Here is a 72,089-nt window from a genome sequence, read left to right as displayed (position 1 = left end):
AGGCCACCATTCCGGTGACCAAATGCTGTGTTCAGCCCCCATCAGCATGACCTCTGACTTATAACCGTTTAGTTTTAGGCAATTTGATTGCATCCAGCGACTCACCAGGCCCATACAAAGCCTAAAACTGTCTGCTGTCTCCCCTGTGTTGTTCGAGATGGACACCACTATTTGGGTGTCGTCAGCGTAGGATATGGGGAAAAAAAGACAGTTCCTAATGATGTTTGCTAATGGGGCAACATATATATTAAAAAGGGTAGGGCTTACTGACGAGCCATGTGGTACCCCCCAAGGGGTTCTGAAGGGTTTTTATGAGAATTCCCCTAGCTGAACCGTGAAAGATCTTTCTCCCAGAAAGGAGGCCATTAATGCAACTGCGGATGCATGCAGGCCTATTTCTTCTAGACGGGTCAGGAGTATGCTATGATTAACGTTGTCGAAGGCGGCCGACAGATCTAACAGGATTAGGGCAGCCTTCCCACCTGCGTCTAGCACACTCCTGTCCTGATCTCTTCTGCCGCCATAATCAGAGCAGTTTCTGTCCCATGTTCCTCCCAGAACCCAAATTGTGAAACATCTAATGCCTAAGAGGCCATAATGAACCCGGAGAGTTGTGTGTTCAAATGCTTTTCTAAGATTTTAGCCGGGAAGGGCATTCTTGATATTGGTCTATAATTAGCAGGGACCAACAAGTACAGGTTGGGCTTCTTCAAGAGTGGCTGTACAGAAGCAGCTTTTCATGCCTTCGGGAAGCAGTTTGCCTGTATTATTTTAGCGAGGAGCAGCTGGAGTTGATTGCTGAGCAACTCCGGGAACATGTGCAGGACCCTAGGTGGACATGGGTCCATTGGGCCCCCTGACTTGGTTGATAGTATAAGTTGACTTATCTGATCTGCGGACGGGGCTGAAACCTGGAAGTCTGCAATAATCAATTCTGAGCTCCTATTTGGGTTATGCTGTATATTTCCTGTTGGATGTCAGTTACTGTTAAGGGTATTGATAAATTCATAAATGAGTTTCATTTTGTCAATGAAGACCTGCCCCAGCTCGTTACATTGACCTAAGCTACCTTCTATGTGTTTAGATGCTGGCTCTGTGAGTTTTTTGACAGTGGCAAAGAGTAACTTACTTGAGTTTTTGGCCTCCTCTATTTTTTTTACAAAATAGGCCACTTTTTCTTCCGCTATAAGTTTCTTGTAAGTTGACAATGACCTGCAGTAGTTTACTTTCTCCTTTTCCTCATAGCTGCCCCTCCATCTCCTTTCAGCCCGTCTACATGTTTGTTTTTTTAGTCTTAGTTTCTATGAAAACCAAGGCCCGGAGTTGTTTTTCCTTTTAGAGTTTTTCTTTTTTAAGGGTGCGACTGAAAGCACCGCTCCTTTGATCCAGTTGATAACTTGGTCTCTGGCTATATTGATATCACAGTTTAGCCCTAGAACAGTTGTATGGAGCTGTTCGTGTAGTTTGGGAATATACATTTTGTCCCAGAAGAGACAGTTATCTCTGGTTTATGTGCCTTATAGGGAGGGTCGCAGACAGTAGTTAGTATTTTATGAAAAATTATTATTGATTATACACTATCCATCTGAAAATCATTTGTGTTAGAATGATTGTGATTCTTATAAGCAACCCAGAAGTTATTATAGATACTAGGGCAAATAACAAAGAAATCCATAGAAAGAGGTAGGATCATCTCATGATTTGGTTCTGATTTGTTATACAGGACAATGAACAGTGATTATTTTTCAAAATGTTGTATCAAATGTTGTAATCTTACTCCTAATTTTGTTCCTGTTTCCTACAAGATGGAGCTCAAAGCCCATCTAGCCAGAGAGCCACATTTTAGCTATTACGCTTATGAAAAGCATGTGCATTAGAGAATCAAATTGTTTCTTCTCCAGTGTGTTAGTTTGAATCTCAAAAAATCAGTCAGCTCTCATTTTATTAGCTGAACCAATTAAATGAGAACGCCTATGCTCTATTCCCTCTACTTGTAGCACACACACTAATATATTAAATGCAGTAACAGTGTCCATGTTAAAGTACAATCAGGCCTGTATTATATGTAACAGTAAAAAATGGAGATAGGTCTTACCTCAGACTTCAAAACGATCTTGAAGAAAATGATTCTGGAAGTTGAAATAATCAAATGATCCTTTACATGTGGAAGATCATTGAAAGCATGAGTCCATAGAGATTGACCCCATTATCCTATTCAGAAAACTGATAAAAATATTCATGATCCAATTGTCCTTATCTTGAGTTGAGGTCTGTAAGGGCTGAGATTCTCTCATAGGATTTTTTGAGCACTGTTTTGACACAGCAACTGTTGTTAACAAAAGCTGTTACCCACTGTTTGTACATTATAAAGGAATTCAAACAAACTCAATCTTTTGGCGATGCAATAGTCCAGATGAAGACATAACCCATACCCATTGGCCCTGCCCAGCGATCGAAGGTTTCTGTTCCTGTATCTGGCAAAACATTTCAAATGCTGGTAGTCTACCCTTGATCCCCTCCGTTGAATGTGCACTTCTTCATGACATGATGGACATAGAGAGCATAAACTTGTACAAAAAAAGATATGGTTGGACTCTAACCTTTTTATTACATGACACTGGTATTCTACAGTGGCCTCAACAATACAGAAATGGTAGTAAGCCATGAAGGCACATGTTCTGTTTGCGAGACCAACCTATAAATTAAATGACCAAACATATGAGGCAAGTTTGGGCCTGTGCTATCAAGATGAAGTTTAATAATCTTAGGGCCTGATTACGGTTGTGGTCAGACGAGCGTCCAACCACCCATCGTTGCAGGATGGTAACCACCTGACTAGTAGGCGGCAGTTCCATCTGACATATACAATGCGACTGCCCCGTAGGTGGTTGTAAACATGCCCTTTTCTATTGTGGCTTGTGCTGTGGTCTGCAAAAAGGCCCACAGCACAAGCTGCAATAGAAAAGGGCAAGTTTACAAACATGCATGCACCATGGTTTCTGGCACACGGTGCATGGATGTTTTGGAGATGCACCACGTGTACTCCCCGGGCCACATAGAAGATGCCCTGCTAGGGGCCACAATGTTCCTTCCTGACAGCCGTGAAAATACATCATAATCCCTATGGCAGTGCGTGCTGAGACACCACCCATATTGTAGGGAATACAATCCAATCGACGGTCCAAAGGGCTCTTTGAGCTCCGTCGGAAGCATTGGTCAGTCCCGCCGACCAATGCGGTCCGACCAACAGCATCTTAATGCGGTGGTCGTACTGTTATGCTGGATGTCGGTGGGAGCGCCACTGACAGCCTGTAAGTGGCGGTCCCACTAACATCCTAATGAGGCCCTTCATTTCTTCTGACCTGTAGATTACTAGACTGGATAATGTACAAAGGCTGTGACAACCATCAACAAAACAGGGAGCATGCCCCTCCCACCATAGCTGCCCTCCCGACTTATGAGTTGGAGGACTTTAGAAGAGCACTTCAAAGGTTGTAAATATTTGTATCCTTTTTCACTATTTTCACCTTTTGATTGCAAAACATTTTATACCTCATTGCAGTGTAATGTATCTCTATACACAAATCCAAATGAAAAAAGATTCAAAACATAAAGGAATTCCAGGCTACTCTGGCAGGGTTCTCACAGAACCAGTCAGTGTAGTGCTGGAAATCAGAGAGCAAAGTGTCTGGAGGAGGGGAGGGATGTTAAGGTAGAGAGAGTGGTGAGGGTGGGTGACAGGTGGACAGATATTTTCTTTCTACATTTGAAAAAGGGAGAAGAGGCCATGTTATGTATGGCTCCTCCATTACTCCTCTGTAGCAGTTAATGATGGGCTGATAATTTAGGCAGCCCTACATAACATAAAACTATCAATGGGTAAAAAGTGAATTACAGAGATATTTGTGACCTCAGCGTTCTGATTGACATCATGGACAACTCGAGCTTCGCTCTCATATATTTGATGTTACTCAAAACTCCTTGATTAATTTCATTGTTACCCATCTATAATGTAATATATACTTCAGAAGAGTCACTGACATTCTTATGTTTTCTAGTCAATGGTAATTCTTAACAGATCTATACATTGAATATTGATCAGATCATAGTACGGTTTTGATGCAATCAAAAGCAATGAAAGTGAATATTATTTTTTCTTAAAGTCTCTCACATAATAAAGAATCCTACATACTGTGTAAAATATAATTTCCAATTTCATGCCATCTATATTCCTCCCTTTTCTGCTTCTAAGCTACTTGTTACATCTACCTGCCTCTCACATTCACCTTGGTGTTGATCACAGCTCTTTAATTCAGTGGCTCACAGTATCAATTGAAATAACTTTAGCATGCTCTTTCTGCCAGAAAAGGATGTCTGGCTTTAACTTTAAATGACAGTGGAGACTGCTTCCAGGGATTGGCTGAGTCTTTGACAGCTGTCCTGTCTACCTTTCTTCAGCAAGACACAATCACATGTGACTGGTAGATGCAAGAGAGCAGAATGTCTGAACACATTCATTTTTTGGAATTCAACTTTTTAAATTTTTGTAATAGTGAAGTAGGAAATTGATGAATTCCTCAGAGTGACTTTGTCTTTTTGACTCTATAGCACAAAAGGAGACATGAATGTGTTTCTGAGACAACCTGCATTACGATCATTGGTTGAAACCATGTGCATATTGTTTGTTTGAGTCAAAAGGGGTAGCACATTTCAAAGTAATCAATTAAGTTTATAAAGCATATGTTGGCTTGGTAAAATGGGAAAAAGTTAAATAATTTTCATAGATTGAAGATCTTGCTTTTGAGTACCTGAGAACACAAGGTGCCTGATTCACAAAGGTAAACTTACACTTTTGTGTAAGTTTACACTTTTTCAGTATTCACAGAACTGCATTTTAATAGTAAGGTTATGTGTGCAGAGACTCCGCATTCAAGGCGGTGAACTCTGCACATAAAAAGATAGACACGCCTATCTTTTTATGTGTGGAGTTTTCCTCCCCGACTGCGGAGTCTCTGCAGTCATAAACGTACCATTAAAGAGCAGTTTTGTGAATTACAATTCAAATGTAAACTTACCTTTGTGAATCAGGCTTTAAGAGCCTCTCCATGGCCATATTTTAGTAGCTATTTAACTCTCTTAATGAGATATTATACATGAATATGTCCTTTTAATGAAGACATGCATATGTTCAATGTAATGCCTAGACTTCCGAGAAAAAGGCATGGATATATAGTTGTGGATGTGTGTGTGTACCTTTCCTTTCCTTCCCTAGGAGAGTGCACAGAGGTAGGTCTTAGCAGGAACACGGAAGGTGCAAGGTACAAAACAATCTAACTTTGGGGAAAAGTAGTGGAACTGTTCAAATTAACTGTGTGAGAGACTACAACTGCTTATGGAGGAGAGAAAGAGGGACTGATTCACAAAAGTAAACTTACACTTTTGTGTAGGTTTACCAGTGTCCGCTATTCACAAAGGTATTTTATGCCTGTGTGATCAGCAGACACTTGTAAACCTACACAAAAGTTGAAAATTATGAATCAGGCCAAGAGAGAGCAAAACTGCAAATACGGCGTCAGTGAGAGTTTTTTCTGTGCACTTCAGGATTAAACAGTTACTTGACAGGAGGATATGGATATGCCTATAGAGATTAAGGTCAGAGTTACATACTTTTAGATGGAGGCCTCCAGAAAGGTATAGACACAGTGTGCAAAGACTTTGGAGAAGGAGAAGTTATGTCTTAAGAAGATGGGGAGGAAGCAAAGCACACCAGACTAATGATTTCATTGATTTTATTTAAACTTTTATGTAGTGCACAATTGCCAGCCGGCGTCTAAGCGCTTCAGCCAGATGGAAAAAGAAGGTTACCAACGCGATCCGAACACTGAACCTAATTTACAAACAGCCAGGTTTTTAATGCTTTTCTGAAAGCCAGGATAGTTGGACAATTCTTTTTCTCACCAGGAAGAACGTTCCAGGTTTTAATGGTTCCTGAAATTAAACTTCTTCCGCCCCAACAAACTCTTTTAGTTCTGGGCATTTGAAGGAGTTTGCAATGAGCCGACCTCAAATTTCTGGTTGGTGTATACCATTTCAATTGTTTTTTCAAGAAGTCAGAGCCTGCCTCATTGAGTACCTTTAAAGCTAAACATTGTGCTCTTCTCCACGGGGAGCCACTGTAGGGTCTTCAACTTCTGTGAGACAGGCTGGAATTTTGGAATATCCGACAGCAATCTAGCTGCTGCACTCTGAAGCCGTTGCAGCTTTTGAAAATGCTGCCTTTGGATTCCTACATAAAGCGCGTTTCCATAGTCCAAATTGGACAATACCAGTGCTGTCACCAGAATTTTTACTGATTCAGAAAAAGGGGTGGTGATGAACAGAGTGTCTGAATTAAGCAGACCACTCTTACCCAGTCCAAAGATCAGGGCTTGATCCATCACCGTTATTTATCTCACTGCACCATCCCAGCTTAGAACCTGGCTATATGCAAATCAGTCTGTCCCTGGCCCAGTGCATCATGGGAACAGGGCAGACTAAACTACCAAGCCAATTCTTCACCAGAAAGGAGACAAGCTACCGGGGACCGGTTTCTGGCATTTCAGCCTTCTTCGGCCTGGCTTGCTTGAATCCTGATGGTGCAGTGAGAAAGGGACTTATGTCTGAGTATACCCTGCCACACCTATAGTGGCCAAAAACGATTCAGAAAAGGGGGTGGTGATGAACAGAGTGTCTGAATTAAGCAGACCACTCTTACCCAGTCCAAAGATCAGGGCTTGATCCATCACCGTTATTTATCTCACTGCACCATCCCAGCTCAGAACCTGGCTGTATGCAAAAACGGTGTTGGATCTAGCCCTGATCTCTTGACTGGGTGAGAGTATTCTGCTTTATTCAGAAACTCTGTCCATCACCACCCCTTGTTGTTTAATTATTTTGTCCACCATAAGCGTGGAAGGGTATACTCAGATGTGAGTCCCTTGCTCATTGCACCATCAGGATTCAAGCAAGCCGGGCCGAAGACGGCTGTAATGCCAGAAACCGGTCCCCGGAAGCTTGTTTCCTTTCCAGTGAAAGAATTGGCTTTGTAGTTTGGTTTGCCCTGTTCCCATCTTGCACTGGGACAGGAACAGACTAATTTGCATATAGCCAGGTTCTGAGCTGGGATGGTGCAGTGAGCTAAAAAACGGTGTTGGATCTAGCCCTGATCTCTTGACTGGGTGAGAGTATTCTGCTTTATTCAGAAACTCTGTCCATCACCACCCCTAGTTGTTTAAATATTTTGTCCACCAGAAGCGTGGAAGGGTATACTCAGATGTGAGTCCCTTGCTCATTGCACCATCAGGATTCAAGCAAGCCAGGCCGAAGACGGCTGTAATGCCAGAAACCGGTCCCCGGAAGCTTGTTTCCTTCCCAGTGAAAGAATTGGCTTTGTAGTTTGGTTTGCCCTGTTCCCATCTTGCACTGGGACAGGAACAGACTAATTTGCATATAGCCAGGTTCTGAGCTGGGATGGTGCAGTTAGCTAAAAAAAGGTGTTGGATCTAGCCCTGATCTCTTGACTGGGTGAGAGTATTCTGCTTTATTCAGAAACTCTGTCCATCACCACCCCTTGTTGTTTAATTATTTTGTCCACCATAAGCGTGGAAGGGTATACTCAGATGTGAGTCCCTTGCTCATTGCACCATCAGGATTCAAGCAAGCCGGGCCGAAGACGGCTGTAATGCCAGAAACCGGTCCCCGGAAGCTTGTTTCCTTCCCAGTGAAAGAATTGGCTTTGTAGTTTGGTTTGCCCTGTTCCCATCTTGCACTGGGACAGGAACAGACTAATTTGCATATAGCCAGGTTCTGAGCTGGGATGGTGCAGTGAGCTAAAAAACGGTGTTGGATCTAGCCCTGATCTCTTGACTGGGTGAGAGTATTCTGTTTTATTCAGAAACTCTGTCCATCACCACCCCTTGTTGTTTAATTATTTTGTCCACCATAAGCGGGAAGGGTATACTCAGATGTGAGTCCCTTGCTCATTGCACCATCAGGATTCAAGCAAGCCGGGCCGAAGACGGCTGTAATGCCAGAAACCGGTCTCCGGAAGCTTGTTTCCTTCCCAGTGAAAGAATTGGCTTTGTAGTTTGGTTTGCCCTGTTCCCATCTTGCACTGGGACAGGAACAGACTAATTTGCATATAGCCAGGTTCTGAGCTGGGATGGTGCAGTGAGCTAAAAAACGGTGTTGGATCTAGCCCTGATCTCTTGACTGGGTGAGAGTATTCTGCTTTATTCGGAAACTCTGTCCATCACCACCCCTTGTTGTTTAATTAAACCAGAATTTTTACTGTTTCCGGTGAAATGAAGGGCAGATTTTTCTAATCTTCAAGATGAAAAAATGGAGTAGGACAGGGAGGTGATCTTATATTTGAAGGTCAATTTGTCATCAAAGACAATGCTTACGTTTTTGGCCTTATTAACTGGCATGGGGGTGTCTCCTAGGCATGTTGGCCACCATCTGAGTGTCCAGAAAGAAGTGTCAGAGCCCAATATAAGAACCTCTGTGTTTCCGCCATTAAGTTTCAGACAGTTCAAACTCATCCATTGATGTACTCGAGACGTACAAAGCTTGAAAGGATCTGCTTTCTCTTCCATATTGCTGGAAACTGACTTCACCAATTGGGTGTCGTCAGCGTACAAGACCACTGAGAATCCATAATGCCTGATGATCTTGGCCAGAGGGGAGACATACAGATTGAACATCATAGGGCTGAATGCTGAGCCCTGTGGCACCCCGCATGGGAGTGAGAACTGTTCTGAAGCAAGGTCCCCCGCTTCCACTGATTAGACTCTATCACAGAGGAAGGAGGCCAACAGTTTAAGGGTCGGTCTTCTAATACCCAGTTCTGAGAGTGTGCTGATTATAATAGTGTGATTCACGGTATCAAAGGCCGCTGATAGATCTAATGATATTAACGCAGCCCTCCCCCATCATCCAACCTAGAAGTCAGTTCCTCGGTGGCCATAATCAAAGTTATTTCTGTACTGTGCCCCTCCTAATCAAGGACATTTGTTGTATAGAATGGTAGGACCATGGCCTAGGTCACTAAGAACATGCATGACTGACTTTGTATAAGGTGAAATACAGTGTGTTGTGTGTCTATACTCTGTATGGATGGCCTTCTTCACATTGTTCATAATATATATGTCAGAAAAAGGACTTAGTGTAAATATGCATGATTTAAATATCAACAATTGAGAACCTATAGTCTTTACATCACTATGTGAGGCAAGAACAAAAACAAATAGTTATTGAAGAAATATTGTTATTCTTCTTTTTGTCTTAGACCTGGTTACATGCTCACAGGTTACAGGAGTGGTTGTATAAAGATTTTTCATTTGCCATCAGCATAACAGGTGTACTCAAGTTACAACAAGCACATGCTTTGCCGTATCATGGTGTGCAAGCCTAGGGCTTTCTCAAAACTTGCTTCTACTGTGATTGGTGTGTTGAACCTCATGGCACAGGAGTATTAGTCATATTTTACTATTTAAAAAGCTTTTACCCTTACACATTATCAACCACCAATGAACATTTGTGAAAATCTTAGTAAGTAAAGGTATTTCAAAGTTAGAGTCCTACAGCTGCAAACATTTTGTAAAATCAATCTGAAATGCATATCCCTTTTGATGAGAACTGAATTCGTGTGTTTGTGTTAAAATCTAAAGCCAATATTACAACTGATTTACATTGAGCCTGAAATCAATCCTTGGTTTCCTTGTAGATTTTCCAAAAATAAAATCATTGTCCTGTAGTTCACCTTAGTGAATAGTAAAATACTAAAATGTATACTAGCAGAGCGAACTTAATAGAAATTAGACATGGTCTTGTTAAACCTCTCAATCAACAAAGATTTTAATAATCGACATATCTTTGACTTTTAGACCCCTCGTTGAGACAAATTTATTTTGAAATATTAAAAATGTAGCCTTTTAATGTGTTCAATTTCATGGAGGGTGAGTTAGTGTTGTGAATGAATGAATGAATGTTTTATTTTATATTGCACAGTTACTTAAAACTATATGCAATATGACTTACATACAATTTAAAAAGAAAGTTAGAACAATTGTTTAAAAAACATTCTTATAAAAATGGGTTTACATACAGCATTATCAATACCGAATAAGAAGATATATTGTATACATTGGTACAACGGCAAGCGATTGTCAGTTCAACCTTTTTGCAAATACAGGTAGTAAGATTTATTAGTGTAAACGGCGTCTTCACGATCTGATTACTGGAATATTGTCTGAGCCCTCTTCTTCCATAAGCCTTAGATGCAGCATGGCCATATATCTCCCAAATCTGGCCAAGTCTTGCGGTAGGGTGCAGGAAAAGAGAGCTGAGGTTGCTTCTTTCACTGTCCGGACCCCATCACACAGCCATATTTGTTTTAAAAGGTTCTGACAGGGCTGTAACATACCATGACAACAATAGATCAAGTGTATCAGAGATTCAAATTCAAAGTTGCAGATTCTACATCTGATTTTGTGTTCAAGGGATTTCCATCCAGGGATTAATTCTTTAATTCGGAGGGGCAATAGTCTGGCCCATACAATGTTTTTTTGTGCTTTCCTTCCCAGAGCTTGATTGAGATGGGACTTGATTTTGTACCTTGCATATGATGTTATCAGCCCTGGTGGACTTCTTCCTGTTGCATATTCTGCTAGGTCAATTCTATGAGACGGTTGGTAACATTGTTTATTAACTGAGTTTTTGATGGCCAGATAATTTATCGACCCCTGGTCCCAATTTTCAATTGCTAATCCCAACTTTTCCACTAATTCCTCCATGTAACGTTGCAACGGGTTGATTGACACCCTTAGATGGGCTTCAGCATGCTCTTTAGACTTCCCGCTGGAGTTGTTAGGACTTGATAGTAATATTTCGCTAGTGTTCCTAAGCATTCTTTACTTTGTTGCTTCAGTCCGAATTCCAAACAAATCAGGCTGTTGCGAGTGTGTTGAGGCAGTTTGAAAATGCGTTTATAGGCCTGGCATTGTGCTTTGTCTAACATTGGTTCCATTTTGCCCTAGAATGCCTGTTGTGCATAACCTGCAATTTCCCTGATTTTGACTTGTATTACATTCCTGATGGGAGCTGTTGTTGGACTTTGCATTAGCTCATTTAGTTTGCATAGGGCATAAGTTGTTGACTGTGCTTTAGCCTTCATTTTGTGCAGATGTAATGTTGCTTTACCCGTTTCACTTAGCCAGCAGCCTAGGTAATTGTAGAATTTTGCAGTGGCGATGGTATAGGGTGGGTCAAGAGCTGAAACCCCAAAAGGTGAGTCTAGATGATTAGATAAAAGGCCCGTTCTGACCCAATGCAAATATTGGTATTAATATAGTGTAGAAGAAAACAATCACTCAATATCCGCTTTAATTTTCTAGTACATGTTCAGTGTCATTTTGACAGGTGACACAATTTTACGTTGCTTCTTGTTTGTTAATTTAGTAATTTATACTCTTGGTGGCCTGCCGCACTAGCCACCCCCCTCAGCCAGTCACTAAGGTCAAAAACCTGGGAGTACTTCTTGACGAAAAGCTAACGTTCTCTGCTCACGTAAATTCCATTGTGTCCACATCTTTTTTCAAACTTAAATCTATAAAAAAGATTCTCCCTTATCTTCCCCCTAATTCAGGTAAAACATTGGTTACAGCTTTCGTCATGTCCTCCCTAGATTACTGTAATGGACTCCTTGTGAATGCCCAGCACAAAGTCATTACAAAATTACAGTCTGCACAGAGTGGGGCAGCTAGAATGCTCTCGGTCACCCCCAAGTTTAAACCCATTACCCAAGTTATCAAAGGCTATCATTGGCTTACAGTCTAAAACCGGATAAAGTTTAAGGCCCTCTGTATTGCCTACAAAGCCTCTCGCAAACAAGGACCTCGTTTTCTTCAGAACTCCCTTGCTTTCCATGTTCCCAACAGATCACTACGATCTATGAACACTTTCATAATGGAAGTGCCACAAACCAAAACAGCCTCTTGTGTCAACAGCCAAACTCTGGAATTCCATAGATCTTGACACAAGATCCTACCCTACCCTGACTATCTTCAGGAGGAAAATAAAAACATGGCTGTTTAATCAATAACTAACCCTCTCAACTCCTCCTTTCTGCCTCGTCCACAACGCCGAGACGCCTTCGGGCATTTGTTCGCGCTTTATAAATCGCATTAATAAATAAATAAATAAATAAAATAAATAAATATGGCATGCAAGTTGGAGTAATGTAAGAGCACTGTGAGACGAGGTTCAGTACAACAATCACCCACACCCCATCACATGCTCTAGCTTTCAATAAGAATGGGACACCAAAAGAGCCCAAGAATGAGCCGAAAGAGGAGAGAGAGCATACTCCTTACTTCCTGCTGAAGGGCATGGTGGGCTCAGAAGAAGGAACACTTCCATGGAGTTGCTGTAAACCTTTCATAGCTTCTAAAGAGAGTGAAATCAAGGCAACACATGTCTCCTACATCACTGACAAAATTGGACAGACTGACTGAAAAACATCTGCATTTTGGGAACTCTCCACCTTATCTCCATGATTACTTCCAAAGTCAACTGGAATGGTTGATTCATACCATTGTGAATAGTAATCAGGTGGGATTGTTATAGATAGCAGATAACTATTGTATTGTCCAAAAGAATATTGCATATCTTACAAAAATATGTTTAATCACATGCACCCCATCCTAATACAAAATAATATTCAGGCTATATATGTAAGGTGCAGTATTGCGTGTTATTCCATAGATTCAGAGTGTGTAGACAGCAAAGAGTAAGCAAAACCAGTCTGCCAATCTTTTCTCGTCTTATTTTAACTTTAAATCTGATTATTATTATTTCTTTTAGGTTGTACCTTGCCCAAAAGATCTGAGACCAGAGATGATTATCCTTCTTGAGCTTTTTCTCCTTCGTGGGACCAATACTTGCATTGACCGTGCAGTTGGCTGGGGAGCTTTTCCATTGTGTGACAATAATTTTGACATCTTAGAAGGAGACTTTAAGTGTCCTATTCTAAGAGGTCATTATGATTTCAGAATTGACCGTTTCAAGAAAATTGATGACTTAATCATGTCAGACCTCGATCACTGGTTGTGCAATGCATATTTTCAGGTAGGTGCATTTTACTTACACAAATATACAATGTACATTGCTAATAATGTGTATTTTCTCAATTTCAAACTACCTCCTGCAGAAGAATCAGGTGGAAAGCATCAGGGTCTGAGTGTGCTATATCTGATAATGTATGTAGTGTTGTTTATGTCAGGGCACCTAGTGAAACATATTGCTGTTGGACGATATTTAGGGAAAAAGATATAATGCAAAAATAGAAGGATGGATTACCCCATCACATACACATGAATCTTACATCCCATATCCTTATTGAGCAACTGAAAGCATTAATGGCAAGCAAGCCACACAAGAAGATGGAACTAGACCTAAATGAGATGAGTCGACAAATCTGACAGCTGAACACAAATGGAGGGAATGAATTGAGCTTAAATTTCTCTGCAGAAGAAGGTATCCCCTTACATGCTAGATAGGTACCTTTGCTCATTTCATGTTTTTAAATTTGGGGCCTCATTAGAATAGGGAGACTCACTTATGTGACATATTCTTTTCTTTCTTGGTCCTGAACATCTAGACCTCTGTTCCATTACATGTTGGTTATGATTAAAATCTGTTTTAAAAGCATTTGAAAGATGACAACATAATGTAACCTAACATAACATGACATAACATAAAGTAACATAGGGTGCAGCTTCCAATGAGTATTCACATTCATAACCCGTATGTACACAGAAATGTTGCAAGTCTATTTCTCCATGAGATCAAATGTCCCATTGAAGTGTGTTATTTGAGGAAAATGTGTTTTCTCCACTTCCACAAACAAATGTATTTATTCTATATCTTCACATACACAAACCTCTGTCCATTTACAGGATGGGAGAATATCTGCAGGAGTTGAGTTAATACCTACACACATTTGTGAGTATTCACATCCTTGAGCATGTGTCTCCATCATGGAACACCTGCAACACGCCTCTGCCAGAAAATTTACTTACAGGAAAATTTCTACCACACTGACAGAATTTTAAGTGTGAGCAAGTCCATTCATGAGGCAAATATCCAAACTTCCCGGATTCTATGAAGCTCGAACAGGATGTCGCCCTCATATATCATGCTAACTTTGCAATCAAATTAAACTTAGGGCCTGATTACGATGCTGGGCAGACCGCATTCCCCAGCCATTTCGGATGCAGTCGGACCACCGAAGGTCTCATCATAAGCAATCTATTCAACCGCCGGATTACAATGCATCCAGCCTGTACTCCAACCGACCGATGATAGACTGCTGACTCTGACAGCCTTCCCCCGACTGCCAAGTTGTTAGTCAGAGAGGAACAGCAGCCATAGGGCAGTACAGGGAGATCTGAACACCATCTTTATGTTGTGGGTTTCTGATGACCCGAACGTGGTGGTCCAACCGTCTGCCTCGAGGCAGCGGAAACTAAGGAAAAGGGGGTGAATACTCAGTCAATTCCCCTTCTCTCCGGCAGACTCTGGCAAGGATCCCTTCCTACAGATTCAACTACATCTCAGCAGCTGCACCCCAAAGTAAATGGTCCTGTGGGCAGTGGAATCCAGATAAGTCCTCATTTGGCATGTATCTCAATTGACTGGACTGTGCACATATTGCCACACTCCAGCAATGGGGTACATGGTGCACGAGGCATGTCCCCACATATGTCAGGCATGTGTGTACAACTGTACATGTTTCCTGTGCATTTGTACCCACTTGCAGCTAAATGTATGGGGAGAGGGACACTGTCGATGAGGCCTCTGCGGTAGCAGCGGTTGCATTGTAACACGATGGGCAGAGCTTTCCTGGCCTTGGCGGTTGAAATTGGACAGCGGCAGTCAGATGGGCACTCCGACCGGCATTGTAATCAGGCCCTAAGGCACTTAAGTCTAAAATTGTTGAACGTAGAGTCATTGCTTGGAACAAAATCACATTGTGGATCTTTGAGGATATATACACACAAAGTTATGGAATATTCTGCTTCATACCTCTATGCATGAGTTAGAGTTTTGCACTATTCAAATTACAGGTTTCATTTTCACAGATAACCAAACTTCCACGTTACTCAAAAGAACAGAAAGAATATGAGGTTTGCCTTCTACTCCCTCCAGAAATCTTAACATCATTGAGCACTACCAATGAAAACGAATGGTCTTCAAAAGATGCTGAATCGCGTGAAATGCGGCCTAATGCACCGACAAACAGCCATCAGTATGCACCATCAAAGTTCCAGTGCTCCATAAGTTCTCTAAAAGGTTTGTCAGTGGAATTTATATACATGTTTGATTGTATATTATTGTACACGCTATAAATCAGTAATGTGAAAATGTGTTAATTTTTCATTAAGAACATAATTTGTTTATTTATTCAGCTTCTATCTAAAAGGGAATTTGATTTAAGATATGTCACGTTTTTAGCTGTACTTATATCTTATTATTCTGGTTGAGAAATTTTGGAAAACTCCAAAGCACGAGTAGTAGCAAGCGTTGTAATAATTCCTTCAACAATGTAATGTGTTATTAGCTGTACCTCATGATCATTTTTTGCTCTAGGGTGTCCCTGGGTGGCACCTTCTGAAGTAGTAAAGAACACTATTGAAGGTCGCTGGTAGGAGCTGAGGAAGGCAGGTGGAACAATGCACAGGGTGGGACCAGCTGGGCACTGTGGGTGGGCGGGGAAGGTATGCTATTTTTATTTTTGGTTTTATGAATGCATGAATCTACATTACTGCGCCAAATTCTCATTGATGAAACATGGACTCAAATGTGATAGGTGGAATTGTTGGGCTCGTGATTGGGCCAAGGTCGTTATTAAGGAATAGATGTTTGCTTGTTTGCAGTATTCTTCCAATAGCTTTTGTTGTTTAATCGTGTTTGACAGCAGCAGAAAACATTTACAACATAAGGAGTAGGATGCGAGACAGAGAATAGACAGTCAAAATCTACCATTTTCTAAAGCAGATGTTGGACATACGCAGGAAATATCCGAATTATTTGTTGTAGCAATTTTAATCTACATTACAAGAAGAACTTAATATCTGATGTTTTTTAATGTTGGGGTGATTCTGTACATTAACTTTGAAAATTCCCAAGAATTATTTTCAAAACTACAGCACAATAATTAAAAACAATTCCCATTATGATTTGTAAGCAGTGGTTTTCGTGTATGCACTACAAACGTAAAAAAAAAACTCAGTTCAAAAGTTGCACTTTAGCCCTTTATTACAACTCTCTTGTCACAAATGAGATTGCAAACAAAACAGGTGATGGACCGAATGTGGATCAATGTCACACATTCAACCCAGTCAAAAGATCTGGGCCCAAATCCATCGTTTTTTTGCACTCCACACCACCCTGGGTTAGACAATGGCGATATGCAAATCAGCTCTGACCCTGTGCCCCATGGGAACAGTCCAGTCCGAACTACAAAAGCCATGTCCTTCCCAGAACGGAATCAAGCATCCGAGGACCGGACCGGTTTCGAGGTAACACCTCTCATCAGCCCGGCTAGCTTGACTCCAGTGGTGTGGAGTGCTTTTATAGTGGGGTTATCATTGACGTTATGTTCAGTAAAAAAACTGCATTGTGGGAGTTGTAGTAGTTAATCATAGAGCGCAGCGCGCCAGGATTTAGTGAGGAAACCAGGACGTCAATTAGTCTAATTAGCAATATGGGCGGGGCTAGAACACGAGAGTTGGGCTTAAATTTGTGGGAGGAATCACAACTGGGAAACATTTCCTTTGAAAGAGTAATGAAGACGGGACATTTTACTGGCAGGTACGTGAGGTAAAGAGAGCGAGGGTGTAGAGTTTTGCACATGGTAGCAGGTATAAGGGAGGGAGATTAGCTCGTATGAAAGGCAGAGTTTCCTGTATAAACTTTAGGAATGCAAGAAGGGCAGTGCAGTTAAGTGTCATGTCAGCAAGAGGTCAGAGGCGTGTTTAGAGCTACGTAATAACTGCATGATATGTTAGTGGTAGAGCCATATGCCCGATCTTGAAAAGGATTGCTAGAAACGGTAATGATTGGTAGATGCTTGAGGCTCTTCACACATGGAGGCTTTGTTTACTTTAGATTAAACACTAGGTTCCCTCGAAGCCGGGGTTTGGACGTAGGCAGTTGCAATTGCTAACAGATCTTTTTTTAAATGTTGTTAAGCATATAAAACGGTCATATGAAATAACGTGCATTTTTCTATGTCATTTTTAGTGACCCCTGACGAAGGGCCCCAGTGGCCCGAAATGCATTGGGTTTTTTATTAAACACTGCTTTTGGATGAATAAATGCGTCTGTACGTATTTTTGAAGAAGAGGTCTGGATGGGCCCATCAAGAATATGAGAAACCTTGAAAAATAGCATCATTCTGTGCGTGTGGAACAAATTGTATTTAAAATCGAAGTATGAACAAATGAATGATTACATCGCGTAAAAATGGTGAAATATGGTTCTAACATGGAGGAAAGGAGGAGTAGTAAGCAGTGCCTTTGGCTTGGGGCCAAATGCGGTCCCAAAATGATGTCTATGGTTACTAACACATATAGAAGCACATATATCAATCAATCAATCAATCAATATTTGTAGAGCGCTGCCAATCACCCCTGAGGGTATCCAGGCGCTGTGTTTGCTGGGCTCAGTCACAAAGACTTTTTTACCAGATAATATTGAGAATATAATTTGAAAAATCACTAAAGGTACCAGTGGGTACATATAAATCAAGCTTAGAATATAGTAAGTTCTACTGAACTTTGAGTTGTGTGTAAAGGGCCTAGCACACCCTTTCTAAAAACTCCAGAGAGGTTTAGTAGGAAACCAAATAGCGTAGGTAGGTGCATACATCACACCTCTTCAGAGTCATGACCTCAAGGGAGGGACCCAGTGGGTCTGTCCCAGATGTCAGTCCAGAACAGACATCTAAGTGTGCCACATTTCCTTTCCAAGAGTTAAGGACATTATGTGCAATGAGAAAATTGAGATCAGGACGAAATCCTAATACCCAACGCCTTATAGAGGTGTTAATGCTAGATGACTTTACGAAAGCATCAGACCCTGAGAGGGTAGGCAACGGGGTGGATACATCAGAGGAAGAGAACCCTGGTGGGTTGCCTCATCAGGACTCTGACAACGATGACAACCAGACAGGTGACAATGACCTAAATCTGGGGAATCCAGATCTGCCTGGAGATGAGGAAGGCCAAAATGGGCCTCCCCTTGTCCCCCCAAGCAGAGTTGGTGGTGTGTCAATAGGGAATAGATCACCTTCAGTGGAATCTACTCATTCTGGTACATCTATAGGGTCTTCTGCCTCTTCTCATAGGAGGGGTACCTCACTTGAGTAGAGGGAACATGAAGCTAGGATGAGAGAAGCCAAGCTTAGGATAAGGAGACAAGAAGTAACCTTAGAAAAGGATGCCATGGTGGCAGCATTATCCCTAGAGGAAGGGATAGGTCTTATGACCATAGAAACCTGAACAAGTTTGTCCACCCCACCCCCATCAGTCAGGGGATGACATCCACAAGTGGGTGACTGCACTGGAGAGGGCCTGCAAAGTACAGAAGGTACCCCAGGAACAGTGGGCAGCAATCATGTGGATCTCCTTTGCAGACAAAGGTAGAGACAAGCTCCTCACTGTAAGAGAAGAGGATGCTGACAATTACAATGTCCTGAAGAGTGCTTTAATAGATGGGTTTGGCCTAACCACTGAACAGTATAGGTTGCAGTTTAGAGATAAACAAAAGACACAGACTTGGGACTGGGTTGACTTTGTAGATTGTGCTACTAAGGCTCTGGAGGGCTGGTTACTAGGCTGTAAAGTATGTGACTATACAGGATTGTATACTCTAATCATGAGAGAACAGATTCTTAATAACCTTCAAAACCAGCTGTTGCATCAGCAATTGGTTGACTCTGATCTGGCCTCTCCCCAAGAATTGGGAAGAAGGCAGACAAATGTGTCAGAACCAGGGTGAAACAGAAGGTACAGAACCAAGGTGGTGACCAGAAGAAGCAAGACCAAAAGGTTGGGGGAAAAGGTAAAGACCAGAAGACTTCACAAGGTCCCCAAAAAGCTTCTAATGGTGGGGGTCCCCAATCTAAAAAGAAAGAAGACCAAAGAAAACCATGGTGCAAAGTTTGTAGGGTTTAAAGTCACTGGATTAGTGATTGCACCAAAAAATGAGACAGCTCCAGCCACCATTGGCCATAAGGCAACTGTTCCTTCTAGTACAGCTACAAGTGGTGGTTCCCAGCAGAAAGGTGTAGTAGGGTTAACCCTGGGATCCGAGATGGACTCTTGCCTAGTCAGAGTGCCAACTCAAGCTGTTTTGATCTGTGATGGAGATATGGATATGACATCCTCTGTGAGTCTCAGTATTCTGGACAAGTACAGACAAACATTTTTGATTACTGAAAAGAAGGCTGAGGCCTACAGGGACACAGGGACAAGCGTCACAATGGTGATACCAGACTTTGTGGACCCTGGACAAGTCATACTTGGTGAGACTTACCAAGTGATCAATGCTAGCAGCGTCAGTACCACCCATATAATGGAATTTGTTAATTTCTCCTGGGGAGGGGTAACTGGCCTTAAGAAGGTTGTGATCAGTGCAGACCTCCCTGTAGAATGCTTGCTTGGCAATGACCTAGAGACTTCAGCCTGGTCTGAAGTGGAGTATAGGACCCATTCAGGAATGTTAGGTATCTCAGCACATGTCCTTGCAGTGGCTGGGTCACATGTCAATAAGTCTCACACTAGACAGGCACTGGATTCTGGAATAATGGACTAATTGCCTACCAAAAAAAGGAGCAGTAGGGTTAAGGCAGTACCTTCCCCCCTGACTCAGAGTGAGAATCAGCCTTCTGAGGAAGCTGATTGTGAGCCTGAAGAAGTAACTGTCCGAGAAAAGCTTGAGCCTGATCAAGTTGAGTTTCTGGAGACAGGGGGCCCTTCCAGGGCAGATCTGAGTCAGGCACAGTGGAGCTGCCCTTCACTTGAATCCCTCAGACAGCAAGCTGCTGCGGAGGCTGCTGGGAATGCTAGTGGCACCCATAAAATCTATTGGCATGATGGACTCCTGTATTCAGAGAGTAGAGACCCCAAGCCTGGTGCATCAAGAGGTTGGTCATACCATTGGCCTTCAGCGGCTTCCTATTGACACTAGCCCATGATATTCCTTTAGCAGGACATCTCGGCCAGAACAAGACTCGGGACAGACTTGTCCCTCACTTTCATTGGCCCAACATGTCTGAAGACTCAAAGGAGTTTTGTTGCTCCTGTGTAACCTGCCAAGCCAGTGGTAAAGCAGGTGGCACTACAAAGGCCCCCCTTATACCACTACCTCTGGTGGGGGTTCCCTTTGCAAGAGTATGGATTGACATTGTTGGACCAATGGATCCCCAAACTGCATCTGGGCACAGGTTTATCCTGGTGATAGTGGATCATGCCACCAGGTACCCAGAGGCAATGCCCCTTAGGACCACTACAGCACCTGTAGTGGCAAGAGCCCTCTTGGGAGTTTTCTCAAGAGTGGGTTTCCCTAAGGAGGTAGTATCTGACAGAGATGCAAACTTTATGTCTAGTTACTTGACTGCAATGTGAAAGGAGTGTGGAGTGAAATACAAGTTCACCACACCCTATCATCCACAGTGCAATGGTCTTTAAAAGATACAACAAGACCTTAAAGGGTATGATTAAGGGCCTCCCAGAACAGCTCAGGCGGGGATGGAATATCCTGCTACCCTGCCTTTTGTTTGCATACAGGGAGGTTCCACAGAAGGGGGTTGGCTACAGCCCATTTGAACTTCTGTTTGGCCAGGACCACTTTGTCTGGTAAAGGAGGGATGGGAGCTACCTCTCAAACACCCTAAACAGGATATTGTGGACTATGTACTTGATCTCCGCTCTAGGATGGCTAAGTACATGAAAAAGGCATCCAAAAACCTTGCGGCTAGCCAGGAATTACAGAGAGCCTGGCATTACCAAAAGGCTGCACTGACTGTTTACCAGTCAGGACAGAAAGTGTGGATGTTGAAGCCTGTGGGCCAGGCAGCTCTCCAGGACAAGTGGAGCGGGTCGTACACTATTGTTGAACAGAAGGGAGAGGTTACCTATTTGATAGACCTTGGAACTCCCAGGAGCCCCCATAGGGTGCTTCATGTCAACAGACTGAAACCATATGTTGACAGGGCAGACATGAGCTTGCTCATGGCTACTGATGAAGGACAGGGGGAAGAGAGTTACCATCTCCCAGACCTGCTCTCTCATTACCCTGATGATGGATCAGTTGATGGAGAAGCCTTGGCGGGCAGCCTCACTGATCAGCAGCAAACTGATTGCAGACAAGTTTTCCAACAGTTTAGACATATGTTTTCACTGACTCCAAGTCAGACTACCTGGCGCACTCATGAAGTGGACACTGGGGACAGTCATCCTGTTGAAAATACGATTTACAGGCAACCTGACCATGTCAGGGACTGTATCAGGACAGAAGTCCAGACAATGTTGGATCTGGGAGTGATTGAACCTTCAGATAGCCGTTGGGCTAGTCCAGTAGTCCTAGTACCCAAACCTCACACCCAGGGTGGTAGGAGAGAGACGAGGTTTTGTGTAGACTACAGAGGTCTCAGTGCAGTCACTAGGACTGATGCCCACCCAATTCCAAGAGCAGATGAGCTCATAGATATGTTGGCACCTGCCAAATTTCTGAGCACATTTGATCTAACAGCTGGCTACTGGCAGATCAGACCAGCTGATAATGCAAAGCCAAAATAGCATTTTCAACCCCTAGTGGACATTATCAATTTGTGGTAATGCCCTTTGGTCTGAAAAATGCACCTGCCACATTTCAAAGGTTGGTGAATAAAGTCCTCACAGACCTGGATGACTACTGTGCAGCTTATCTTGATGATATTGCTGTCTTTAGGTCCACCTGGGAAGATCACCTGATCCACGTGAAAAATATTTTGGAGTACCCTGCAAAAGGCAGGCCTAACTATCAAGGCTGCTAAGTGCCAGATAGGGCAGAGTCAGGTTGTGTACCTGCACCCCCTTGTAGGTGGAGGCCAGGTTCAACCATTGCAGAGCAAAATCCAGACCATAATGGACTTGGTTGCTCCAACCACCCAGACGCAGGTCAGCGATTTCTTGGGCCTGACTGGGTACTATAGGAGATTTGTCAAGGGGGACGGAGCATCTGAACCAATCACACCCAGTCAACAGATCTGTGTTTGATTCATCACCATTCTTTAGCCCACTCTGCCACCCCAGTTCAGACATGGCCAAATGCAAATCAGTCTAACCCTGTGCCTCCTGGGAATAGTCCAGCCCGAACTGTCAAGTCATGCCTTCCCTGGACCGGATCCAAGCTTCCTAGGACCGGTTTCTGGCATTACAGCCGTCTTCAGTCAGGCTTGCTTGAATCCTGTGGCAAAGTGAGCAAGGGACTCACGTCTGAGCATACCCTGCTAACTTATGGCGAATAAAGCGGTACAAACGCAAGCCGTGCTCAAGACAGCTGAAATGCCAGAAACCGGTCCTCGGAAGCTTGTTTCCGGTCCAGGGAAGGCATGACTTGGCAGTTCGGGCTGGACTGTTCTAATGAGGCACAGGGTCAGACCGATTTGCATATGGCCATATCTGAGCTGGGGTGGCAGAGTGGGCTAAAATACGGTGATGGATTAAACCCAGATCTCTTGACTGGGTGTGAGTGTTTGATTGGTTCAAATGCTCCGTCCATAACCACCCCCTTTTGTACCGCTTTGTTTGCCATAAGTTGGCAGGGTATGCTCAGACGTGAGTCCCTTGCTCACTTTGCCACTGGATTCAAGCAAGCCGGGCAGAAGACAGCTGAAATACCAGAGACCGGTCCTCAGAAGCTTGTTTCCGGTCCAGGGAAGGCATGGCTTGGCAGTTCGGGCTGGACTGTTCCCATGAGGCACAGGGTCAGACTGATTTGCAAACTGCCATGTCTGAACTGGGGTGGCAGAGTGGGGTAAAGAACGGTGATGGATCAAACCCAGATCTGTTGACTGGGTGTGATTGGTTCAGATGCTCCATCCATAACCACACCCTTTTGTACTGCTACATACATATATAGACATATATTAACCTATAAATTACTCCTATGGCAGGCCTTGACAATCCTGAAGGCAGAGTGCTTGGTTTTGTGTGAGAGAGTGCACTAGCATGAGCTGAGCCCCTCTGCAGCTTTTGGAAATCCTTCCTTTTAGCTGTTCTATGATACAGCCATACCAAATACTCTTAAGTGCATTATAACCTCACAGTAAATTCTAACTTTGGGTTGGCTGCATCAAAACATGTGGTGTCAAACACTTTGGAATCCTACCCCTCACCAGTTGTGGCGGCGGGGGTAGAATTCCACCCTTCTAGAGGGAGAAGACATGTACAAACTGGTACACCCGGTAAATGTTTTAAAGAGCCCCTGCATTATAAAATGGATGCTGCTGCGACAGACACGAGTCTGACCTCCTGCTGCTGGATGAAACTCCGGCAGGGGAGGCCTGGACAATAGGTTTCCTATCCAGGGAGGTGCCAGCACCACCCCAGACAGGCTTAATGTGTATTGGGGCAGGGTGGGCTGAATTCAGTGAATGCTTTTCAGACACTGCCTGGGGCACACAAGGTGCTCCATGCATTTCCCAGTTCAAATCGGTTGCTGGGGCACTCAGCCCCAGCTCTGGCATGAAAATGGACAAAGGGGATGGGGTGTAACCACCCCCTCCCCAGGTCCTCCCATAGGTGGTGCCATAGAGTTAGTCCATCCCCTAAACTTAGTATAAGTATAGGAATCCAGTCCCTAGGACTTTAGATTACCCTGGACGAAACTCTGAAGGAGAAATCTTGGACCTTCGACATTCCATGACGACGGGAAGATAGAATAAATGAGGTCAAGGAGTGACCTCCCTGTTCAAACAGGCACCAAAGAAGCATCTTGCCGGTCTGCAGTTTCGAGGCTCCCACCGGATCCCGAAGAATCTGTGACACAGGACATGGACTTCCAGACATCTCCGTGGGTTGACATGAGTCCCCAGCAGAGCTGAGACCTGTAGCTATCACGAGAGACATGGGACTGGAACTCCTGGATATCCTGCAAGTTTGCGAGTGCACCTACTTCCCGAATTTTCCCGAAGTTGAGCATTGAAGTATTTGAAGCCCCTGCCCGAGCACCTTTTGCACCGAAGTTGAGAGGCTCAAACTCCTCGAGTGTTTCGTGGGCCTGTTTTCTTCACCGCAGCTCGAGGCTCCTTTGCAATCCCTAGTCCGTTGGCTAGTGGGTTACCACGAAAGACAATCCTTTGTTCCTTGAGCTTTCCTGGTTGTTCCAGATGTGTTCTGACTCCCCTCCAAAGGTTGAGTCCCTCAGACCTTGCTGGTCGGCACCGAAGCCAATCTTGTCATCTTGCGTGGGTAGCTGTTGCCAAGGCTTGTTGGGTACGCTGCAGCACTCGACATCCTTCGTGGGACAGCTCGAATCCAGCTCCTGGTTGTCGTTGACATCTCCTGGTCCTCGTGGCTGAAGAGCCAAGCTTCACCTACTTCCCCTTAAAGCACCCGACATAGGCAGGCATCTTCTGGTCACCATCCTGGTCACTGGCTAGTGACCCAGACTCTGTCCCCTCTGCATTCAGGCTCTTCAGATCTCCGATCCACCCTTGGATTCACCCGGACACTTTTCCTCTGGTCGCCTGCAGCACTTTTTCCAGCTCTCTATTGGAATCGACGACAAATCCCGACACCAAAAGACACCTATGCACCCGACTTCCCTGGGTGAGGTAATACGAGTACTCCGGTGCTCCCATGGGTCTTAACTCTCGAAGTGTCTAAGTCTAAAGGGGTTCCATCTTAGTTCACTCCCAAGTGTCCTTAATCTTTAAAATAGTAACGTGTGTTTCCTCCATAGAAGTCAATAGTGATTCGCGTCTATGTTTAGACACTGCACCCGTCCCCCATGGGTCTCCTGCGTCCCTACCTTGGGTAGTTCCTGGTTGCTCAACGGTTCTACAGGCCCTAGGCCTCACTTCTATCCCTCATGTGGTTCTTACACCACTTTTGTAGTATATGGTTTGTGAGGCCCCTAGGGCAAAACGTATACTTTGCTAGTTTACAGTGTGCTATTTAAAGTCTTGTATTGTTCTTTTACCTCTAGCCTTATAAAGAGACTAGAGGGGTTGAGTTTATAATAAATACATATATATTTGATACATACCTTTTGTGGTGTACTTTCATTTGAATATACTGGTAAAAACAAGTTGCTTTACATTCTTTCAAGACTTAGCCTGAAGGCTGCTCTCCACAGCTACCACTAGGATAGCTTTCTATAAAGGTTGTATTAAACCTACCATCAATAAGGGTAATTTGGTTTGGTGCAAGGTGCCCACTGGAATAGTGGACATCATATGCCAGGCCAACTTCTCACATGCACTTGCCCTTAGATTTGCAAATTTCACCCTTCTCGGAGACTTCAATATCCACTCAGATGTCCAAAGTGACCCTGGGACAATTCAGTTCCGTGAAACGATGGCTACGCTTGTCCTAAAGCACTTATTGACTCCTACCCATGACGCAGGTCACATTTTGGATGACATCTGCTCAAACCCTACCAACCCTTACTGTTAAGGAGCCAGCCAGCCTCACCTGGTCTGATCACAAGATTATACACATGGAATCAGGCATGAGCCTATGACAAGACACACAGGCCACGCATATACCAACCTAACTCCAAAGCCTAGATGGAAGTACATGACTGCCCATCCTGATCTCAATCTGGTAACCTCGGTAGATAGGCCTATACTAACAGGAGTCCCAAGGTAAGACAACAAACGTTTTACATCAAGGCTGTCCAACTTGAAGGATCACTTTGTGGAAGCCGGTCCTGAAAAACACTGTTTGCTAAAGAAGCCCTCAGACCCTTGGTATCACAAAGAGTTAAAAGACATGCATAGCCACTGCAGAAAATTGGAACGCAGATGGCGACTTAAATATAATCTGACAGATTGGACCAATTTCAAGGCCGCCCTTAAAAATGATCATCAGAATATAAAAATCGCCAAGAAACCTTACTTCACTGAAATGCTTGAACAGGCTAATTCAAACCGTAAAACGATTTTTAAAATCCAGATGTGGCCAGAACTGGGCACAGTGCTGTAGAGAAAGCATCCTGCACCCTGCAAAATGCTCCAAACGAAGCCTCCAGAACTCAACACAGCCTCTGTGCTGGTTGCAAACTCCGTCGGACACCAAACATAGGTCTTATGTTCCCTGAGGACATTGTCGAATAATTGCAAAGTCATGCAATGAGGGAACTGAGTGTGGCACAATGAAAAGGAAGCTTGCCCCTGATTCTACTCAGGCTTCAGATATTCTAGGATTGTGAGGGAAGCTTGCGATTCTGCAAGGAAATGTGCACTACTTTTGATTATGCTGTAAATGCAACATTTGCTACGCATTGCTCACGGCAAAAGTATGTTTGTGGAAACATGAACCATCTATAAAAGTTGCCCACTTTGTGTATGGGGAGTTCAATATTCCCGCTCCTTTGTCATTTACAATGAATATTTCCCTCACATTTACTCAGAACATAAGCACACACATTTTACGCTTTCCAAGAAGAGGGAAGGGATCCACCATTAGTCTTTTTGACCTGTCCACTATGTAAAGCATTACTACGCATCCAATGACGTCATTTTGATTTGACAGCCTGCTGTTGAAAAGCCTTTAAAGTTTATCATTCCCATGGATGCCTCCTCTGCAGAGCTCTGCACGTGTTTACTCGTCACGCACAGGATTCAGAAGGAGAAATGCAATAAGCCCATCCATCCACAGAAAGTAAAACACAAATCCATGCTGCGAACAATTCTCTAAACAGCAGCCATTTGTGTGGTCGAAAGCTGCATCCTGTATTTATTTTGCTAGTGGTACGGTATTTCGAATCTGTTTGTTATTGGCTTCTCATTTTCCCCGTGGTTTGGCTTTGTGATATATCAATGAAGTGCAATGCTGTTTCTGCCGATGACATGTTGCCGAGAGATTTAATAATGGGTAAACAAACACAACATGTGGTAATGCATTTCAGATTAAAAGTTTATTAAACGCTTGCCTGATGACTTTCTGGCTATTTACAATTAGAAGAATGAGCCCTGGGGAAGCAGAGATCACATGGTGAAAACCACTACAGAAATAATTCCAACATGGGAAAATGTGTTAAAGATCCATATAGCAAGCTGTCATACATAGATATCCTCAATAAATATGTACTTTTGAAAATTATATGACTGCCTAGTGTCTCTACTGGAAACGCGAGGCGGGCATGGTTAGAGATAATTCATTCTGTGTTAGGTACACACCAGACATGTACTGCGAAGTGCCACAGCTGGATTTTCTTCTAAATGCAAATACTGCCTTAGTTTGCTTCCCTCATACATTTGAGTAAGTGATCTCAATGGGGATATCAATCCAAGATGACAGGCAGGAAGTGAGGAAATTAGACGAAATATGGATACCGAGTAACCTTTGGTACACTAGTGAACACGGTAATCTTCTAGTTCACCGAGAACTGTTCTTTTTAGTTGGTCTGCAGACACCTACGGCCACATGCATCAAAGTCCGTTTTTGCGATTCCTTATTTGCGATTTTTAGGGAATGGCAAATAAGGTATCGCAAAACGGGATGCATGATTAAAATTGCATAAAATGTGCGATTCATTAAAAATCGCAATTTTTACTGAATCGCAAATATTATGCGAATTCCAATATGCGATTTCGCAATTCCCATTGATTACTATGGGCCAAAAGGCCCATAGGAATCAATAGGAAATGCGAATTCGCAAATTGGAATTCGCAAAATGTTAATGCATTCCATGGGTGCAGGGGGGGTCCAAAGGACCCCCCCTGCACCCCTGAAATGAATTTTAAAATAGATGTTTCACACACACATGTCCTAAGGACATGTGTGTCTGTAACATGACAGTGTTTAAAATGCTAATTTGAGCATTTTAAACCTTTTTCGCAAATTACCACAAGGTTCACCCTCGTGGTAATTTGCCCCCCCTAATTGCAAATTCGCAATTTTAAAAACAATCATGCATTGCTTTTAAGGAATCGCAAATTTGCGATTCCTTAGAAGCAATCGCATTTTTGGAAATCGCTAAAAATAGCGATTTTTCCGAAAATGCTTGATGCATACTAAAAAGGTATTTAGGAATCGCAAACGGACGATTTTACCGAATCGCACCGTTTGCGATTCCTAAATACCTTGATGCATGTGGCCGCTAGTCTGTTTACCAAGTCATTCATGGAAAAGTTCATTATTATTCATTTTTCATTCTGTTTTGTACTTATAAGAAAAGGAACAAAAACCTTTACATGTTTAGCTGTGTTGGCTCAGAGCAGAGATAAGTGCCTGTTTTTATGCGTATGCACTGCTCTGAGGTGTGGGCTGGTGTTTACAAATAGCAAGGATTTTCACACGATCATTTAAGGGCTTGTGGGTCATTTAGAGACCCCCGTGGCTGCGATGTCGAGCTGCTAGGCGATACGGAGCGGCATGGCCTTGACTTCAACAATCCTGTGGAAACTCCATCAGGTTAACTGGGACCAAAGGTGCACGCACCCCAATACGTCAGGAGTGCTTTGAGCAAAAATGGGTGTGAAGCCGGGCCACCACATGTCACGGAGACCCAGTCAACATTTTTTGTTTTGCAGAAACTCCCAAACCAGGAGTAGTTTTTTTTGGGAAAAAAATGTTTTTGACATTTATGGAGTATTCACTCTGCACAATTTGTTTCCCTCTTTTCAGTAACCACAATGCCTTCCATGGAGGCAGGCAACACGAAAAATCAGTATTGGAAACTCTGCCCTAAATGGAGCGTGACTCCCGCTTTTGAGTCAATTAGACAGTCCGAATCACGGCAGACGTGGCATCTCTGGCAGGGATCCCCGCCAGAGATACCGCGTCCTGCGATTCTGCAACAGGCACAACTCAAGCGTGATCTGGACGGTATAATTGACTCGGGATATCCTGTAATCCACCCTATCATTGGTCCTAATCGAACCACCCCTCTCAACCTGTACTACCTCCCCGCCTAAGGATCTGCCTTGCATGAAAGGCAATTGTTTATAATTCCAAGAAAAACATGATTTATATATTTGTCCTGAAGATGATGCCATTTATCTTGTTTTTGGCATCGAAACGTCGTCGACACAATAGGATCATATGTACTGAATATGCTTGTGAATGCTATGTACAATGGTCACTCAAACTACAATCAAGTCTGTTCACTCAGTATAAGTATACAGACCGATTTGCTCGCTCTTGCTTATACTTGTTGTTTGGTCTTGTTCACTGAAGGTCACGGGCTGTGCCCTCTTGACATTACTTTCTGATTTTGTGCATCGCCAAATAAATTCCTGTCCGCTGGACAAAGGATATAAATACTATTCCAGTTTGTGTCTATTCTTACCCTGATCCCCCAAACTACTAGCGTCCACTGTTTTTTGTAATAAGTTAAACGCCCAAGGTCCCTAGTGTACTACCTTCGGGTTCCCTTGTTTCCCATAACTTTTAGAAAGTTGACCTTTTTTCTGCCTTAGCTGTTTGGTGCCTGCAGCCTGTCTCTGGTCACTTGACTGGGTGGAGTTGGCAGTTGGGCTTTTTCTATTCCTCCTAGACAGCCATACACACTGAGAGCTTAGGTGTGACTGAGTAGGCCTTCACTGGAAGGTGGAAGGGAAGAGCTGGTCCCAGCCTCACTTACAACTGAAAAGTTGTGTCCTGACCCCACACAAAGAGCTGCATACCCCCTGTAGTTAGACTGGAGCCAGGGCCGGGAGGGCAGGGCATCTGTGAACTTCGAAGGCATGCCTCTAGAAGCTTCCCCCCACTTCAAAGGCACAACTGTATATAAAAGAAGGACCTCAGACACCACCACTCCAGTACACTTCTGGACTTGTGGATACTTTGCCAGGAAGAAGGACCGCTATGCTGCTAAAGAACTGTCACTCTGCAGGACAGCAATTTGCTGGACTCCTGCTTTGCCGTGCTGATCTGCTGCCTGTTGCCCTCCTGCCTGGGTGAGAAGGACTGGACCCGCATCTCTAGAACCCAGAACCAAACGGGATTCCAGGGGCTCATTGGCTGGCTTCCTGATCTGAAGCCTCAGGAACATAACAGGCTTCCAACTACCTTGCACCTGCACTTGGACTCTGACATCTGTGAGTCTACCCTGCCAAGTGATGCCACCCCAGCCCTGGTACCTTGAAAATTGTCCTAAGGTGCCTGGCAGCGGAATTGATGCAGCTTCTCTGCTGAGCGGTACATCCTGAGCAGAACTGATGTATCTCCTTGGCTAAGCAGCACATCCCTGAACAGAACCGACGTATCACCGCTGCTGCATGAATTGGACCCGTCCCAAAGATCCACATCCTCCCCCACCCATCCCCCACCACAATCCTTGGAACCGATGCATCGTCCCAATGGTGCAGTGTATCCACAGCCCCAGTCCTCTCATCACTCCTCGTAGGTAGCCTTGACGACGACGGACTCTGCATTGCCAACTGCGTGCCACATCCCAGATGCCAGACTTCATATCACAAGCCCTGTTGACAATGACACAACAGGACCTAGCACTGTAGCCTTACCGCATCTTTGATTGAACAAACGAATCACTTTGGCTGCCCGGTACATCTTTTTCACGGATTCACACAATGCGCCACAGCCAACATTTAAACTTCAGGAAACCTTACTGGCTCGCTGTATCCAGCCCGCGCTCCATCGCGGTCAGCCTGAAATGTTGACTTTGTCCTATTCCGGCATGACCAGATACCTACAATTGGCGCTTTGTGCTTTTTTACACTATTTACACTAAACACTCTAAAATTAAATTTCTACAGTTCTACTAATTGGATTTTTGTCATTGTGGTCTTGTTTTATTTATTAAAAGTTCCTCTATTTTTCTAAATCTGTAGTGGTCTCCTTTTTGCGGTGTGTTTCCACTGATTTACTGTTTGAAGTGTTGCCCAAACACTTTAGACACTTCCTCTAAGTTATGCCTGACTGCTCTGTGCCAAGCTATCCAAGGAGGTGAGGACAGGAAAATATGGGGTTTACTTGTGCCTTACCCTGACAGGGATTGTAGTTCCTGCTTGACCATGGCTTACACCACAGTCAACCAATAACCCAATTTCTTACACTAGATATTCGATGACATGCTATTTGCAAATACTGCCATCTATGGATCCTAGTCATAGCTAAGTTGTGGCCTCCACTCCTGGAATAAGAGGGGAGGGAACTAGGTGGTCTCCTTGGTGCCTCTTTCCTGTCATCTGATCCCCACTTAGCATCAGACAATAGGCGAGATCAGACAGACCGGCTGCACCAAGGGCACAAAGCGATAGACAGTATGCTAATGACATGGTTATATAGAAGCGCCATTGCCATCTTTACCTCCCATACCCTGCTTCATAAGGACAAGGCATATTTGGGGTTTCACTGTTCACAGCAAATGTGAATTTTATTACACATGTTCTGTTAAATAAAGTCTGCCTAATGCCAAACAAGCTTCTAGAAACAGGGTTCACAGGGCTCCCAAAATTATTAAGATGCCACTGGGAAAAACAAAAAGAGACAGATTCAGAGGGAGATGTAGGCAGAGAGGAGAGAGGTTGAGATATGGAAATAGACAGAAGTGCGATAGATAGCGAGAAAGTTTAGATTTTCAAGGGCCCCTTGAAGTTGGGGGGTCCAAGGCAATTACCCTGTTTGCCCATTCTTTTATTTGTCTCTGATTGCTGACAGAAACCAGTTTAGCTAATAGGAGACAAATATTATGGGCTTTGAAGGAGCACAGTCACAACACATGTGAAGACTGTGACCTCAGCTCGTAATATAAGTTACTAGTTTAGTGTTTTGTAACACCAAAGCAGTTACATAACCCCATTTTCTGTGTTTACCCGAGAAACAAGGATGTTGCATGTTTCATTCTAAAAAAGAATGTGGCCTCTCTTGTACCTGCCTTACTAACCTACAGGCACATGCATCAATATTGCTTTTTGCGATTCCTTAATTGCGAAAAATAAGGAATCGCAATTAAGGAATTGCAAAATGCAATGCATCAAGAAATCGCTAAATAAATTGCTATTTCTTAATATTCCTTAATTGCGACTCGCAAATTGCGAGTCGCAATTAAGAAATACCTCCCCATTCATTCCAATAGGCCTAGAGGCCCATAGGAATGAATGGGAAGACATTCTCAATTTGCGATTAGCAATTAACGAATCGCAAATTGAGAATGCGACTTCAAGGGTGCAGGGGTATCCAAAGGACACCCTGTTGCACCCCTGAAATCAATCTGTGCACAGAAGTTGTGCAGTACAAAAGGGGGTGGTGATGGACGGAGCATCTGAATCAATCAAACACCCACACCCAGTCAAAATATCTGGGTTTAATCCATCACCGTTATTTAGCCCACTCTGCCACTCCAGTTCAGACATGGCTGTATGCAAATCAGTCTGACCCTGTGCCTCATGGGAACAGTCCAGCCCGAACTGCCAAGCCATGTCTTCCCTGGACCAGAAACAAGCTTCCGAGGACCGGTTTCTGGCATTCCAGCCGTCTTCAGCCCGGCTTGCTTGAATCCAGTGGCAAAGTGAGCAAGGGACTCATGTCTGAGAATACCCTGCCACACTTATGGCGGCCAAAAGCGGTACAAAAGGGGGTGATGATGGATGGAGCATCTGAATCAATCAAACACTCGCACCCAGTCAAAAGATCTGGGTTTAATCTAAGGGTGGGTGTAAAATCCGTTTCGTGGGCGAATTTGCAGATTTTCCGCGATTTTGCGATCCGCGAATCTCGCGAAATCGCGGTAAAATCCGCGAATCAGCGGGGACGAATTTTCAGCCAAGCAAGGGTTACAGCAGCAGGTGCAAAAGTTGAACCTAATTTCTTTGTAACCTTTTACAAAAGGGTTACAAACAAATTAACTTCAACTTGGACACCTGCTGCTAATTGCTTCCTGGCTTCTCGTTGCCTACTTGCAACTATTCACTGACCCTGCTCTGACCCTTGAAGCAGGGTCAGAGAATAGTTACAAGTAGGCAACGAGGCACCTGTCCAAGGAATTAAACCTCATCAGGAAGCACTTACAGATATAAAAAACAGGAAGAAGGGAGAGGATGGCAAATACACCCATTTTGAGTTGTCGGGAGGGGTTAAACTAAAAGAGACCTTTACAGCACAATTTTCATATGCATTTTGCTAAAAGTAAAAAGCTGGATGTTCTGTAGGGGCAACTCAGGAATCTGGCCCTTCAGAGATCCGGCCTCTCTTTCTTTCTCTCGTTCTCTCTCTCCCTCTCTCTTTATCTATCTATCTATCTATCTTTCTATCTATCTATCTATCTATCTATCTATCTATCTATCTCTCTCTCCCTCTCCCATAAACGACTGCATGGGTAACTTCGCTATGCAAGCGGCTCGCGAAGACACAAAAATCCCCGCGAACACGCAAAAAACCCAGCGAACACGCAAAAAACCCAGCGAACACGCAAAAAAACAAAAATCCGCAAATTCGCACAAATTCGCGAATTCGCAAATCCGCAAATTCGCGGATCGCGAATTAGCAAAATTCGCCCATGCTTAGTTTAATCCATCACCGTTCTTTAGCCCACTCTGCCACCCCAGTTCAGACATGGCTATATGCAAATCAGTCTAACCCTGTGCCTCATGGGAACAGTCCAGCCCGAACTGCCAAGCCATGTCTTCCCTGGACCGGAAACAAGCTTCCGAGGACTGGTTTCTGGCAATCCAGCCGTCTTCAGCCCGGCTTGCTTGAATCCAGTGGCAAAGTGAGCAAGGGACTCAAGTCTGAGCATACCCTGCCACACTTATGGCGGCCAAAAGCGGTACAAAAGGGGGTGGTGATGGATGGAGCATATGAATCAATCAAACACTCACACCCAGTCAAAAGATCTAGGTTTAATCCATCACCGTTCTTTAGCCCACTCTGCCACCCCAGTTCAGACATGGCTATATGCAAATCAGTCTGACCCTGTGCCTCATGGGAACAGTCCAGCCCAAACTGCCAAGCCATGTCTTCCCTGGACCGGAAACAAGCTTCTGAGGACCGGTTTCAGGCATTCCAGCCATCTTTAGCCCGGCTTGCTTGAATCCAGTGGCAAAGTGACCAAGGGACTCACGTCTGAGCATACCCTGCCACACATATGGCATCCAAAAGCGGTACAAAAGGGGTGGTGATGGACGTAGCATCTGAATCAATCAAACACTCACACCCAGTCAAAAGATCTGGGTTTAATCCATCACTGTTCTTTAGCCCACTCTGCCACCCCAGTTCAGACATGGCTATATGCAAATCAGTTTGTCCGTGTGCCTCATGGGAACAGTCCAGCCCGAACTGCCAAGCCATGTCTTTCCTGGACCGGAAACAAACTTCCGAGAACCGGTTTCTGGCATTCCAGCCGTCTTCAGCCCAGCTTGCTTTAATCCAGTGGCAAAGTGAGCAAGGGACTCACGTCTGAGCATACCCTGCCACACTTATGGCGGCCAAAAGCGGTACAAAAGGGGGTGGTGATGGACGGAGCATCTGAATCAATCAAACACTCGCACCCAGTCAAAAGATCTGGGTTTAATCTAAGGGTGGGTGTAAAATCCGTTTCGCAGGCGAATTTGCGGATTTTCCGCGATTTCGCGATCCGCGAATCTCGCGAAATCGCTGTAAAATCCGCGAATCAGCGGGGAACAAATTTTCAGCCAAGCAAGGGTTACAGCAGCAAAAGTTGAACCTAATTTCTTTGTAACCTTTTACAAAAGGTTTACAAACAAATTAACTTCAACTTGGACACCTGCTGCTAATTGCTTCCTGGCTTCTCGTTGCCTACTTGCAACTATTCTCTGACCCTGCTCTGACCCTTGAAGCAGGGTCAGAGAATAGTTACAAGTAGGCAACGAGGCACCTGTCCAAGGAATTAAACCTCATCAGGAAGCACTTACAGATATAAAAAACAGGAAGAAGGGAGAGGATGGCAAATACACCCATTTTGAGTTGACAGGAGGGGTTAAACTAAAAGAGACCTTTACAGCACAATTTTCATATGCATTTTGCTAAAAAAAAAAAAACTGTATGTTCTGTAGGGGCAACTCAGGAATCTGGCCCTTCAGAGATCCGGCCTCTCTTTCTTTCTCTCGTTCTCTCTCTCCCTCTCTCTTTCCCTCTCTATCTATCTATCTATCTATCTATCTATCTATCTATCTATCTATCTATCTATCTATCTCTCTCTCCCTCTCCCATAAACGACTGCATGGGTAACTTCGCTATGCAAGCGGCTCGCGAAGACACAAAAATCCCTGCGAACACGCAAAAAACCCAGCGGACACGCAAAAAACAAATGCGAACATGCAAAAAACCAAAAATCCGCAAATTCGCACAAATTTGCGAATTTTGCGGATCGCTAATTCGCAAATCCGCAAATTCGCGGATCGCGAATTCGCAAAATTCGCCCATGCTTAGTTTAATCCATCACCGTTCTTTAGCCCACTCTGCCACCCCAGTTCAGACATGGCTATATGCAAATTAGTCTGACCCTGTGCCTCATGGGAACAGTCCAGCCCGAACTGCTAAGCCATGTCTTCCCTGGACCGGAAACAAGCTTCCGAGGACTGGTTTCTGGCAATCCAGCCGTCTTCAGCTCGGCTTGCTTGAATCCAGTGGCAATGTGAGCAAGTGACTCAAGTCTGAGCATACCCTGCCACACTTATGGCGGCCAAAAGCGGTACAAAAGGGGGTGGTGATGGATGGAGCATATGAATCAATCAAACACTCACACCCAGTCCAAAGATCTAGGTTTAATCCATCACCGTTCTTTAGCCCACTCTGCCACCCCAGTTCAGACATGGCTATATGCAAATCAGTCTGACCCTGTGCCTCATGGGAACAGTCCAGCCCGAACTGCCAAGCCATGTCTTCCCTGGACCGGAAACAAGCTTCCGAGGACCGGTTTCAGGCATTCCAGCCATCTTCAGCCCGGCTTGCTTGAATCCAGTGGCAAAGTGACCAAGGGACTCACGTCTGAGCATACCCTGCCACACATATGGCAGCCAAAAGCGGTACAAAAGGGGGTGGTGATGGACGAAGCATCTGAATCAATCAAACACTCACACCCAGTCAAAAGATCTGGGTTTAATCCATCACTGTTCTTTAGCCCACTCTGCCACCCCAGTTCAGACATGGCTATATGCAAATCAGTTTGTCCCTGTGCCTCATGGGAACAGTCCAGCCTGAACTGCCAAGCCATGTCTTTCCTGGACCGGAAACAAACTTCCGAGAACCGGTTTCTGGCATTCCAGCCGTCTTCAGCCCAGCTTGCTTGAATCCAGTGGCAAAGTGAGCAAGGGACTCACGTCTGAGCATACCCTGCCACACTTATGGTGGCCAAAAGTGGCACAAAAAGGGGTGGTGATGGACGAAGCATCTGAATCAATCAAACACTCACACCCAGTCAAAAGATCTGGATTTAATCCATCACCGTTCTATAGCCCACTCTGCCACCCCAGTTCAGACATGGCTATATGCAAATCAGTCTGACCATGTGCCTCATGGGAACAGTCCAGCCCGAACTGCCAAGCCATGTCTTCCCTGGACCGGAAACAAGCTTCCGAGGAGCGGTTTCTGGCATTCCAGCCGTCTTCAGCCCGGCTTGCTTGAATCCAGTGGCAAAGTGAGCAAGGGACTCAGGTCTGAGCATACCCTGCCACACTTATGGCGGCCAAAAGCGGTACAAAAGGGGGTGGTGATGGACGGAGCATCAGATACAATCAAACACTCACACCCGGTCAAAAGATTTGGGTTTAATCCATCACCGTTCTTTAGCCCACTCTGCTACCCCAGTTCAGACATGGCTATATGCAAATCAGTCTGACCCTGTGCCTCATGGGAACAGTCCAGCCCGAACTGCCAAGCCATGTCTTCCCTGGACCGGAAACAAGCTCCCGAGGACCGGTTTCTGGCATTCCAGCCGTCTTTAGCCCGGCTTGCTTGAATCCAGTGGCAAATGAGCAAGGGACTCACGTCTGAGCATACCCTGCCACACTTATGGCGGCCAAAAGCGGTACAAAAGGGGGTGGTGATGGACGGAGCATTTGAATCAATCAAACACTCACACCCAGTCAAAAGATCTGGGTTTCATCCATCACCGTTCTTAAGCCCACTCTGCCACCCCAGTTCAGACATGGCTATATGCAAATCAGTCTGACCCTGTGCCTCATGGGAACAGTCCAGCCCGAACGGCCAAGCGATGTCTTCCTTGGACCGGAAACAAGCTTCCGAGGACCGGTTTCTGGCATTCCAGCCGTCTTCAGCCCGGCTTGCTTGAATCCAGTGGCAAAGTGAGCAAGGGACTCACGTCTGAGAATACTCTGCCACACTTATGGCGGCCAAAAGCGGTACAAAAGAAGGTGGTGATGGACGGAGCATCTGAATCAATCAAACACTCACACCCAGTCAAAAGATCTGGATTTAATCCATCACCGTTCTTTAGCCCACTCTGCCACCCCAGTTCAGACATGGCTATATGCAAATCAGTCTGACCATGTGCCTCATGGGAACAGTTCAGCTCGAAACTAAGGGCATTTGTGTGCACAACATGAAACTTTGAAAAATGCACAAAAGTGCATTTTTCAAAGATTTCGCAAATTACCATGAGGTTCAACCTCATGGTAATTTGCTCCCCCTAATTGCGAAATCGCAATTTTTTTAAGTTTCATGCATTGCATTTAAGGAATCGCAAAATGCGATAACTTAAATGCAATCACAATTTGAGAATTCGCAAATATTTGCAAATTCTCAAATTGCGAGGGCCTTCACCCTTCATGCATTCCAAAAGCAGATTTTGCGATCGCAAACGGCCGATTTTTGCGATTTGGACCGTTTGCGATCGCAAAATCCTTTGATGCATGTGCCTGCTAGTTCCTTACACTGTTAATACTGTTCTAGAACAACTATCACAGTACTAAGAAGAGCGCAAAGATGAGAAATCATAGCTGAATCTTCTCCTTTTTACTCAAGATGGGTAAATTAGAAAACCCATAAATGTTTATTAAAATATCAGAGAATAATACAGAAGGCTAATATATTCTTAGTATCGAACAGTCATAGGGCTTTGAAATCAATTGCCATTAAGGCTGTTAGTCTTTAGAATTGAAGCAGCATTGAGCAAATATGAAAAATAAACTAAGTCTAGAGTATGCAGCAAACCAATAGAGAAACGAGCAGCCTCTCTAGTAAAGACCCAAAAAAATCTAGGTGACTCCCAAACTCAGGGCTTTCTATAACACATTTTACAATGGAAAGCAATGAAAATTACTCAGTTACCATAGGGTTAACAAATTGTATCAAATTTCCAAATCACAGTATAGCATTATTGAACGTTCTATATTGCCACCATCCTAGCACTATCCTCCTAAATAAATAATAATATGCTCATTCTGACCTAATGTCATCAGAGGTGTGAGAACAAATATGGATGACAAGCAATGAAAAGACTCCTTAATTAATACCCTACAGTGAGCGAGCAGGCTGAGCCTTGAAAAGTACCAAAAGGCTTCCTCTGGAGATGTTTGAAAACAACATGCAATCTCAAAATACCGGAACACATTTTGCAGCGTGCGGTGTCAATCAAAAATATAAATAAATAATTAATAATATGGGTGCTTCAGGAAACAGGATGCAGTCGAAGCCTAGTTTGGCCTAAGCCAGAAAAACAGAGGGGCATATTATCAAGCCTGTGCGCTAAAATTATCGCCGCTTAATCGGCCGAAAACGGCCGATAAAGCGGCGATAATGGGCTTGATAATATGCTCTATGGAATTCCAATCGAAGACCATGTTAGATGTGAAGACATCTGACATGGGCATCGATTGGAATTCCACAGAGCATATTATCAAGCCCATTATCGCCGCTTTATCGGCCGTTTTCGGCCGATAAAGCGGCGATAATTTTAGCGCACAGGCTTGATAATATGCCCCATAGTTCTGTATATCACAGCATTATAATTTCAATTCCATAAGATTCGTGTTAATAACCAAATATGATGCTATTAAGAAAATAGCTGTAACAGCAGCATTTACCAGCAATATTGTATGCGCTGTAATTGACCATCACTTTCTTAGGTAATTCCATTGTGTAAAAGGACACACTGCGTGAAACAGTAAAGAAAAATACACACTTCAAATCGCTTTGAAAGCAAGGGCCATTCTGCATAGGAAGTTACACTGATTACTTCAGTACCTTTTATTTCTTAAGATGTGTTATTGAAGTTGAAGTTCCTCAAATCAAAATTGAAATCTGTACCTGTAGTTGTTAGTAAGCGGTCAGGTGCTGTTGCCATTCACGGTAAAAAAAAATACATTAAACTTGGATGAATGACAGTAATACTGTATTTAAGAGTGTTCTGATCAAAGGAATATTATAATGACTGTAGCAAAATTGAGAATGCACCCCTTTCAGAAGTGTTGTATCCCATTGCTACCCCTTAAAGAATTCCAGTTTTGTCTAAACTTGAAGTTTAAGTGAGTTAATTTGCAATGGGAGAGAAGATAAATTCATAGTATGTAGAATTAGGCAGGCATCTTCAAGATGAAGTAGTTTGAAATTATGTTATACTTTCGGTTACCCAATTAAGGCATACCATTTTATGTCCAGCATGGGAAAGTAAATAGAATAATAACAAAAAACATAACACCAGGCTCCGAAGAAAGCTCAGCCTTCGCCGTCGGGGCAGAGAACTCCACACCTAAAAAGATAGAATAGGCCAACATTTTTTAGGTGCAGAGTTCTCCGCCCTGACTGCAGAGTCATTGCAGTCAGAAACTTACTATTAATTAGTAGTTTGTGAATAATAAAAAAGAGGAAACTTAAACAAAATGGTAGGTTTACTTTTGCAAATCAGGCTCAAAGTGTACAAATACTGAAAAAACTGCCCGATGAGTATGTTAAATGAACTTCACATCCTTCACAACTTCACAAAGGTAATCCCCTTCACTACCTTTGAGGTGGAGTCCACCTCGAGAGACAGAAAAAGAGAAGGAAAGCTAGTATGAATAACCCCTCCCTCTGAAATGGTAAATTATAAGGGCTATCCATACCCATTATTCCTCTTGCTCTTTTTCTGTGTCATTGAGACTGGTAGGAGTGTGATCGGCTGCCACTGGGCTTGGGTCGTGCTTATAAATTTATTTTTAGTTTCAGCTGAATGATGGGCAAATACAAGAGGGAAGTAAAGTTATTTTGTTTCACTGGTCCGGCTCTTCTTCGCTTGAGCTGAGTGTGGTTTATTTTTTATTGGTGGTGGAGACATTCCATTTATTTCTGGATAGCGACCTTTGACCCTGTCACCAGGTAGGTCGCCCCCTCAGCCGCTATACGGTCCACCTGTGCCGCCGCAACCCCGCAGCCCGCTGTGCCACCTGTGATTGCCGCAAGCCCTCTCCTCTGCCCAGTCTGTTTTTCTGTTTATTTTCTGTGCCTTCTTTGTTTTCCTGTTTGGTCTCCTCTCTTTTTCCCCCTCGCCCCTAGTCCCCATGCCCTTCTACCCCCTGCCCCCCACCCGCTCCCCTCCCTCGCACTTCCCACCGCTGCCACCCTGCGTCCCCGTCCCCCTGGTGCCCCATTCGCCACCCCGCTCCCGCCTCCTAGCTGCTCCTCCCTCCCTTAGCCCTTCTTATGGAGGACGCGTGGTGGTAAAGGGAGCGACCTTTGACCCTGTCACCAGGTAGGTCGCCCCCTCAGCCGCCACACGGTCCCCCTGTGCCGCCGCTGCCCGCTGTGCCACCTGTGATTGCCGCAAGCCCTCTCCTCTGCCCAGTCTGTTTTTCTATTTATTTTCTGTGACTTTTTCTGCCTTCTTTGTTTTCCTGTATTGGTCTCCTCTCTTTTTCCCCGTCGCCCCTAGTGCCCGTGCCCCTCACCTGCTCCCCTCCCTTGCACTTCCCGCCACTGCCACCCTGCAGCCCCACCCCGTTGGTGCCCCATTCGCCACCCCGCTCCCGCCTCCCAGCTGCTCCTCCCTCCCTTAGCCCTTCCTATGGAGGCCGCGCGGTGGTGAAGGAAGCGACCTTTGACCCTGTCACCAGGTAGGTCGCCCCCTCAGCCACCACACTGTCCCCCTGTGCTGCCGCTGCCCGCTGTGCCACCTGTGATTGCCGCAAGCCCTCTCCTCTGCCCAGTCTGTTTTTCTGTTTATTTTCTGTGCATTTTTCTGCCTTCTTTGATTTCCTGAATTGGTCTCCTTCTTTTTCCCCCTTGCCCCTAGTGCCCGTGCCCTCCCCCTGCCCCCACCCGCTCCCCTCCCTCGCACTTCCAGCCGCTGCCACCCTGCGGCCTCGCCCCCCTGGTGCCCCATTCGCCACCCCGCTCCAGCATCCCAGCTGCTCCTTCCTCCCTTAGCCCTTCTTATGGAGGCCACGCAGTGGCTGCGCAGGGGGCGTGCGCTGTGGGCGTGCCGCTGGCGCACTGAAGGTGCACCAAAGACAAGCCCGTCTGCGCCCGTCCCGCCAGGACCACGCCCAGGGCCAGAACCCCTGGCCCCCGCCGAAATCAAGAAACCCGACTGAGATACGACACCACCACCCTCCACGCACTCAACACCGGCCGACCAGCCGTCTGCTACCAAGCCACTCCGAAGCGCACCCACGGACCCTTCTCCTGCCAAACCTGCAAATTCACCTGCGCCCGAACCTACATCCCACCACCCAGTCCAGGCAACAACAACAACCAACTCAAGTGCATCCTGCTCAACACCCGCTCTGTCCACAAGCATGCCGTCGAACTCTGGGACCTCCTTGACACAACAGCACCAGACATCGCCTTCCTCACAGAAACCTGGATGAACGCCTCCTCAGCCCCGACATCGCCATAGCCATCCCGGACGTCTACAAGATCACCCGAAAGGACTGCATCAACCAAACCTTAGGAGGAATCACTGTCATCTACAGGAATACCATCGACGTCACGAAAAAACTCCGAAGATGCCCTCACCACCACCGAACACCTACACTTCCAGATCCACACCAACCCCAAGACCACCCTCAGAGGAACCCTCGTCTACATGTAAATTGATACTTGTATAGCGCACTACTCACCCGCAAGGGTCTCAAGGCGCTTGTGCGAATACCGCTGTGGAACCCATCCTGGCTTTCCCTGTGAGGCGTCCACTCCTGGGCACCCCCAAGGTGGAGGCCAGGCATCCTTAGCGTTGTGGGGGCCGTTGTGGAGATTAAGCAAGCTATTGCCCAGAGTTGCAGAGTGGGACTCCATGATTTGAATAGGCACGGAGGCGAGAATTATCAGGTCCGTGGAATTTTGAGCCCAAGACCCGCTGAGCCGGGGAATTGAACCCTGGCTAGATCTCTGCATCAGGGTCTGCCGCTCTAACCATTGAGCCACACTTCTCGATATTGAGCCACACTTCTCTACAGACCACGCACACAATTCAGTGAAGCCATCGCCGACTTCATAAGCCCACACGCCCTCGCCTCATCAGACTACATCCTCATAGGGGAACTGAACTTCCACCTGGAGAACAACAATGACAACAACACCACCACCCAGCTCGACAACCTCGCCAACCTCGGACTCAAGCAATTGGTGAACATCCCCACCTGCTGCGCTGGGCAAAAGGATCACGTTCAGGCTCCTCACCCACGCACACAAAGCGCTCCATGACATAGGCCCCGAATACCTTAACAACCGCCTCATGTTCAACACTCCAACATGCAAACTCCACTCCGCCAGCCTCGCCCTCGCCACCGTCCCATGGATCCGCAGAACCACCGCCAGAGGAAGATCATTCTCCTACCTGGTGGCCAAGATGTGGAACTCCCTCCCCGCCCACCTACGTCTGACCCAGGACCACCTCACATTTAGGAAACACCTCAAGACCTGGCTCTTTGAAGAGTAGTGGCACTCCCCACCCCTCCCCCCAGCACCTTGAGACCCTCACGGGTGAGTAGCGCGCTCTACAAGTGTATTGATTGATTGGATAACTCACGCATGTCCAGAAGCTTGACCACTCATGCATGTGCATGTCTGTTTTGTTTCACTGTGAAGCAAAGCGCTGGGGTGAGTGGAAAGGAAGCAATCCTATTCGGTTGGGTCTGCATAGTGGATTACCAGTGGAGACTCCAGAAATTGAATATTGGTTTTTTCCTTTTTTTTGTTGATGAAAAGGATTGCAAAACGTATTAAAGGGAAACATACCAAGAAAAACAAGTATGAGGTTTCCCCTTCTGATTCCACGTTGTCTCCTTCCACTAAAAAGGGCAGGTCCAAGAAAAGGGTTGATGAAAGACTTAAAAGACTGATTATGGAGGTTTTAATGGAAATGAAGGTGGATAAGTCTTATGTTCCAGACAAACCTGGACCTGCTTTGTCGGATGTATCTTTGGATTCAAAAGAAGAGAAGGGACACGTTTCTGATGAACACATGAGCAAATATATAACTAAAGATATGTTGCTCGATATTTTAGCCTATGGTTAAGCTCATATCGGGTTTCAGGTGGAAGAAGTCCCTGAACCTTCTTCCAGTCATTTATTGAGACATTTCCAACACACCTCTCAATAGGATTTGCCTCTTCATCCCCACATTCCAGAGGCGTTAAAGAAAAATTGGAAGAACCCAGACAAATGTTGCTTCCATCTTTTATGGCTAAGCTGTACCCCCTTTCCTTGATAGTATTCTTATTGATTCTTTGGGGGCTAGTTTGGTGTGCAGGCACCCCCTTTATGAGGATGCAATTATTAAAGACCAATCAGAAAATAAAGTTGATTCAGCTTGGAAAATGGTCTATTCTGATGGTCTCCCTGCCCTAGTAGTGGATATATATGTTTCTCAATCATTAATCTCTGATTTTAAACAGAATGGTTTGCTCCTAATTTCACAAAAACCAGAAGGTGTCCTTCCAGTTCTTAACCCTATTACAGAAACTTCTTGCGAAGTCCCACAGTATATTTGGCATGTAAAAATCGCCCTACAAAACTATTTGAAAGGTTTCAGAGCTTTTAAGAAATCTGACTCCTTGTTCATTAATTTTGGGCCATCAAATAAGGGTGATAAGGCCTCCTTGTGTTCTATCAGCAGGTGGATATAACAATGAATCTCCCTGGTCTATTCATTATCTGCCATCCCTCCCAAACATGCGTCCAGGAAAATTCTGCTAGAGGGGTTTCAGCTTCTTGAGCTGAGTTGGGTGGTGGGTCAATCACAGAAACCTGCAGGCCAGCAACGTGGGCAGCTCCAAATACCTTTGTCAATCTTTGTCATCTTCAAAACCTTTTGACAGATGTCGAGACTTTTGGTGTTGGTGTGTTAAATGTTGCTTTTATTTAATCAAACAAGGGTGATACTCACAACAGCAAATCACAATAGAGTGAGCATAACAGTGGATTATGTCTGGGTTCGTTACAATATGAAGGCCTTGCTATTTGGTTTGGAATTCCTCCTAAAAAGTAATGTGTGCCTCCCTCCCAGATTATTAGTTTTCATCTTGTGGTTGGCAGGCTTGGTAGTTCAGGAAGAATGCTGAGTATGGATACCCCTTATAGGCTACAATCCCAGAGAGAGGGGCAATCCATACCAGCTTTCCTACTCTTTTTCTGCCTCTCGAGCCAGACTCCACCTTAAAAGTAGTGAATTGGGGTGAGGATAATCAGGACTAGCAGTATTGAAAATGACTGTTAAGTATTTGGAACCGTATTCTGAATGTGTCTTTTGATTTAGTCAACTGACTGTCGTCAACCCATCAATCTGCTAACAAATGATCAACTCCATGATTGTAAGAGTAGCACGTGTGCATCTGTATTGTATTTCAGTTATTTTTATTAGGAAATGCTATTATATTAAAACATGAGATTTGGCACGTAGAGCAGCCACATCATGGTGAAATACCCTCAGCCACTTATCTAATTCTCCATGCACAGACAATATTTATATTTCCTAACACTCAATTGATGAGGCATTTACTATGTGCAATATGATCTACTTGGGTGTTGGCACCGTCTCGAATGTTTAGCTGGGTCATCTTGTATAAAAATGTGAGGTTAAAAAAAGCCATGGTTCAACGGACAACATTTTTTTGTTCTTATTGATATTTTATGCAAACAGAAGAATAACTTCAGAGGATATTTAGGGCATGAACGTTAAAGAAGAAGAATCCTGTATACATAATTACGGTGTCAATGAGCTATATTTATTTTTTGATGGAACAAAAGAAAACTTTTACATTAGGGTAAAACAAAAGTCAAATCGAAAGTAAAACAAATTACCTCAAAGAGCAAAATAAAACAAATGAACACTAAACATTAGGAAACCTGAGGAGAAAATAGAGTAGTGAAACTGACAAATCTCATTCATATGAAAGTGCCTTCTAGGCACTCCCTAAGGGGGCCAATCTTGACCTCCATATTCTTAAGCTGCTAATACCTTTTTTGCAACTTTGCATTAATTTTGTTTGTCGAACAGATGTTTCAACCAGGCTAGTAAAGTCCTGATAACCTGTGCTGGGAGCTGTCTCAGATTCAGTGGGTGTGGTGTTTTGTGCCAGCAGGCTACTGGCTAAGTCTCTCACACTAGCCCCAAACATTGGCAATCTTGTACTGCTGCTTCTCCCTTAGAGGTGCTGTGTGTTTCTGCTGTGCTGGCAAGACACATATCTACAGAATTACCCAGATATGCTTCTCATGGCTTCCGTCTGTGGAAAGAAAGAACAACTATTACAGTAACACTTGTAACCGCTTTGTTAGCATGCCAGTTGGTAACCCTAACAAGACAACAACAGCTGCAAATTAATCTCCTCATGTTGTTTTAGCTTCATGTCTACCCCACCAAAGGGGTTTCCTTAAGACCCAGTACTTTATCTTCTCCTCTTCTCACTCCCTTTACTGTAAAACGTTCGCTGGTGATATTGTCACTTTCCTGACTCCTCATTTTTGCTGAATGCACACAAATATTTTTATCCTTTCTCGGATTCTATTTGGTCAGCCACGTGGCTGCCTCGCCTTAATCTGCAAACCCTTTCTCCATCTTGGTGTCATTCTTCTTCATAGATGTTTTACTCTTCAGATCACATTAAAAGGTCACCTCTAACAAAACCTACCCAAAATAGATCACATATCCATGAATAGCAGAGAATGTAAATTAGAGAATTGTATCTTGAGTTAGAAGCTGAATTTCCAGTGGGAAATTTAATTATTTGGATATGATAAAAACATCCCGAAATTATTAAATTGATGCACAATATGAAATGTAATATAAAGAGTGACGTGGTGCTAAAACTGCAAGGACTGGGAAATATTATGTTCTTCTTGAAAAGCCATGTATCACAATAATTGGGAATCTTCATGAATAGGTATTGTGATGAATCCGACATACATCAAAAAGGCGTTTGCATTTCATATGTTGTGGTGATGCAGTGGAAAAGGAAACATTCGTTTTGGGATGTAGATAGATGTGTGTAAAGTCAGGGATTGATGCATTGCTTTCAGAGAGCATCATCATTCTCTAGCCTACTATGGCCCAGGAATAGAAGCTGGGGTGAGGGAATGCCTGATGTCTTCTAGCAAGTGTATGTTGAAGAAAGCACTTAGCAGATTCCTAATAAAACAGGGAGGACTGAGTTGAATTTGTAAACATTTTAGTGTGGGAGATGAACCAGGATAGCACAGAAAGGGTACAAAACTTTAGAGTGTATAATCATGTTCATCAACATGCTTTTCTCAGGTAGTGAGGGGGATACATTATCCAATTTCTTTAAAATGTTAGTGGATTGTGATCTCTAAAGCTTTAATTGGAGTATCTGTCAGCATAAGAGCCCATATATCAAATTTCACTGACTTGTGTGGGGACTTAAGATTCTTAGAACAGAGGATATAGGGCAGTAGCCTTGCCTAATACCACTCAAGATTGAAAAAACAGCACTAACGAATGACACTTTGATTGATACAGTGGCCCCACTATATAAAGAGAAATGCTTGAATCTAGCTGATAAAATGCACAGTGAAGGCCATTTGATCCAATTGAAGGCCTTCTCGCAGTCAAAACAACCCAAGATCATCTGCTACTGTGACACATTCCCAAAACATGTCACAGCAAAGTTAGAATGCACAGTAGCACCTTTCTCAGGAATGAATCTATGCTTCAAATAGGAGACTAGGTATAACCATGAATAGATGATTGGCTAGTATTTGTACATAGAGGTTCTTTCTTTAAGAAAAAAGATATGAGCCATAACCACAGATAGAAGCATTATTACCCTCTGCAGGGCACACTTATTTACTTGAAGGAGTTGTGGTTCGACTAACTTTAAGTAGTTTTTATCTTCCTTTAGAATATCGTCTGGCACTATTCAATCAGGCCCAAGAGACAAAAGAAAATACAAATGCAATGCATCATGACATCCAATCACTAATCAACGACTTTCAAAACATGTCAGGCAGTCTCTCAGAAGCTAAAGCAAGTATTGGCACACTGGAGGACAATGCCTCACACAAAAAGAACAGAGTGGACATGGCCACCAAAAAAAATCAAATCTCTCATGAAAGATATTTCATAGTTGGGGATCGGAATCACAGAGGAAATCTGGGCATCTGTGGACTGCCCAAAAAATTGGAGGACAGAGCAAACTCATGTGACGAGTTTCTGGAAGCCTGACTACCATGCACCTTGGAAATCACATTAGATCGAGACTTCGAGATAGAATGAGCTGATTAAGTCCCAATGGTTTACCCAAGCTCCACCATCCCAATAAGCGCCCCAGAGCTATGATATTCAAAACCCTGAGATATGCCACACAAAAGTAATTCTTGCCCACATGAGGAAAATTCAAAAGGTGATCTGGAATGGCTCAAAAATCAACATTGCGCAACACTACTCAAAGGACACAGGTACAGTTAGAAAAGGCTTCCTGACCCTCCGCCAACCTCTGAAGGATCACAACATCCCATACCGGTTTGCGGACCCCTTTACATTTTTGATCGCCATCCATAGGTAAACCCTGCTCTGCTTTCACCCAACTGAACTACAGAAGTTTTGAATTCTTCCCCACCATCTGCAATGAACATTTGACGTTTAGAACAGAGACTAGCATCTGCCACAACACCAGGGAACAATACCAATCTACACTGAGTACTGATCTCTGTCTTTCTGCACAGGATAGTGCTGACACAACTATTCTAGCTTGTGGTCTTTTCAACCCGCTCTTTTTTTTTCATGCCCTGACAGCTGTGACCCATCCCATTAGTCATGGGTTTGCCATATGAGTTGGCCCTTCGGTGGTGTCTGGGCATCCTCTTTCGCCTCATTGGACACATAAGAAATGCAAGAATGACATGTATTACTATCTGCATGTCTTTCTGCATGCTTGCCACGCTGCTAACTGTTGGCTTATTTTCATGTTACCAATGACGTTTCAGTGCCTCTTGTCTGTTTTGCCGGGCAATGCTTGCACTCTATCTTTCCTACTCAATGAAACTCTGGACTGCCTGTGTAATACGGAGTGGCGGCGGTTGGAGGCGGGATAAGTTACCGCTCACTCGGCCCCTGAACCTCGCAGGTAAGCCAGACCGCTTAGCTCCCAGAGGCTCCGCAGCGACAGGGGCCGTGGGTAAACCTGGGGGCCAGCCAATCGGTTGAACGGGCTGGTTGGGCAGGGTCGAGTAGGCCTGGGGTGCTGCGAGTCTAGCTCTGCTTCTGCTTCCACAAGTTCATGCTGCGCCTGGGGCATGGGAAGCCGACAACGATTTGCTGAACGCACCATGCAGGCTCCAGAGAGGTGATTGCGATGTAGACCTGCACTTCTACATGGCACTTTAGGATGAGTTCTGGCGCTCGAGTTCACCCAGGTTGCTTTGAGCGCAAACCCCAGAGGAACTGGGATTACTAGGCTGTGTAGATAAGGAGCCAGATAGGCCTGAGATCCTGGGACCCAGGCCTGCATGGTCGCTCTCGGCTCCATTGCAGCATCTTAAACTAGCAGGCAATAGACGTTACATTGAGAACATACACACTCTTTTCACTCTTTTGTGGCCACTCAAACAACTTAGTGGGGGTGCGAACCACGACATAGTGCGGAAAGACCCTAAACAACGGGTATTACAATTTTCTAAACCCAGCGACACTACAGTGGAACCCGGTCCCAGCATGGCAGACAGAGGTGCTGAGGCTGCCTGCCCAGAACATGCCCCCTTGAGCTCGGATACCATCATGTCGGAGTTGCATGCAGGGTTCTGTGCCCTTGATGACCACATCAACACCTTGAAAAAGCATCTAGATATCATGGGGTCTAAGCTGGATATGCATGAGTGTTGTTTAGACACCATGGAGGGCAGGGTGACAGACCTAGAGGATGGGTCCACCCAGTCTGTCAAAAGATTGGGCCGAATGGTGAAATCCTGAAAACTGTAGCCTTGAAGAATGAAGATTTGTTGGCCAGAAGTAGGTCCAACAACGTGCGTTTTTTGGGCGTTCCCAAGTCCACCAACACAGGTTGTATGGATATTTTTGTATAATCCCTTCTAATAGCCCTATTTTGTAAAGATCACTTCACCTCTACCTTTATGGTGGAGCGTGCGCACCGCACGCTCAGACCCCGCTCTAACCTTGGTAGTCCGCCTAGGCCGATCATCGCTCATCTCCTGAACTTTTGGGACAAGAACACTGGATTGCGCCTTGCTAGAGAATTTGGCACGTTGTACTAGCAGGGCTCCACGATAACGCTTTTCCCAGATTTTACAGTGATGGTTCAGGAGGCACGTAGGAAGTTCACAGGAGTGAAGACCACGCTTCGGAAATTGGGTCTTAAGTATGGAATGCTCTACCCTGCTCGCCTGCGAGTGGACTTTGTGGGGAGATCCTGAGTATTTGACACACCCACAGCAGTGCAAGAGTTTTTCAGGAATTATAAGGGGTGAGGGGTACGCTAGGAAAAGACCCTCCTTGAGGCTCACCCCCACATAGTGGTTCAGCTGCTAGTGAGGAACTGTTCTCGTTAGAATGATCTGTGTACTGAACCCTGTTACCTTGTGGTAAATATTTGATTTACCGTCCTAATTTCTATGCAGGTAAGTACTTAACAAAAATAACTCAATCGGAAAAGAAAGACGCAGAGTCCGTGGTGTTAGAGTTCTTAGGGGTTTTATTCCTTAAAAAGGAATGGTCATGGTACCAGATCGGATATCAGGTTCCTGCCACCACTGGGGTGCAGGAAGGGATAGAGCATACTTTATTGACAAGACATAACTTTTATACTTAAACCATAGAATGAATACCAATACAGTAGGCGTAACAGCTGAGAGAAACAAGATAACAGCATACACGTGTTAGCAATACGTAATCAAAAGGCGTGAACTAGGCGTGGACATAGAGGTGTGTGCTAGAAACGTCACATGTAAGTGTCACGAGTAGGTGGGTACTTAGCAGAATTTGGCAATGTCAGCAGAAATCTGAGGCCTGGATGCGCGCGCAGCTGCATGACGCGTGATTGACGTGGAACTGGAGGGTGCAGGGGACTTGACATTTACACTAGCGGAAAGAGACAGAAGTCTGGCATGTCAGATCAACTCGTACCTATATCATATCTGATATCTAATGTTTGGGAACCATATTATCTAGAGGAAAAGGTCTCTTGGGCAGAGGCTATTCTATACTGACTGTGAGTGCGTGTATAAGCGTCTAAGTGTCTGCATGAGATGCGAGGGGGCATGGGCCTACCATAGTAACAGAGGCTATGAATTACTTGCACGGAGACAGTGAGGCCGGGCCCTTTGCTCTGCAGCTGGAAGATGTTTACTTGAACTAGTAGGCAGGAATGTATGTTCGAGGAGCGGAACAGATAATTCGAAGGTTGAATACAGTGCTGGCAGGCAGCAGGCTGAGCCAAGCGCCGTTAGCCGCACAGGGAGTAAGGCAGAGGTCACGGGTACAGAGGCAGCCCAGGCTGAGGCGTTCAGAGTCGGAAAGCAGAAAAGGCTCGATGGCAGAATTCAGGGCCTACTTCGCCAGAGCTGAAAAACGTGTAAAGTACACCACAAAAAGACGTTGGCATGGCATACTTAGGAACGGAATATTCAACCCATTCAGGGTGGATCTGAAAGAGGACATGTTAACGTTGGACGCAAATGTATTTGCGTCTTCATAGCTGGCACAGGAGGGAAGTTACATGCACTTTAAGCTGGTACATGGAGACGGTGGGGTACACGTTAGGGAACATTTCTTGACCATAAAATTTATATTTCCTCATTCCCTCCTTGTTCCCTATGGACCCTTCATGATATATCGATTCTTCTTTCTTCTTTTCGCGTTTTAAGTGAAAACTGGAATGTGTAATACATGAAGTGGCGCACAGACCACAAATCGCTGGCCCACACTGCAGGCACAGGCAGCAACTGAATACTATGACAAGGGCAATGCCTAGGAAGGATAGGATCTTCCATCCCCAAGCGGTCAACGTTGTCCAGAACCAACCAGACCAAGTCCAGGTGCCTGGATTCTGATGTATCAAACTTGCAATCTTATGAAGACGTGTAATAGCTTTATATACTGTAGGCGCGTTTTCTGGAATGAAAACACAGCAACTTGACCCGATGACCTTACTAGCTCCGCCCCTACCTGCTAGGATGACGTCAATAACAAGACGATTCTGGAGAACAACAACCCGCATGGCAGATTGCTCCTCTGTTAAGTTGCCTAGAGCGGAGGTAGTTTCATTCACTACTGCTTCGAGTGTTCTAGTTAATCTTCGTATCAGTTTACTATTTTGGACGGGACCTGTGAAGAAAAAGAATCCTTTATTGAAATCTGTGTATTGCTCCCATGCCGTTTCAGTATAGTCGACAATCGGGAGATCTCTTCGGAGTCTATTCTTTACTAGATTTGTATTTCTGTGATAATCAGGAGGGGCTAGAAAAACAGGTGGCAGAAGGAATGCAATGTAACAGGTACCATCCCAATCTAGAGGTAAGCGTATGTATGCGGTATGGCCACAAACAAAGTAGGAATGACGAGTAGCTCTAAAGGAAGATTTGCCTTGATCACTGAATTCGACCACAGTAGTACATTTGCTATGACCTAAGTGTACTGAACCCTTCTTTCTGACACATAAGTCACCTGTGACTGGTAATACTGACATAGCAGGGAGAACTGGTGCAGCTTCGGATTCGACAGTAAGAATCATGAGGTTAATTGTATAATTACCTAATCCATATACTTCATTTTCTAGATCAGTTCCTATTCTAGTGGGAAGTCCCTTTTTGTCAGGATAACAGGCGTTAAGCAGAACTAAGTTCAAGTTTCCCCAAACCCAGTTTCCTTCGAAAACAGCATTATCAGGATCTAAGGAATTAATTATTCTAAACCATGCTCCACAAGAGCCATTGTGTGTGAACGGGTACGGAAAGAGGGGCAGAACTCCCTTGTATTTCTGATAGGGAGGGAGTCGGCCACATATCCAACAATTTGTAGCATTATTAGTCTGATGGGAGTGATGTAACATACTAATGAAGGTGTTGTTGCGCAGCGCAAGTCTGTAAGATAATTCATGGGGGGGTAACTCGCTAAAAGAATGTTCGGCAGTGACATTGTAAGCAGATTGTTCACGCTTGAAAATAGGGTAGTATATAGGCAGCAATATACTGACAACGATAATCAAAAGACTTAGAAAAAACATAATCAATAATGTCACTATACAGTGACTACGGAGTGATTTACAGTATGCATGTTTCTTGAATCGTCTCTCTCTCTCTCTATCTCGGTCTAGGGGATACATGTCAGAAACTATTTAATCGATTCACCTAGGGGAGGACTTAAACAATTAAACTGTCTGACTTGCTAGACCGTAATTTTGCTTTGTACTCCTCTTGGGGAGTATTCTCTCTTTTGGGAACTTTAAAGTTACTTGTATCGAGGCAGTCCTTTGAGGGGGTGGACGAGTCAGTCTCTGGCAACAGTTCATTACATTTTTTAATATGACTCGTGTGGATCCACCCCTTTCGTCCTTCAACTTTTATCGCTGTCCTCGTGGTCAGAAGGACGATCTTCGGCTCCTTCCAGCGGGGCTCCAGCGGGCTTTTCCTGTCGAAGTTGCGAATCAAGACTGTATCCCCGGGACGGACATCGTGTGGCTTTACATCAGTGTTGTCGGGAAAGGCTGCAGCAACCTGTGAACGACATGATTGGAGTGCAGACATCAAGGAGGCAAGGTAATCTGTCAGCATGTTACAATCAACATCGGTTATTTTCTTAGGCATGGGCGTCCCCCACATATTCGGTGGTCTGCCAAAGACCACCTCATACGGTGATAGTCCTGATCTCGAATGGGGGACCATTCTCATATAGAACAGTGCAACTGGCAGGGCGACTATCCAGTCGACCCCTTTCTCTTTACAGATTTTAGCAAGGCGTGTTTTCAGTGTCTGGTTATGCCTCTCTACAAGGCCAGCGGCCTCGGGATGTCGGACGCAGTGGAATTTCCACTGATATCCTAGCAGAAGGGAAACCTGTTTCATGAGCTCGGATGAGAATGGCTGTCCGTTATCTGAGTACACGACACGAGGCAAGCCGTACCGTGGGAAGAATTCTCAAACCAGCTGCCTGGCAGTGGTCGGGGCAGTGTAATCTGGGACTGGATATGCTTCGGCCCAACGGGAAAGTGCACAAACAACTACGAGGACATACTTGAATCCTCGACAACGGTCCATCTGGATATAATCCATCTGGAGGGCTTCAAAAGGGTGATCAGGAGGATGGAATCCACCTTGTTCTACAGGGACGCTTTTACCTGGATTGAACTGACAACAGATCATGCAAGTACGCACTTTCTGTTTTGCTGCTGCTCGTAAATGTTTGTTGTACCAGAGATTCTGTAAACTGTCTAACATAGCTTTTTCTCCTAGGTGTGCTGGACTATGTGCTGTATTTATTATGACTTGAACCATAGAGTCGGGGAGAAACCATGTAGATTTTCCCTTCGTCATCCAACCTTGATCTGTCTGGATCCCTCCTAGTTCAGTCCATTTCTTGATTTCATCTGGAGTAGCATGTGTCTGAATATCGATTACATCTAGTGTGGGATCCCTAACTGTCATACAATGTGTCGGTACTATTGTCTTTGTCATATCAGTTGTCTGGGTGTGAGTCAATGCTGTATGTTTTGCTGTTTGGTCTGCCAGGTCGTTACCCTGGGAAATGGAATCAGTAACTTTAGTATGTGCTCTACACTTCATGATGGATATGCCTGAAGGCAGATGTATTGCCTCTAATAGTGCTTGAATGAGGGGACCGTGTTGGATCTTGGCACCGTGAGAGGTCAGGAAACCTCGTTCTTGCCATAACACTCCGAAGTCGTGTACAACTCCGAAAGCATAACGTGAATCTGTGTATATGTTAACATTTCTGTTCTTGGCTAGTATACAGGCTCGGGTCAGAGCGATGAGCTCTGCTGCTTGAGCGGACAGTGTATCAATACGATATGTTTCTTTAACTTCAGTTTCAGTGGTCACTGCATAGGCGGCCACTAATTCTCCTGTGTTTGTTCTCATACATGAACCATCCACATAAAGTGTCAGGTCTGGATTTGTCAGTGGAACATCTGTTAAGTCTCGTCGGGGCTTTGTTACTGCATTAATGATCTCTATACAATCATGCGGGGCTGAATTAGTCATAATCGAAGGTAACAATGTTGCGGGATTCAGAATGTTACAGCGTCTGATTTCTATGTGTGGCTGGAATAGTGTCAGTTCATAACCTGTCAGTCGTGCTATAGTCAAGTGTTGAGTCTGGGTTCGGTTTAGAAGAACCTCTACAGAATGTGGAACTTGTACTGTTAATTGATGTCCTAAGACAATTGAATCGCTCTGTCTGATTGCTAGGGCTGTCGCTGCAACTGACTTTAAGCACGCAGGGAGCGCCTGGGCTACTGAATCCAATGTACTTGAAAAATAAGCGCAAGGCTTATGTGAACCTGCTTGATCTTGAGTGAGGACAGACAACGCTGTACCATCACGTTCTGTAACAAAAAGTGTAAAAGGTTTGCTGTAACATGGTGTTGCTAAAACTGGTGCTTGACATAAAGCTTTCTTTAATTCCTCAAAGGCCTGTGTATGTTCCTGAGTCCAAGGAAGGGCAGTCGAAGTCAACTGAATGAGTGGTTTAGCTAGAAATGCATACTGGGGAATCCATTGTCTGCAGTACGAGGTGAGGCCTATAAAGGCCCGCACTTCCTTTTGTGTCTGGGGTTGTGGCATGTTTACAATTAACTGGATGCGGTCGGGAGTGAGCTGTCTCCCCACTTTGGACAGCAAGTGACCCAAGTACACAACTTGCTGAACACAGAATTGTAGCTTCGAAGGAGACACCTTGTGTCCCTTGTCGGCCAGAAAATGTAGAACTGTCAGTGATGCTTGTTCACATTCTCGTTCACTTCGTGCGGTGATCAGCAGATCATCGACGTATTGTAGTAAGGCGGTGTTAACTGGCATTTGGATACAATCAAGTTGTCTTTTCAGTGCTTGACTATAGATGCTGGGGCTTTCTGTGAATCCTTGAGGTGCGCGTGAAAATTTGAAACTTCGTCCATTTAAACTGAATCCGAAGAGGTATTGGCTCTCTGGATCAATGGGCACACTGAAGAAGGCGTTCTTGAGGTCAATTACAGTAAAGAACGTTGCTTCTGAATCAATAGCAGTCAATAGGGAAGAGATGTCGGGAACCACAGGGTACTGTGGAACAATGCGTTTATTTAGTTCTCGTAAATGAATCACCAACCGATATACTGGCGGTGCATTGGGATCAGTACGTTTAAGAATCGGAATGATAGGGGAATTACAGATATTGGAGTCGGTCTCTACGACCACTCCTTGGGCAATGAGCTCTTCAATGATTTCCAGTAAAGCCACTACAGCATCGGGTGGTAACTTGTATTGTCTGATTCTCTGTAAAACAACTCCTTGTTTGAGTGTAACACGGTATGGTGTGATGTGCATGCAACCTACATCGGTCGGGCCTTGTGCCCACAGGTGCTTTGGTACATTTTTCAATCTGACATCAAACTCTCGTAATACATAGTGACCCTTAAAGTCACGCAGAAAAAGTCTAACTCCTTCCGGAGAACAACATATCACAGCTCCTAGAGCCTTCAATGTTTTGATGCCTAACAGGTTTTCTGGACATGATTTCGTGAGTAACAAGTCTGTAACACGTGATAATGGACCCACAGCCAGGGGGACTGGTTTCGATACCTCATTTACAATAGGCTGTCCTGAAAAACCAAGGGAAACATTCTGTGAGCCTGAGAGGGGTGCCCCTGGGACTTCATTATGGCTGATTGTTGTGCGGCTTGCCCCTGTGTCAATTAAAAACTTTCTGTCTTTTCCCAATACTTGGCTGTGTACATAAGGACCCTCTTGATCTACAGGAATCTCAATAAGAGGCAAGCCAACCTCCCTCTCTAGGCTGTTTCATGTGTATCGCTGATAATCGGGATAATCAGATTGGGCATACTGGTTCATCTGTCGTGAAACTTGCTGTGTCGCGGCAATGGGCTGTGGCTGTGGCTGTGATACCGCTGCTGTCTGTGCTGTATGTAGTGGAGCATGCATAGGTTGTGAATTTTGTGAATTCTGTGAAGTCTGTTGCTGGACCTGGTCTTGTCTAGACGGATGCGGTCTTTCTTTAGTTTTACCTGTTGCTATATTGTGTTTCAGGACTGGACATTCATGTACGTAGTGACCTGGCTGCTTGCAATAAATGCATGTCCCTTTAACGGGAGCTGCGGCATTACCTGTCTGGGTCGTACCCTTTCTCTGGCCGTCGGCTGGAACCGACTGGGCCACTAACATTTTCATTTTCGTGTCTTTCATACGTCTTTGTTCGTGATCCTGTTCTTCTCTAATTCTGTTCTGATGGTATTGTAACATTTGTAACATCTGGGATGGCGTGTTTGCTTGCCATGTACTTTCAACTTTATATACACGATTTTTGACTGCTGTCAGGGAATTCTCGACTAACTTTGATACAAAAAGATGCGGGTACGACTCGCTACCTGGTTTTAGGCCACTATTAATAATGAAACATTTCTTGAATCTTGAATAGAAGTCACTGGTATCTTCATCGTGTTTCTGTTTACAGGCTGAGATTGCGTCCCAGTCTTCCTTTTTAGTTGACAATAATCTTGGCAAGACCTGTACTATTAAACCTGGTAATGCTTTTGCTTTATCCCCAAGGCCTAGCCCTGGGGTACGAATTTTTTCCTCGTCTTCTATTTCTGTCCATATAAACTTTTTATCTCCCACCTCCCATTCCTTTTCCTTGAGTTTCTCGTAGATGCCGGTGGGCAGCAGTACCTTTAACAATTTCATAATATCTGTATATGTGTAATCTCCCATGAGTAACATGTCTTTAAGTTCTCGGTGAAAACCTGCAGGGTCTTTATCATGACAGGGTACTAGTTTCTTCATTTCTAATAGTTCTAACTTGGTCAGAAGTGTGTATACATACACACGTTTCAGGGTATTATCGGTGCCCATAACTGGGTGTACTTCTCGTAACGGATTCTGCCTGTCAAAATGCTCAAAGTGACACATTTTTCTTTCGGGTGGCTGAGCTGGAACATATTGTGGGCCTAAGAAAGCGTTATATTTACGTCGTTGTTCTAGAATTATTTGAATTAATCTGGTACTTAGGCCTCTCCATCTATTCATGAGTAGTGCTTCTAATGTATCGGGTAAGGGACCTGGATCAGAATGTTGTTGTCTGTATAACGTGATGAGATGCTGAATCATGTATATACCAGCTAATTTCTGCTCGTCTGGGGAAAGGTTCAGAAATGTCTGTGCTACTGTATCATCATTGTACGCGTTAGAATTGTCAGCCCATAGTACTGCTGACCGGGCTAGTTCTTGTTCATCCATAGAATTGAGTACATGGTACCCCATTTGTTCTTGAAGCATTTTATCGGTAACTTGAAACAGATGTTCAGGCGATTTTGGTTTTAATATGCCAGAGAGAAAAACTCTCTTGCTTTCTGGGCGAATGCCTTTCCTAAGGTAATTTCCCTTACCTACATATGCTATCGTATCTGTAGTCGTTTCTTGTTCTTCAGGTCCTTCCTCCTCCTCGGAGGAGGCATTCTTGTCACTTTCTTTTTCTTTTTCATGTATTTCTATTACTGCCTTTCTGATTTTCTTGTACATGCTTGATATACAATTCATTTTATCATGCTTTCCTTCGGCTATATTTTGACCCCACTTGTTTAGTGATTCTATTTCATCCTGATCTACCCGAGGCCTGTCTCGGTCTCTTATTAAGCAATTTATGAAAAAACGTAATATATATGCTTGAGTGTCCACTTTCTGGTGTGCCAGGGCCTCCTTAATACTATCGGGATTTTCTCCAGTCTGGACAAAATGATATATTCTATCTAGGTGATCAGTCATCCCTGGGAATGACATTAGATAATCTGTAGCTTGTCGCAAGCGTAGTGACGCTATCCACATCCTATCTTCTTTACCGGGTACTGGATCGTATCTGCAAACTGGAAGTGTTTCTTTGAGTCTGTCGAGACGGGGTGATTGGGGGGTATGCTGCTTCAGCAGGTCTCTAAGGTGTAATCTGTGTGTTGTTGGCGGGGTCTGGAGACCCCCTGTCGCACCTCCTGAGCCAGAGGCTTGAGCATTATTTCTCTGTGGAGTCTGTATGTGTATCTGAACTTGTCTCTTACTGGGATCGGGCACAATCGGATTTGGTATTTCAATCTTAGGTGCGGGAAGTGGTGGAGGTGGAGGAACAAGTGGAGCAGGCTGTCGAACGGGGGAACCTTGTTGCGGTAATGGCGGGATATGGTCTGGAGGCGGGTTGCCACCTCCGTCCCCGTCACCGTCAGTAGGCGGGACGCGGGCACGTGGATTGGTGTAAGCGGGTGCTACATCGTCTAGATAGGAAGCAAGGAATATGTCTTTGGTGGTCCTGTGATTTACTTTAGTCGGAACCAATGGTGACGGCAGATTTTTCGGTATTTCTGAAGCGGCTTCAGGCGAACCCTCGGCCACAAGATACATGCCATTTACAAGATTGTTTCGCGCGCGGTCTACTTGTTCTGCTTTTACTCGGATCCCTTCATTAACTAATTCGTTTTCTCGGGCTCTATCTGATTCTTCTCTATGTCTGTCTTCTCTACGGAGCGCTCTTTCAGCATGTTTATGTGATTCTTTACGCCAAAATTCTATGGCGTCTTTCTGAGATTGTCTGGCTTTCTTTTTCTACAGCGCTTCTTCTACCTTCACGATGCACTCGGCATCCCATGTTCCTGTAACGGGCCATCTGTGTCTCTCGTCTAGATGCTTAGTATAATCAGCCCATAAATCTAGATACAATATGGCATCTAAGCCATGCTTATGGTACATAAAGTTTCCAGGAGTGTCCCTAGGGGGGATAGGAATTTCTTCCTCTAGTATCCCTTTCCTAGTTCCTATCTGTCTTAGTTTATTGAAGAACGGCATCTTGTTACTTAGTACTGGATACTTGATATTGGTTACTTATTCTGAACACAGCTAGTTACACAAAAACACAATAATGTACATCAAACAGTCACTCATACCACGACATTAATTACATGAAAAACATTTGGAACATATATCACTACCCTTGATACTAGATGTACTGCTAAACAGCACAGATACACTGTCGAGAACAGTGCAAGAGCTTGTATGCTTGATATACTGCTAAACAGTACAGATACACTGTCTAAAACAGTGCAGACCGCGTTTGTGTACCCAAACACGTCTTTACCGGATACATAATAATGCACCCGTCTAGATACATCCCAGCAATGGTACTCACCGGGAAGCACGGAACAGAAGGCCTCGGAAAACTCGACTGGACTGGACCGGACTGGACTGGACTGGACTCGACACGTGGATACTTCGGAAACTGGTGGGCCTCTTGACACCTCGGACCTTGCTTCTTTCGGCTAGGCTCTGGTCGGGATCCTCCGCACTCCTCACCGCCTCGTCTGGGTGCTGATCGCAGTCTCCGTCACCTCCGTGGGCCAGAGGGAGATACAGGAAATCCTGCGGGTACGCGTAGTGGTCCGTCTTGACTTATGGCAGGGGGCAAAGGTTGCAACGCACCAACCGGCGCGTGAGGTGGGGGAGGGGTCCCTATTCGGGCGTCAAAATAATGTGGTAAATATTTGATTTACCGTCCTAATTTCTATGCAGGTAAGTACTTAACAAAAATAACTCAATCGGAAAAGAAAGACGCAGAGTCCGTGGTGTTAGAGTTCTTAGGGGTTTTATTCCTTAAAAAGGAATGGTCATGGTACCAGATCGGATATCAGGTTCCTGCCACCACTGGGGTGCAGGAAGGGATAGAGCATACTTTATTGACAAGACATAACTTTTATACTTAAACCATAGAATGAATACCAATACAGTAGGCGTAACAGCTGAGAGAAACAAGATAACAGCATACACGTGTTAGCAATACGTAATCAAAAGGCGTGAACTAGGCGTGGACATAGAGGTGTGTGCTAGAAACGTCACATGTAAGTGTCACGAGTAGGTGGGTACTTAGCAGAATTTGGCAATGTCAGCAGAAATCTGAGGCCTGGATGCGCGCGCAGCTGCATGACGCGTGATTGACGTGGAACTGGAGGGTGCAGGGGACTTGACATTTACACTAGCGGAAAGAGACAGAAGTCTGGCATGTCAGATCAACTCGTACCTATATCATATCTGATATCTAATGTTTGGGAACCATATTATCTAGAGGAAAAGGTCTCTTGGGCAGAGGCTATTCTATACTGACTGTGAGTGCGTGTATAAGCGTCTAAGTGTCTGCATGAGATGCGAGGGGGCATGGGCCTACCATGGTAACAGAGGCTATGAATTACTTGCACGGAGACAGTGAGGCCGGGCCCTTTGCTCTGCAGCTGGAAGATGTTTACTTGAACTAGTAGGCAGGAATGTATGTTCGAGGAGCGGAACAGATAATTCGAAGGTTGAATACAGTGTTGGCAGGCAGCAGGCTGAGCCAAGCGCCGTTAGCCGCACAGGGAGTAAGGCAGAGGTCACGGGTACAGAGGCAGCCCAGGCTGAGGCGTTCAGAGTCGGAAAGCAGAAAAGGCTCGATGGCAGAATTCAGGGCCTACTTCGCCAGAGCTGAAAAACGTGTAAAGTACACCACAAAAAGACGTTGGCATGGCATACTTAGGAACGGAATATTCAACCTATTCAGGGTGGATCTGAAAGAGGACATGTTAACGTTTGACGCAAATGTATTTGCGTCTTCATAGCTGGCACAGGAGGGAAGTTACATGCACTTTAAGCTGGTACATGGAGACGGTGGGGTACACGTTAGGGAACATTTCTTGACCATAAAATTTATATTTCCTCAACCTCAGGGCCTTTGATTGATTTTTTTTTAAATTGTTACAAGGTCAAGAAGGATGACTCTCCCCAAGTGTGCATCACAGTGGATTGGAAATACTGCACAGAATAGATTATGTTTTTTCCTTATTCCCCACTCTTTGGTGTTGTATTGCATTGCATTCTTCTTATCTGGCAACGGGTTATGTCTCTGCGATTGGGGATGCAGGGATGGGAGGGGGTGGAGGGAGGGATTGTTTGTTGGAGTTATTTACCATTATTGCAATATCTACTTATTCAGTGTAGCCGGTATCATACCTTGCAGAGGCCACGTTCAGACACATTGTCAAACCTCATACATTGCTGCCCAGGATAAACTGCCTGTCTTTCTGTTCTAACATTGCTCACTTGGTATGTGACGGGCCTAAATAAAGCCAGAGAAGGAAAACAAGTATTGAACTATCTTCAAAGACACCAGGTAGATTTAGCATTTCCTCAGGAAACGCATTTGTCAGGGACCATGTCAACACGCTTTGCGGCTTCCTGGGGCTCCCACAGATACTTTGCAAATTACAGCAACTACGCTAGAGGCACCACTGTCCTCATCCATAAATGCCTACCTTTTCAATTTGCACGAGTTTGCACAGACAGGGAGGGTTGCTATACTATGGTGGTGGGGCACTTAATGGGACACCAGATAGCGTTTGCATGCATTTATGCACCCAATGTAGACAACCCAGATTTTTTTCACACACTACACTCGCAAATACTTCAGTTAGATGTGCAATGCATTTGTATGGATGGAGGTGTTAATCTTTCACTGGAACCCATTCAGGATGGCAAGTCAGAATCCACTGATTCGAAGCCCTGTGCTCATCGAGCCCTACAGGAGTTGTGCATCACACTGGGTCTAATTGATGTGTGGCGACATTGTAGTCCCAGAGACTCAGCATATGCTCTTTATTCAGCACCCCATAACACTTGGACTAGATTGGATTTTTGATTAGTGACCCCCCGCCATGGCGATTTGGTAGAGGGAATCCCAGCATATTGCAAAAAAGAGGTTTGGGGAAGCCCCAAGCCTACGTGATGCACAACTTGTGATTTTATGGTCTAATGTACACTTATCCAATCTTATTGCAAATTATATGTACTGTACAATTTGATACCAACTCAAAATTCAACTTGGTTATATGTTTAATAAACTTTTATGCTCATAACTTAACATTCATCAGCATATGCTTTTTGCCATTTTCACATTCCTTTGTGACAAAGCGGTTTCATTGTTATAATAAGCATCGTACTATTTACAACTCCAACAGAAAATATTTAACTTAAACACAATAAAGTTCATAAATCCCAATGCATTTCGGGTTTTTGTTAACCCTTCCTCAGGGGTATCCTACAGAATAGATTTTGAAATTTGTATCTCTGTCGGTTCGTGGAAATTCTCCGTATGTAACTACAATAAGAATGTAAAGAATATATTTTTTTAAACAACTGAAAAACACTACATATAAATGAGAGGATTTGCACTCCAAATGTTACGTGTAAGGTCTTTTATGTTGCATGCAAAATACACACATGTAGAGAGTGTTGAAAAGTTGGGTATATTAGTTTCTGAACTCGACGAGATTCACATGCAAAGTAAATATGATAGCCATTATTTTGACAGACTCAAACGGGAAATGTGTGCCATCAAACAGCTTGTTTTGACTGGTGTTCAAACGATTTGAGATAGTACAAACATGCTGTTCCATTTCACCCTTTTTTAGGAATTAGGGCGGAACCCGTCGAGTGAGTTTGTAATTCCAGAACTTTTTTTAACACATGGAATTGGTGACGTTGGTGAGAGGCTCTTTACTGTTCACCTTTTGAGCACCTCGGAGTTCAGCTTTTCATTTTTTAATGCAACTTATTATACATAGCATCCTTTGAGTCTGTCAAAATAATGGCTATCACATTTACTGTGCATGTGAATCTCGTCGCGTTCAGAAACTAATATACCTGACTTTTTAACACTAACAAGTGTGTATTTTGCATGCAACATAAAAGACCTTACACGCAACATTTGGAGTGCAAAATCTCTCTCATTTATCTGTAGTGTTTTTCAGTTGTTTAATAAATATATTCTTTACATTCTTGTTGTAGTTCCATACGGAGGATTTCAACTAACCAACACAGATACAAGTTTCAAAATGTATTCTGTAGGATACTCCTGAGGAAGGGTTAACAAAAACTCAAAATGCATTGAGATTTATTAACTTTATTGTGTTTAAGTTAAATATTTTCTGTTGGAGTTGCAAATAGTACGATGCTTATTATAACAATGAAACCGCATTGTCACAAAGGAATGTGAATATGGCAAAAAGCATATGTTGATGAATGTTAAGTTATGAGCATACAATGTTATTAAACATATAACCAAGTTGAATTTTGAGTTGGTATCAAATTGTACAGTGCATATAATTTGCAATATGATTGGATAAGTGTACATTAGACCATAGGGTCACAAGCTGTGCATCACATAGGCTTGGGGCTTCCCCAAACCTCTTTTTCATATTATAACATTGAGGTTGGGGCTTAACCTCTAGACGCGATAGCACGCATATATAGAAGTAAACAGTTTTATTAACTTTGGGTTTACAAGATTAAAACAGCATTAAGTTATGTGTGCAGGTCTACTCACTTTTTGTTAATCCCAGCATCTTCCCAGAACCCTTTCTGACCATTCATCTGTAGTACTGAAGCTCAGAGTCCCCCGACCTGAGGGCTGCGAGCGGCAGTGGAGGTTCTCTAATCAGGAATTGCTGGATGATGTCTTCCATACGCAGCTCCACGATCCTGTCCTTGAATATTTTGAAATAAATAAAGGGTCAGTAGAGTCTTGAGCTACTCTCTGGGAAGTGTTCGAGGCATACATGAGAGGCATATGCATCTCCACGCATGCTGGAGTCTTGTGCGACTTGAGGAATACATTGAAACACATAGAGCAACAGCTGGGTGAATTGGATCAGGACGAAGTGAGGTGCTCTGACAAAGCAAGGTGGGCCCATAGGTTGACACTTTTGACGGAGTTCCGGGAGTCCGCAGAACCCAAAGCTCACTTCATAAGTAAATATGCTGCAGCACGCCAGTATGGAGAGGGTGATAGTCCGGGACATACCCTGGTGAGACTACTGAGTCCCTCTGCGGGGCGAGCGTGCACTACTTCAGAAATTCGTGATGAGTTCCTGGATTACTACACACAGCTATAGACGTCAGGCCTAACGCACAGCCAAGATGACCGTAACACACACCTAGATGTGGTTGGGCTGGTTTGGCTTGAAAGAGCTATGCAACAATTTTTGGCAGAACCATTCTCTGCAGAAGAAATCAGTAGTGCTATAGATGCCATATATGGCTCTACTGCACCAGGCTTAGATGGATTTACGGGCAATTTTTATAAGGCTTACAAGTCCATACTAGCGCCATATCTCCTGGACGTATATGCTGAAGCTCTCCAAGAACAGGTACTACCCCTCACTCTGCGGGAAGCTGTGATCATTCTTCTCCCTAAGACTGGAAAAGACCCGTGCCTGTGTGGGTCATACAGGGCACTGTATTTATTTAACTTAGACTCCAAAATCTTAGCGAAAGTGATAGCATTGAGTCTGGCTTTACTGCTGGACCGCATTATTTCTCCTGTCCAGTCGGTTTGTGTCCCACATCAGTCCACAGCTTTGAACCTTTGAACGCTTTTTGCCACTATCAATAGAATTGACCCCAGGGTACAGGCAGCTGTGATCCTTCTAGATACGGCAAAGGCATTCAACTCCTTGGAGTGGCCTTTCTTCTTAGCGGTCATGCGACGGATGGGAATGCCAAACGGGTTCAGGTCGCTCATAGCCTTACTTTACACGTCACGGAACCATATGAACCAGAGATCCATAGAAACCTCATCATATTTAGCTTGTCCAAAGGGATACTTCCCCGCTAGCACTTACTGACTCCAGACATCTTAATACCCAAAATGGCCCTAGAGCCGCATTGGAGCTTAGCATCTCCAGTACTCAAAAGTACATTGGGACACAGTCTGTAATTCTTTACCTCACCCTTACAATGTACACGTGTTACCTGATCCCCTCTTATCACTCCTGATAAGTGCGATACCGAAAGAGTGTCCTCACCCTGATGCGTGTTCATTCTCAAACCCCAGATAAAAAAATGGAAAAACTGGATCTGGAATTCTTCACTGTAAACATTTCTGCACCAAATGACAATGCCTCAAACTTCTGGAGGGACCTAGATAAACAACTCTCAGACCTCCCGGACAACCTGGGCGTTATTTTGGGAGGAGACTTTAACCTGCCTGTAGATAGCAATTTAGACAGGATATAAGCTCACCAATATATAAGCAATAAAGTGCACAAACAAATGAAAATCTGCTGTAAAAATGATGAATTTGGAGAGATCTGGTGCATTCATAATCCCACTGGAAGTAGCCACACCATTTACTCCTCGCCCCACCACTCCTTTACACAAACAGATTATATCATGGTAAGCAACTCCCTGCTCCACATTCCCCAATCCCTGAAGAGTGAGCCTATAGGGATCTCTAAACATTCATGTGTCTCAATTCAAATGACCCTACATCAAGTGAACTTCAAATAAAACTGTTAGTATACCATGCTTCACACAAGCAAATCAGAAAGGTGGTACATGTGAATTAGCAAAGGCAAGATTTAGTGCAATTTACTCAACATTCAAACATAGCTTGTAGCCAGGTTCAAAGCTACATATCATGAAGAAAGGTCTGTACCTAGGCCAGGGTAAACAAAACAAAATGTGGGTATATGTATAATTTTAAGGAAAATGGGTCCCAGCAAATATACTGTGACACTATGTTGGAAATGTGTACTTTCTGATGGGTCATGTGGGCTTTTTTTGGCTTTTTTAATAGAATCCTATTTTGCTGGCTATAAAATTCTGTACACTTTACCTATGCCATCCAGTGGTAAAGTCGATGTGCTCCTCCCTTCAATCAACATAGTAAAATTAGAATATGCCTAACTGGCACATTTAATATACTCCTACTTACCTAGTATATGGTACCAAGAGTACCTAGGGTCTGTAAATTAAATGCTACTAGTGGACTGCAGCACTCATTTTGCATGGCACTGTAGAGCATGCCTCCAGGCTTATCATTGCAACCTGGCTAGTTTTAAAACTGCAAATTAGACCTGTCAAAAATAGCTGCTTTTGGCAGGCCTAAATATTCCATTTTAATATTAATGTCACCCCTGGTAGGCCTTAAATCAGGGTGCAAGGAACTTAAAAGTAGGAAATTTACATTTTTACATGTTTAATGTCAAACATGTCCTTACATTGAAAAAGGCCTGAAAGCTATTTTCAATATAGTAGGGTTGCCTGTCCAGTAAAAAAGCATTGGGATACAATATTAAGTTTAATAAATGTTATTTTCACCTAAGAAATAGCTACTAATCTAATTTTTGGACTTTTTGAAATATTTATTACAAGCCCAATACACTGGTGAAGTTGGATTTGTAAGAAATATTTTGGAAAGATGACTTTTAGAAAGTTATCTTTACCTTGCCGAAGTTCCTGGAAGCTAAATTGGATTTTTTTTCCCTCCTCTTCTGGCAGTAGTAATTAGCATTTCAGTTGGTTTGAATGAGGTATGAACTTGCTTCCCGGACAAGGACAAAAAAACTTGGGTGTGGGGAGGTGTTGTGGGCCCTTGCCAGGATACCCTATGGGCTGGGAGAAGGACCAGATTAACTTCAAAGAGTCGTACCTGTATCAAGCAGATGCTGCTAACACCCAGGCCTTCACCCTTCTTTTGTTCCACCGCCATACTGGTCTCCATTACAGTGGGCCTTTTGTTGACATTAAAGTAGCAGAGACTGCTGGAATTGTAATACCTGCTTGACAGGTCTCCTGGGGTTTTTCATATGACTCTTGGGGCACAATTCAAAGAGGCCTCCCCTGTCACAGGCAAATGGTAGCTGAAATTTGAACAGGGTCATTCTTTTGCATCCCAACCAGATCGGACCCAATCACAGCAGGCCTTAACATGTAAAATCTGGGGCACACTTCAAAGGAAGGAACCAGAATTCCAAAACAACTTATGTGCATCCATAGTCTGGTTGCTGAAAACTCAGCTTAGTTGTACCAGACGTCTGTCTCTTAGTTTGTTGGGGGGGGGGGCGGTACTGGGACTGTCTATATCCGGATTGTAGTACCAGATGTGAGAGGAACCTAGGATTACCATAGTACAATTTCCACAAACAGAGCCAGCCCCCAGAGCCCAAAGTGGACAGGCTTAGCCCCAGGAACCATTACTCCATTTGTTTCGGGCATCCTTATAGCTCATTCGCCCCCCACCCCGATTGTACCAGGCAAAAATGTGGTGTATCCAGGCACCCCCTTCAGATCACTCCAGGATCTGTGGTAGATCAGAAGAGTACTGAACCTCCTCTCTAAGAAGAGCCTAGGAGACTGCAACTGCTGTCCTGCTTTTACTGAGAACAAGGAAGTGGACTCCAAGAGTCATCAGGCTGAACTCATGTTAGGGCTACATAAGGGGCCTTTTTTTGCAACTACCGAGCATACCAATGGCAACTGGACCTGGACTCCACCATCCTATTGGCCTCTGCCAGACAACCTGTGAGCCTCACAGTTCCTCCCCTAAATTCCTTTGTGCTTCTCTATGCTATTTCTACTTAAAACTTTTAAAATTAATATCTCAGGTTCCCCTTATTGGATTTTTACGATTTTGGGGTCATTTTGTTTAATACATTTTACACTAGTGTTCTAATTCATTTAGCTTTTTTTATTATTTCTCATTTCAACGTTATTACTGTTTTATTACTCCATAAATACTGTACAGGTTACCTCTAAGTTAAGCCTGCCTGCTCTATGTCATAGCTACCATGAGGTTGAGCTCAAGTTAATTAAGTGTCTTGAAGGGTTTACCCTGACAAGGATGGTGATTAATAATTAAGGTGGGTACTTACCCCCTCAACTAATAGCCCAATTTCTAATACCCCATATTTTATGAGAAACTTGATGAGCTGGTATAGTTTCTATCTATAATCTATTACTGGGTCACTGTACATGAAAATCTGAATGAAGAGCAATAGACCATCAAAGTAAATATTACCAAAATGGAGATGCTTTAATAGGGGGTGGCCAAAACAGAGAAGATCCCCTTAGAATCCACAGCCTCCAGAAGTCGAGCCAACATCATTAATAATGTTTTAAAGGTAAAAACCCACCAATGGAGGGGGGAACTTTCACCTCATTTGCATTAAAGAGCAAGATGGTTGGGGGATGAGGGGAAGAAAAGGGCTCATGGTGACTCCTTTGCAAAAAGATATTCCCCGTGTGGACAGATGTCCACTTTGACCAAGAAGTTCAGATGATCCATATTTTTCCATTTAAGCAATACTCTTGACAACAATATCAATTGGACATCCTAATAAAATATCCCAGTGTTTCTACATTAGAGAGGCTGTTTGCAGAGTCTTGGTTTCATCTCCATAAAACCATCCTCGTGGTTCAGTGTTATCTACAGGGGATATCTGAACAAATATATAGAATTCCTATAGTCTAGTTGTGATCCCACTAATATTGCTACAACTGTTTGGTGGCTGGCCTTAGCTGGGTAAGAGATGATACGACAAAGCCTTTTAATTTGGAGACAAACACTTGTACTCACACTGATCCTTCAACTGGTAGGTAGCAAAATATTTTAGTCCAAGATCACTGGTGTCTGACCCAGTGTAAGTGCAGGCACCCACCTCGCATGGCTTAGCGAGGAGCTCTAGAGGTCTGCACTTTCCTCTACCACTAGCGAATCAGTTTTTCCTGAATCCAATTTATTGCCATTATTTCCCCTTTAACTTGCTGATCTTGAGGAGGCTGTTTTTAAAATATCTTCCTGATGTCCTATTGCGCTCTTCCCGAAATACCAAGTGAGTTTTATCAGCCGAGATATAGAACTGCACCATGAGGAACAGATAAGGGTGGCTAATGGAGTTACATGCATGTTAAATATATAGTGGGAGAGTATGGAACCCTTCGGCACAAGCAAGGTATATCTATGGACCTGTAATGGAACTTATAAAGACAATCTCCTGTAGTCGATCGACAAGCTGCTTAAGGTCCATCATAAAGGTTGCGAAGATGGTGACAATGAGACTCAAAGCCAACTGACCTCTAGATCCTTTTCACCTGGCACTCTAGCTGGATTGGTTGCCTCCTCAAACTCTGATCTGTCTATGTATCATGGTAAGGTATAGCACAAAATAGCTTTCAAAAATAACAATCAAGCAAGATATAAAGGCTTAGGGCATCTGAGCCTCAGCTTAAAAACAATTATTTCTCCTTTCCCAAGCCAGTAATAACTGCACCCCATCCATGGCAGTTGCCAGGCTTTGCCTTCTATAACAGGAGGAGAACAAGCGTGTATTGCAGACAAAAATACTTTGATAGAAAGTAAAATATGATTATGTAATAATAATTTTTTCTGCTGCTATCATAATATCTGGTGTTGTTATGGGCCAGCCTAGAAATTTAAAGATAAAGAATTTAAAATAATCTCTTTTTCTGGATGTCATGTCTTCTTTTAAAATGATGAAACCGTTCTCGACCCTCCTTTGTACTGGGCATTCTTTGACATGTGGTTTGTGTTTTCACCTCCAAAGAATTCATCTTCAGTAGGTTCCCCATCTCATAGTCAAATGTACACTCAAAACCAATGTTATTAAAAGGCAATGGTCATCCATGGATAACCTTTGTTTACCTAATAATATAAAGACGTGGCTGGTAGATTAGATGAACACAACAGACCTAGGCTTATCACAATCTGCACCTCACTCTAGTCCTCCTACCCGTTTTGCCCACCAGTTTGGACTGCATGGCAGTCTTTGTATGGAGAGGCACAGCCATTCCTCACCTTTCCAGCCTCACCAGCTTGTGTCTCAGAACATGTCAGATGAGGCACATCACCTCAATCTCTGAAAATTAGGAGTGCTTCACGAGCATCCTCAAGCAAGTATTGTCAAAGCCAATAGGTTGCGCATATGCAAAATCTATTGGCTTTGCCATTTTTTATAGACATGTACAGTAGTGCGAGCTGCTGTACAACATGGGTAAAAAAGCGAAATGACATGGCCAGCATTGACCATGTCATAGCACTTTTGTCTCTATAAGCATGTTGCACAATTTTGGCCTGCTGTGAATTCATGCAAATACAGCACCGGGTGGGAGCTAGCAACATGCTGGAGGAGGGGAATGGGGAACAACAGACGGATGGAGGAGGGTAGGGGTGGGAAATAATAGGCAACAGACAGCAGGAGGAGGAGGAGGGCATGGGGTGGTGAACAACAAACATAACAATGGTCAGCATAGGTTGTGGCAGAGGGGGATAAGTAACAACAGACAGCAGGAGGTAAGCAGGACCTAGGGAACAATGACCAGTGGAAGGGTTGAACAATAAGTAACAGACAGTGGTAGGATGGTGGGGTGGGGAACAATTGAAAGCTTGGGGTGGTCAGGGGTGGGAAACAACAGATATCAGGAGAAGGGTGGGGGTGAGAAACAACAGACAGCAGGAGGAAACAGTGGTTGGGAAACAACAGACAGTTTAAAGGGTGGGGGCAAAGCAACATAAGAAAGAGCTGCAACTAGCAGAGGAGATGCAGGGGAGGAAGATGGCCTGGAGAGACATTCCCTCGAAGAGAGTGTATGTTAAAAAATGTAAAAAAGAGTACCTGCTGGTCCTGCCCTAGTGTTCTACCGCTGGCCGCAGACAGGAAGCTGTGCGTGGTCCATGCTCCACAGCAGTGACAAGCACAAAGCCCCAGGAAGAAACCAGAGGCAAGGAGGAGGCACTGACCAATACGAAGCAAAGAAACAAGAGTGGCATGGAAAGCAAACCAATGGTAAGTAATGGGTGGGCTCTAGATCCTTTGTAAGGTTTTTTTCTTTCGTTTACAAGACTTGTCGCAAGCACAGCGGAAGTGGTGTGTAGACCATATCTAAAAAGGTCACAAAACCAGAAAAAAAGTCAAGCACTTACAGCACAGGCAGTCGACGGTTAGTAGCACAAAAAATAAGGAATACCAATAAAAAGGGGTCACAAAAACTAATAAAATCGGCTCAAGACAACCACTGCCCTAAAGAGTGCCTCTGTTATTGTGCATGATGTGTACATTCAGTTCTGTGGCAACCAAAATGCACTGGTTATAGCACAGCCATTACAGTAACATTGATTTTTGCAAAGATTGTTGGCTGCAAACCCAAATAAAAATAAACTAACAGTCTAAAATTGTGGTGTGGATTGAATAATTGCTGGTTGTTTAAATGGGGGTAAACACAGAGGGTGAGATAGGAAACTGCGTACATTTGTTTTGCCTACCAATACTTATATTTCTGCATTTATTATGTAAAATAAAGCAAACTCTATCTATTTAATGCAAAGAACAAAACCATAGGCTGGGTGAAGTATGCTCA

The sequence above is a fragment of the Lissotriton vulgaris genome, chromosome 4_1, assembly GCF_964263255.1.
Source record: "Lissotriton vulgaris chromosome 4_1, aLisVul1.2, whole genome shotgun sequence".
NCBI classification, from domain to species: Eukaryota; Metazoa; Chordata; class Amphibia; order Caudata; family Salamandridae; genus Lissotriton; species Lissotriton vulgaris.
The sequence above is the reverse complement of the archived record's forward strand: the minus strand, read 5'-3'. Positions refer to the sequence as shown.